Genomic DNA, 72,089 nt, shown 5'->3' with positions numbered 1-72,089 from the left:
GGATCACGTGACTGATCATGCACTGATCACGTGACTGATCATGCACTGATCACGTGACTATCATGCACTGATCACGTGACTTATCACTGACATGTGATCATGTGACTGATCATGCACTGATCATGTGGCTATCATACACTGATCACGTGGCTATCATGCACTGATCACGTGGCTGAATCATGCACTGATCACGCTGGCAATAATCAAGCAGCTGATCAGGCAGGAATTACTGCACAGCTGGCAATTGTCAAGCAGATGACAGGCAGTAATCGTGCAGCTCAGCTGCAATGATCACGTGGCTGATCATGCACTGATCACGTGGCTGATCATGCACTGATCACGTGACTGATCATGCACTGATCACGTGATGATCATGCACTGATCACGTGGCTATCATGCACTGATCACGTGGCTGATCATGCACTGATCACGTGCCTGATCATGCACTGATCACGTGGCTGATCATGCACTGATCACGTGACTGATCATGCACTGATCACGTGACTGATCATGCACTGATCACGTGGCTATCATGCACTGCTCACGTGGCTGTCATGCAATGATCACGTAGCTACCATGTACTGGTCACGTGACTGATCATGCACTGATCACGTAAATGATCATGCACTGATCACGTGGCTGATCATGCACTGATCACGTGACTGATCATGCACTGATCACGTGGCTATATCATGCACTGATCACATGACTGCCCATGCACTGATCACGTGGATGATCATGCACTGATCACGTGACAGATCATGCACTGATCACGTGGCTGATCATGCACTGATCACGTGGCTGATCATGCACTGATCACGTGACTATCATGCACTGATCACGTGACTGAATGCACTGATCACGTGACTGATCATGCACTGATCACGTGGCTATCATGCACTGATCATGTGGCTGATCAGGCAATATCACGTGCTGATCATGCACGATCACAGTGATCATGCACTGATCACGTGGCTACTCAGGTGTGAGGAATCATGCACTGCTCACTGGCTATCATCAATGCACGCTGAGCATGCAGGAATTACGCAGCACTGCTGGCAATTGATCAAGCAGATGACAGGCAGGATCATGCAGATCAGCTGGCAATGACTGATCAAGCACTGATCAGCAGATCAGTACTGATCACGCAGCTCATCAGGCACATGATCACGTGACTGATCATGCACTGATCACGTGGCTGATCATGCACTGATCACGTGGCTGATCATGCACTGATCACGTGGATATCATGCACTGATCACGTGGCTGATCATACACTGATCACGTGTCTGACCATGCACTGATCACGTGGCTGATCATACACTGCTCACGTAACTGATCATGCACTGATCACGTGGCTATCATGCACTGATCACGTGGCTGAACATGCACTGTTCACGTGGCTGATCACACACCTGTCACGTGACATATCATGCACTGATCACGTGGCACTCATGCACTGATCACGTGGCTGATCATACACTGCTCACGTAACTCATGCACACATCACGTGGCTATCATGCACTGCTCACGTGGCTCGTCATGGAATGATCACGTAGCAACCATATACTGGTCACGTGACTGATCATGCACTGATCACGTAAATGATCATGCACTGTTCACGTGACTGATCATGTACTGATCACGTGACTGATCATGCACTGATCACGTGGCTATCATGCTCTGCTCACGTGGCTGATCATGCAACGATCACGTAGCAACCATGTACTGGTCACGTGACTGATCATGCACTGATCACGTAATTGATCATGCACTGATCACGTGGCTCATCATGCACTGATCACGTGGCTGATCACACATGTATCACGTGACTGATCATGCACTGATCACGTGGCTCTCATGCACTGATCACGTGGCTGTCATGCACTGATCACGTGGATATCATGCACTGATCACGTGGCTGATCACACACGTATCACGTGACTGATCATGCACTGATCACGTGGCTGATCATGCACTGATCACGTGGCTGATCATGCACTGATCACGTGGCTGATCATGCACTGATCACGTGACTATCATGCACTGATCACGTGGCTGATCATGCACTGATCACGTGGCTGTCATGCACTGATCACGTGGCTATCATGCACTGATCACGTGGCTGATCACACACTATCACGTGACTGATCATGCACTGATCACGTGGCTATCATGCACTGATCACGTGGCTATCATGCACTGATCACGTGGCTGATCATGCAATGATCACGTAGCTACCATGTACTGGTCACGTGACTGATCATGCACTGATCACGTAATTGATCATGCACTGATCACGTGGCTGATCATGCACTGATCACGTGGCTGATCATGCACTGATCACATAACTGATCATGCACTGATCACGTGACTGATCATGCACTGATCACGTGACTGATCATGCACTGATCACGTGCCTGGTCATGCACTGATCACGTGGCTGATCATGCACTGATCACGTGACTGATCATGCACTGATCACGTGTCTGATCATGCACTGATCACGTGGCTATCATGCACTGCTCACGTGGCTGATCATGCCATGATCACGCAGCTACCATGTACTGGTCACATGACTGATCATGCACTGATCACGTGACTGATCATGCAGTGATCACGTGGCTATCATGAACTACTCACGTGGCTGATCATGCAATGATCATGTAGCTACCATGTACAGGTCACGTGAATGATCATACACCCATCAGGTGACTGATCATGCACTGATCACGTGGCTATCATGCACTGATCACGAGACTGATCATGCACTGTTCACGTCTATATCATGCACTGATCACATGACTGCCCGTGCACTGATCACGTGGATGATCATACACTAATCTTGTGACAGATCATGCACTGATCACGTGGCTGATCATGCACTGATACCGTGACTGAGCATGGACTGATCACATGACTATCATGTAGTGATCACGTGACTTAATGGCGCTGATCATGTGACTGATCATGCGCTGATCATGTTTGCTATCATACACTGATCATGTGCCTCTGGAGGCAATAAACAAAGAGCTGAGTAGGCACGAATCAAACAGTCAGCAGGCAATAATCATGGAACTCAGGTGTGAGGAATCATGCTGCTCAGCTGGCAATAATCAAGCAGCTGAGCAGGCAGGAATTACGCAGCACAGCTGGCAATTGTCAAGCAGATGACAGGCAGGAATCGTGCAGCTCAGCTGGCAATTGTCAAGCAGATGAGCAGACAGTAATCACGCAGCTCAGCAGGCCCAGATCACGTGACTGAGCATGCACTGTTCACGTGGCTGATCATACACTGATCACGTGATGATCATGCACTGATCACGTGGCTATCATGCACTGATCACGTGGCTGATCATGCACTGTTCACGTGGCTGATCACACACCTGTCACGTGACATATCATGCACTGATCACGTGGCATCATGCACTGATCACGTGGCTGAACATCACTACGTGGCTGCACACATCACGTGACTATCATGCACTGATCACGTGGCACATCACTGTGTGCTATCATGCACTGCTCACGTGGCTCGTCATGGAATGATCACGTAGCAACCATATACTGGTACGTGACTGATCATGCAAAGATCACGTAAATGATCATGCACTGTTCACGTGACTGATCATGTACTGATCACGTGACTGATCATGCACTGACACGTGGCTATCATGCTCTGCTCACGTGGCTGATCATGCAACGATCACGTAGCAACCATGTACTGGTCACGTGACTGATCATGCACTGATCACGTAATTGATCCTGCACTGATCACGTGGCTCATCATGCACTGATCACGTGGCTGATCACACATGTATCACGTGACTGATCATGCACTGATCACGTGGCTCTCATGCACTGATCACGTGGCTGTCATGCACTGATCACGTGGATATCATGCACTGATCACGTGGCTGATCACACACGTATCACATGACTGATCATGCACTGATCACGTGGCTATCATGCACTGATCACGTGGCTATCATGCACTGATCACGTGGCTGATCAGGCAATGATCACGTAGCTACCATGTACTGGTCACGTGACTGATCATGCACTGATCACGTAATTGATCATGCACTGATCACGTGGCTGATCATGCACTGATCACGTGGCTGATCATACACTGATCACATAACTGATCATGCACTGATCACGTGACTGATCATGCACTGATCACGTGGCTATCATGCACTGATCACTTGGCTGATCATACACTGATCACGTGCCTGATCATGCACTGATCACGTGACTGATCATGCACTGATCACGTGGCTGATCATGCACTGATCACGTGGCTGATCATGCACTGATCACGTGGCTGATCATGCACTGCTCACGTGGCTGATCATGCACTGATCACATGACTGATCATGCACTGATCACGTGACTGATCATGCAGTGATCACGTGGCTATCATGCACTACTCACGTGGCTGATCATGCAATGATCATGTAGCTACCATGTACAGGTCACGTGAATGATCATACACCCATCAGGTGACTGATCATGCACTGATCACGTGGCTATCATGCACTGATCACGAGACTGATCATGCACTGTTCACGTCTATATCATGCACTGATCACATGACTGCCCGTGCACTGATCACGTGGATGATCATACACTAATCTTGTGACAGATCATGCACTGATCACGTGGCTGATCATGCACTGATACCGTGACTGAGCATGGACTGATCACATGACTATCATGTAGTGATCACGTGACTTAATGGCGCTGATCATGTGACTGATCATGCGCTGATCATGTTTGCTATCATACACTGATCATGTGCCTCTGGAGGCAATAAACAAAGAGCTGAGTAGGCACGAATCAAACAGTCAGCAGGCAATAATCATGGAACTCAGGTGTGAGGAATCATGCTGCTCAGCTGGCAATAATCAAGCAGCTGAGCAGGCAGGAATTACGCAGCACAGCTGGCAATTGTCAAGCAGATGACAGGCAGGAATCGTGCAGCTCAGCTGGCAATTGTCAAGCAGATGAGCAGACAGTAATCACGCAGCTCAGCAGGCCCAGATCACGTGACTGAGCATGCACTGTTCACGTGGCTGATCATACACTGATCACGTGATGATCATGCACTGATCACTTGGATATCATGCACTGATCACGTGGCTGATCATACACTGTTCACGTGTCTGACCATGCACTGATCACGTGGCTGATCATACACTGCTCACGTAACTGATCATGCACTGATCACGTGGCTATCATGCACTGATCACGTGGCTGAACATGCACTGTTCACGTGGCTGATCACACACCTGTCACGTGACATATCATGCACTGATCACGTGGCACTCATGCACTGATCACGTGGCTGATCATACTCTGCTCACGTAACTCATGCACACATCACGTGGCTATCATGCACTGCTCACGTGGCTCGTCATGGAATGATCACGTAGCAACCATATACTGGTCACGTGACTGATCATGCAAAGATCACGTAAATGATCATGCACTGTTCACGTGACTGATCATGTACTGATCACGTGACTGATCATGCACTGACCACGTGGCTATCATGCTCTGCTCACGTGGCTGATCATGCAACGATCACGTAGCAACCATGTACTGGTCACGTGACTGATCATGCACTGATCACGTAATTGATCCTGCACTGATCACGTGGCTCATCATGCACTGATCACGTGGCTGATCACACATGTATCACGTGACTGATCATGCACTGATCACGTGGCTCTCATGCACTGATCACGTGGCTGTCATGCACTGATCACGTGGATATCATGCACTGATCACGTGGCTGATCACACACGTATCACATGACTGATCATGCACTGATCACGTGGCTATCATGCACTGATCACGTGGCTATCATGCACTGATCACGTGGCTGATCAGGCAATGATCACGTAGCACTGACACATACTGACTGATCACGTGACTGATCATGCACTGATCACGTAATGCACTGATCATGCACTGGACGTGATCATGCTGATCATGCACTGACTCACGTGGATCATGACTCATACACTGATCACGTATCATGCACTGATCATGGCACTGATCACGTGACTGATCATGCACTGATCACGTGGCTATCATGCACTGATCACTTGGCATGACATACACTGATCACGTGCCTGGTCATGCACTGATCACGTGGCTGATCATGCACTGATCACGTGACTGATCATGCACTGATCACGTGTCTGATCATGCACTGATCACGTGGCTATCATGCACTGCTCACGTGGCTGATCATGCCATGATCACGCAGCTACCATGTACTGGTCACATGACTGATCATGCACTGATCACGTGACTGATCATGCACTGATCACGTGGCTATCATGAACTACTCACGTGGCTGATCATGCAATGATCATGTAGCTACCATGTACAGGTCACGTGAATGATCATACACCCATCAGGTGACTGATCATGCACTGATCACGTGGCTATCATGCACTGATCACGAGACTGATCATGCACTGTTCATCTATATCATGCACTGATCACATGACTGCCCGTGCACTGATCACGTGGATGATCATACACTAATCTTGTGACAGATCATGCACTGATCACGTGGCTGATCATGCACTGATACGTGACTGAGCATGGACTGATCACATGACTATCATGTAGTGATCACGTGACTTAATGGCGCTGATCATGTGACTGATCATGCGCTGATCATGTTTGCTATCATACACTGATCATGTGCCTCTGGAGGCAATAAACAAAGAGCTGAGTAGGCACGAATCAAACAGTCAGCAGGCAATAATCATGGAACTCAGGTGTGAGGAATCATGCTGCTCAGCTGGCAATAATCAAGCAGCTGAGCAGGCAGGAATTATGCAGCACAGCTGGCAATTGTCAAGCAGATGACAGGCAGGAATCGTGCAGCTCAGCTGGCAATTGTCAAGCAGATGAGCAGACAGTAATCACGCAGCTCAGCAGGCCCAGATCACGTGACTGAGCATGCACTGTTCACGTGGCTGATCATACACTGATCACGTGATGATCATGCACTGATCACGTGGATATCATGCACTGATCACGTGGCTGATCATGCACTGATCACGTGTCTGACCATGCACTGATCACGTGGCTGATCATGCACTGATCACGTGGCTGATCATGCACTGATCACGTGACTGATCATGCACTGATCACGTGGCTCATGCACTGATCACGTGGCTGATCATGCACTGATCACGTGGCTCATGCACTGATCACGTGGCTATCATGCACTGATCACGTGGCTGATCATGCACTGATCACGTAAATGATCATGCACTGATCACGTGACTGATCATGCACTGATCACGTGACTGATCATGCACTGATCACGTGGCTATCATGCACTGCTCACGTGGCTGATCATGCAATGATCACGTAGCAACCATGTACTGGTCACGTGACTGATCATGCACTGATCACGTGACTGATCATGCACTGATCACGTGGCTATCATGCACTGATCACGTGGCTGATCATGCACTGATCACGTGACTGATCATGCACTGATCACGTGGCTCTCATGCACTGATCACGTGACTGATCATGCACTGATCACGTGGCTATCATGCACTGATCACGTGGCTGATCATGCACTATCACGTGACTGATCATGCACTGATCACGTGGCTATCATGCACTGATCACGTGGCTATCATGCACTGATCACGTGGCTGATCATGCACTGATCACGTAGCTATCATGCACTGATCACGTGACTGATCATGCACTGATCACGTGACTGATCATGCTGATCACGTGACTGATCATGCACTGATCACGTGACTGATCATGCACTGATCATGTGACTGATCATGCACTGATCATGTGACTGATCATGCACTGATCACGTGCTGATAGGCACTGATCACGTGGCTGATCATGCATGATCACGTGTGAGAATCATGCTGCTCAGTGGCTGATCATGCACTGATCAGTGGCAGATCATGCACTGATCACGTGGAATATCATGCACTGACACGTGGCTGATCATGCACTGTCAAGTGATGATCAGCAGTGATCACGCAGCTCAGCAGGCCCTGATCACGTGACTGAGCATGCACTGTTCACGTGGCTGATCATGCACTGATCACGTGATGATCATGCACTGATCACGTGGATATCATGCACTGATCACGTGGCTGATCATACACTGTTCACGTGTCTGACCATGCACTGATCACGTGGCTGATCATACACTGCTCACGTAACTGATCATGCACTGATCACGTGGCTATCATGCACTGATCACGTGGCTGAACATGCACTGTTCACGTGGCTGATCACACACCTGTCACGTGACATATCATGCACTGATCACGTGGCACTCATGCACTGATCACGTGGCTGATCATACTCTGCTCACGTAACTCATGCACACATCACGTGGCTATCATGCACTGCTCACGTGGCTCGTCATGGAATGATCACGTAGCAACCATACTGGTCACGTGACTGATCATGCACAGATCACGTAAATGATCATGCACTGTTCACGTGACTGATCATGTACTGATCACGTGACTGATCATGCACTGATCACGTGGCTATCATGCACTGCTCACGTGGCTGATCATGCAAGGATCACGTAGCAACCATGTACTGGTCACGTGGCTATCATGCACTGATCACGTGGCTGATCATGCAATGATCACGTGACTGATCATGCACTGATCACGTGGCTATCATGCACTGATCACGTGGCTGATCATGCACTGATCACGTGGCTGATCATGCACTGATCACGTGGCTATCATGCACTGATCACGTGGCTGATCACTGATCACGTGACTGATCATGCACTGATCACGTGGCTGTCATGCACTGATCACGTGGCTATCATGCACTGATCACGTGGCTGATCACCAATATCACGTGACTGATCATGCACTGATCACGTGGCTATCATGCACTGATCACGTGGCTATCATGCACTGATCACGTGGCTGATCATGCAATGATCACGTAGCTACCATGTACTGGTCACGTGACTGATCATGCACTGATCACGTAATTGATCATGCACTGATCATGTGGCTGATCATGCACTGATCACGTGGCTGATCATGCACTGATCACGTGACTGATCATGCACTGATCACGTGCTGATCATGCACTGATCACGTGACTGATCATGCACTGATCACGTGGCTGATCATGCACTGATCACGTGACTGATCATGCACTGATCTCGTGTCTGATCATGCACTGATCACGTGGCTATCATGCACAGCTCACGTGGCTGATCATGCCATGATCACGCAGCTACCATGTACTGGTCACATGACTGATCATGCACTGATCACGTGACTGATCATGCAGTGATCACGTGGCTATCATGAACTACTCACGTGGCTGATCATGCAATGATCATGTAGCTACCATGTACAGGTCACGTGAATGATCATACACCCATCAGGTGACTGATCATGCACTGATCACGTGGCTATCATGCACTGATCACGAGACTGATCATGCACTGTTCACGTCTATATCATGCACTGATCACATGACTGCCCGTGCACTGATCACGTGGATGATCATACACTAATCTTGTGACAGATCATGCACTGATCACGTGGCTGATCATGCACTGATACCGTGACTGAGCATGGACTGATCACATGACTATCATGTAGTGATCACGTGACTTAATGGCGCTGATCATGTGACTGATCATGCGCTGATCATGTTTGCTATCATACACTGATCATGTGCCTCTGGAGGCAATAAACAAAGAGCTGAGTAGGCACGAATCAAACAGTCAGCAGGCAATAATCATGGAACTCAGGTGTGAGGAATCATGCTGCTCAGCTGGCAATAATCAAGCAGCTGAGCAGGCAGGAATTATGCAGCACAGCTGGCAATTGTCAAGCAGATGACAGGCAGGAATCGTGCAGCTCAGCTGGCAATTGTCAAGCAGATGAGCAGACAGTAATCACGCAGCTCAGCAGGCCCAGATCACGTGACTGAGCATGCACTGTTCACGTGGCTGATCATACACTGATCACGTGATGATCATGCACTGATCACGTGGCTATCATGCACTGATCACGTGGCTGATCATGCACTGTTCACGTGGCTGATCACACACTGTCACGTGACATATCATGCACTGATCACGTGGCACTCATGCACTGATCACGTGGCTGATCATACTCTGCTCACGTAACTCATGCACTGATCACGTGGCTATCATGCACTGCTCACGTGGCTCGTCATGGAATGATCACGTAGCAACCATATACTGGTCACGTGACTGATCATGCAAAGATCACGTAAATGATCATGCACTGTTCACGTGACTGATCATGTACTGATCACGTGACTGATCATGCACTGATCACGTGGCTATCATGCACTGATCACGTGGCTGATCATGCACGATCACGTAGCAACCATGTACTGGTCACGTGACTGATCATGCACTGATCACGTAATTGATCCTGCACTGATCACGTGGCTCATCATGCACTGATCACGTGGCTGATCACACATGTATCACGTGACTGATCATGCACTGATCACGTGGCTCTCATGCACTGATCACGTGGCTGTCATGCACTGATCACGTGGATATCATGCACTGATCATGTGGCTGATCACACGTATCACATGACTGATCATGCACTGATCACGTGGCTATCATGCACTGATCACGTGGCTATCATGCACTGATCACGTGGCTGATCAGGCAATGATCACGTGGCTACCATGTACTGGTCACGTGACTGATCATGCACTGATCACGTAATTGATCATGCACTGATCATGTGGCTGATCATGCACTGATCACGTGGCTGATCGCACTGATCACATAACTGATCATGCACTGATCACGTGACTGATCATGCACTGATCACGTGGCTATCATGCACTGATCACTTGGCTGGACATACACTGATCACGTGCCTGGTCATGCACTGATCACGTGGCTGATCATGCACTGATCACGTGACTGATCATGCACTGATCTCATGTCTGATCATGCACTGATCACGTGGCTATCATGCACTGCTCACGTGGCTGATCATGCCATGATCACGCAGCTACCATGTACTGGTCACATGACTGATCATGCACTGATCACGTGACTGATCATGCAGTGATCACGTGGCTATCATGAACTACTCACGTGGCTGATCATGCAATGATCATGTAGCTACCATGCAGTCACGTGAATGATCATACACCCATCAGGTGACTGATCATGCACTGATCACGTGGCTATCATGCACTGATCACGAGACTGATCATGCACTGTTCACGTCTATATCATGCACTGATCACATGACTGCCCGTGCACTGATCACGTGGATGATCATACACTAATCTTGTGACAGATCATGCACTGATCACGTGGCTGATCATGCACTGATACCGTGACTGAGCATGGACTGATCACATGACTATCATGTAGTGATCACGTGACTTAATGGCGCTGATCATGTGACTGATCATGCGCTGATCATGTTTGCTATCATACACTGATCATGTGCCTCTGGAGGCAATAAACAAAGAGCTGAGTAGGCACGAATCAAACAGTCAGCAGGCAATAATCATGGAACTCAGGTGTGAGGAATCATGCTGCTCAGCTGGCAATAATCAAGCAGCTGAGCAGGCAGGAATTACGCAGCACAGCTGGCAATTGTCAAGCAGATGACAGGCAGGAATCGTGCAGCCCAGCTGGCAATTGTCAAGCAGATGAGCAGACAGTAATCACGCAGCTCAGCAGGCCCATATCACGTGACTGAGCATGCACTGTTCACGTGGCTGATCATACACTGATCACGTGATGATCATGCACTGATCACTTGGATCTCATGCACTGATCACGTGGCTGATCATACACTGTTCACGTGTCTGACCATGCACTGATCACGTGGCTGATCATGCACTGCTCACGTAACTGATCATGCACTGATCACGTGGCTATCATGCACTGATCACGTGGCTGAACATGCACTGTTCACGTGGCTGATCACACACCTCACGTGACATATCATGCACTGATCATGGCACTCATGCACTGATCACGTGGCTGATCATACTCTGCTCACGTAACTCATGCACACATCACGTGGCTATCATGCACTGCTCACGTGGCTCGTCATGGAATGATCACGTAGCAACCATAGGTAACGTGACTGATCATGCAAAGATCACGTAAATGATCATGCACTGTTCACGTGACTGATCATGTACTGATCACGTGACTGATCATGCACTGATCACGTGGCTATCATGCTCTGCTCACGTGGCTGATCATGCAATGATCACGTAGCAACCATGTACTGGTCACGTGACTGATCATGCACTGATCACGTAATTGATCCTGCACTGATCACGTGGCTCATCATGCACTGATCACGTGGCTGATCACACATGTATCACGTGACTGATCATGCACTGATCACGTGGCTATCATGCACTGATCACGTGGCTGTCATGCACTGATCACGTGGATATCATGCACTGATCATGTGGCTGATCACACACGTATCACATGACTGATCATGCACTGATCACGTGGTATCATGCACTGATCACGTGGCTATCATGCACTGATCACGTGGCTGATCAGGCAATGATCATAGCTACCATGTACTGGTCACGTGACTGATCATGCACTGATCACGTAATTGATCATGCACTGATCATGTGGCTGATCATGCACTGATCACGTGGCTGATCATACACTGATCACATAACTGATCATGCACTGATCACGTGACTGATCATGCACTGATCACGTGGCTATCATGCACTGATCACTTGGCTGACCATACACTGATCACGTGCCTGGTCATGCACTGATCACGTGGCTGATCATGCACTGATCACGTGACTGATCATGCACTGATCGTGTCTGATCATGCACTGATCACGTGGCTATCATGCACTGCTCACGTGGCTGATCATGCCATGATCACGCAGCTACCATGTACTGGTCACATGACTGATCATGCACTGATCACGTGACTGATCATGCAGTGATCACGTGGCTATCATGAACTACTCACGTGGCTGATCATGCAATGATCATGTAGCTACCATGTACAGGTCACGTGAATGATCATACACCCATCAGGTGACTGATCATGCACTGATCACGTGGCTATCATGCACTGATCACGAGACTGATCATGCACTGTTCACGTCTATATCATGCACTGATCACATGACTGCCCTTGCACTGATCACGTGGATGATCATACACTAATCTTGTGACAGATCATGCACTGATCACGTGGCTGATCATGCACTGATACCGTGACTGAGCATGGACTGATCACATGACTATCATGTAGTGATCACGTGACTTAATGGCGCTGATCATGTGACTGATCATGCGCTGATCATGTTTGCTATCATACACTGATCATGTGCCTCTGGAGGCAATAAACAAAGAGCTGAGTAGGCACGAATCAAACAGTCAGCAGGCAATAATCATGGAACTCAGGTGTGAGGAATCATGCTGCTCAGCTGGCAATAATCAAGCAGCTGAGCAGGCAGGAATTAGCAGCACAGCTGGCAATTGTCAAGCAGATGACAGGCAGGAATCGTGCAGCTCAGCTGGCAATTGTCAAGCAGATGAGCAGACAGTAATCACGCAGCTCAGCAGGCCCAGATCACGTGACTGAGCATGCACTGTTCACGTGGCTGATCATCACATGATCATGCACTGATCACGTGGATATCATGCACTGATCACGTGGCTGATCATGCACTGATCACGTGTCTGATCATGCACTGATCACGTGGCTGATCATGCACTGATCACGTGGCTGATCATGCACTGTCACGTGACTATCATGCACTGATCACGTGGCACTCATGCACTGATCACGTGGCTGATCATGCACTGATCACGTGACTCATGCACACATCACGTGGCTATCATGCACTGATCACGTGGCTGTCATGCACTGATCACGTGGCTATCATACACTGTCACGTGACTGATCATGCACTGATCACGTGGCTGATCATGCACTGATCACGTGACTGATCATGCACTGATCACGTGGCTATCATGCACTGCTCACGTGGCTGATCATGCAATGATCACGTAGCTACCATGTACTGGTCACGTGACTGATCATGCACTGATCACGTGACTGATCATGCACTGATCACGTGGCTATCATGCACTGATCACGTGGCTGATCATGCAATGATCACGTAGCTACCATGTACTGGTCACGTGAATGATCATGCACCCATCAGGTGACTGATCATGCACTGATCACGTGGCTATCATGCACTGATCACGAGACTGATCATGCACTGTTCACGTCTATATCATGCACTGATCACATGACTGCCATGCACTGATCACGTGGATGATCATACACTAATCTTGTGACAGATCATGCACTGATCACGTGGCTGATCATGCACTGATACCGTGACTGAGCATGGACTGATCACATGACTATCATGTAGTGATCACGTGACTTAATGGCGCTGATCATGTGACTGATCATGCGCTGATCATGTTTGCTATCATACACTGATCATGTGCCTCTGGAGGCAATAAACAAAGAGCTGAGTAGGCACGAATCAAACAGTCAGCAGGCAATAATCATGGAACTCAGGTGTGAGGAATCATGCTGCTCAGCTGGCAATAATCAAGCAGCTGAGCAGGCAGGAATTACGCAGCACAGCTGGCAATTGTCAAGCAGATGACAGGCAGGAATCGTGCAGCTCAGCTGGCAATTGTCAAGCAGATGAGCAGACAGTAATCACGCAGCTCAGCAGGCCCAGATCACGTGACTGAGCATGCACTGTTCACGTGGCTGATCATACACTGATCACGTGATGATCATGCACTGATCACTTGGATATCATGCACTGATCACGTGGCTGATCATACACTGTTCACGTGTCTGACCATGCACTGATCACGTGGCTGATCATACACTGCTCACGTAACTGATCATGCACTGATCACGTGGCTATCATGCACTGATCACGTGGCTGAACATGCACTGTTCACGTGGCTGATCACACACCTGTCACGTGACATATCATGCACTGATCACGTGGCACTCATGCACTGATCACGTGGCTGATCATACTCTGCTCACGTAACTCATGCACATCACGTGGCTATCATGCACTGCTCACGTGGCTCGTCATGGAATGATCGTAGCAACCATATACTGGTCACGTGACTGATCATGCAAGATCACGTAAATGATCATGCACTGTTCACGTGACTGATCATGTACTGATCACGTGACTGATCATGCACTGACCACGTGGCTATCATGCTCTGCTCACGTGGCTGATCATGCACGATCACGTAGCAACCATGTACTGTCACGTGACTGATCATGCACTGATCACGAATTGATCCTGCACTGATCACGTGGCTCATCATGCACTGATCACGTGGCTGATCACACATGTATCACGTGACTGATCATGCACTGATCACGTGGCTGTCATGCACTGATCACGTGGATATCATACTGATCATGTGGCTGATCACACTGTATCACATGACTGATCATGCACTGATCACGTGGCTATCATGCACTGATCACGTGGCTATCATGCACTGATCACGTGGCTGATCATGCCTGATCACGTGGCTACCATGTACTGATCACGTGACTGATCATGCACTGATCACGTAATTGATCATGCACTGATCATGTGGCTGATCATGCACTGATCACGTGGCTGATCATGCACTGATCACGTAACTGATCATGCACTGATCACGTGACTGATCATGCACTGATCACGTGGCTATCATGCACTGATCACTTGGCTGACATACACTGATCACGTGCCTGATCATGCACTGATCACGTGGCTGATCATGCACTGATCACGTGACTGATCATGCACTGATCACGTGGCTGATCATGCACTGATCACGTGGCTGATCATGCACTGATCACGTGACTGATCATGCACTGATCACGTGGCTATCATGCACTGCTCACGTGGCTGATCATGCCATGATCACGCAGCTACCATGTACTGGTCACATGACTGATCATGCACTGATCACGTGACTGATCATGCAGTGATCACGTGGCTATCATGAACTACTCACGTGGCTGATCATGCAATGATCATGTAGCTACCATGTACAGGTCACGTGAATGATCATACACCCATCAGGTGACTGATCATGCACTGATCACGTGGCTATCATGCACTGATCACGAGACTGATCATGCACTGTTCACGTCTATATCATGCACTGATCACATGACTGCCCGTGCACTGATCACGTGGATGATCATACACTAATCTTGTGACAGATCATGCACTGATCACGTGGCTGATCATGCACTGATACCGTGACTGAGCATGGACTGATCACATGACTATCATGTAGTGATCACGTGACTTAATGGCGCTGATCATGTGACTGATCATGCGCTGATCATGTTTGCTATCATACACTGATCATGTGCCTCTGGAGGCAATAAACAAAGAGCTGAGTAGGCACGAATCAAACAGTCAGCAGGCAATAATCATGGAACTCAGGTGTGAGGAATCATGCTGCTCAGCTGGCAATAATCAAGCAGCTGAGCAGGCAGGAATTACGCAGCACAGCTGGCAATTGTCAAGCAGATGACAGGCAGGAATCGTGCAGCTCAGCTGGCAATTGTCAAGCAGATGAGCAGACAGTAATCACGCAGCTCAGCAGGCCCTGATCACGTGACTGAGCATGCACTGTTCACGTGGCTGATCATACACTGATCACGTGATGATCATGCACTGATCACTTGGATATCATGCACTGATCACGTGGCTGATCATACACTGTTCACGTGTCTGACCATGCACTGATCACGTGGCTGATCATACACTGCTCACGTAACTGATCATGCACTGATCACGTGGCTATCATGCACTGATCACGTGGCTGAACATGCACTGTTCACGTGGCTGATCACACACTGTCACGTGACATATCATGCACTGATCACGTGGCACTCATGCACTGATCACGTGGCTGATCATACTCTGCTCACGTAACTCATGCACATCACGTGGCTATCATGCACTGCTCACGTGGCTCGTCATGGAATGATCACGTAGCAACCATATACTGGTAACGTGACTGATCATGCAAAGATCACGTAAATGATCATGCACTGTTCACGTGACTGATCATGCTGATCACGTGACTGATCATGCACTGACCACGTGGCTATCATGCTCTGCTCACGTGGCTGATCATGCGATCACGTAGCAACCATGTACTGGTCACGTGACTGATCATGCACTGATCACGTAATTGATCCTGCACTGATCACGTGGCTCATCATGCACTGATCACGTGGCTGATCACATGTATCACGTGACTGATCATGCACTGATCCGTGGCTCATGCACTGATCACGTGGCTGTCATGCACTGATCACGTGGATATCATGCACTGATCATGTGGCTGATCACACGTATCACATGACTGATCATGCACTGATCACGTGGCTATCATGCACTGATCACGTGGCTATCATGCACTGATCACGTGGCTGATCAGGCAATGATCACGTGGCTACCATGTACTGTCACGTGACTGATCATGCACTGATCACGTAATTGATCATGCATGTGGGCTGATCATGCACTGATCACGTGGCTGATCATGCACTGATCACATAACTGATCATGCACTGATCACGTGACTGATCATGCACTGATCACGTGGCTATCATGCACTGATCACGTGGCTGGACATACACTGATCACGTGCCTGATCATGCACTGATCACGTGGCTGATCATGCACTGATCACGTGACTGATCATGCACTGATCTCGTGTCTGATCATGCACTGATCACGTGGCTATCATGCACTGCTCACGTGGCTGATCATGCCATGATCACGCCTCCATGTACTGGTCACATGACTGATCATGCACTGATCACGTGACTGATCATGCAGTGATCACGTGGCTATCATGAACTTCACGTGGCTGATCATGCAATGATCATGTAGCTACCATGTACAGGTCACGTGAATGATCATACACCCATCAGGTGACTGATCATGCACTGATCACGTGGCTATCATGCACTGATCACGAGACTGATCATGCACTGTTCACGTCTATATCATGCACTGATCACATGACTGCCCGTGCACTGATCACGTGGATGATCATACACTAATCTTGTGACAGATCATGCACTGATCACGTGGCTGATCATGCACTGATACCGTGACTGAGCATGGACTGATCACATGACTATCATGTAGTGATCACGTGACTTAATGGCGCTGATCATGTGACTGATCATGCGCTGATCATGTTTGCTATCATACACTGATCATGTGCCTCTGGAGGCAATAAACAAAGAGCTGAGTAGGCACGAATCAAACAGTCAGCAGGCAATAATCATGGAACTCAGGTGTGAGGAATCATGCTGCTCAGCTGGCAATAATCAAGCAGCTGAGCAGGCAGGAATTACGCAGCAGCTGGCAATTGTCAAGCAGATGACAGGCAGGAATCGTGCAGCTCAGCTGGCAATTGTCAAGCAGATGAGCAGACAGTAATCACGCAGCTCAGCAGGCCCAGATCACGTGACTGAGCATGCACTGTTCACGTGGCTGATCATACACTGATCACGTGATGATCATGCACTGATCACTTGGATATCATGCACTGATCACGTGGCTGATCATAAACTGTTCACGTGTCTGACCATGCACTGATCACGTGGCTGATCATACACTGCTCACGTAACTGATCATGCACTGATCACGTGGCTATCATGCACTGATCACGTGGCTGAACATGCACTGTTCACGTGGCTGATCACACACACACATATCGTGACATATCATGCACTGATCACGTGGCTGATCATACTCTGCTCACGTAACTCATGCACACATCACGTGGCTATCATGCACTGCTCACGTGGCTCGTCATGGAATGATCACGTAGCAACCATATACTGGTAACGTGACTGATCATGCAAAGATCACGTAAATGATCATGCACTGTTCACGTGACTGATCATGTACTGATCACGTGACTGATCATGCACTGACCACGTGGCTATCATGCTCTGCTCACGTGGCTGATCATGCAACGATCACGTAGCAACCATGTACTGGTCACGTGACTGATCATGCACTGATCACGTAATTGATCCTGCACTGATCACGTGGCTCATCATGCACTGATCACGTGGCTGATCACACATGTATCACGTGACTGATCATGCACTGATCACGTGGCTCTCATGCACTGATCACGTGGCTGTCATGCACTGATCACGTGGATATCATGCACTGATCATGTGGCTGATCACACACGTATCACATGACTGATCATGCACTGATCACGTGGCTATCATGCACTGATCACGTGGCTATCATGCACTGATCACGTGGCTGATCAGGCAATGATCACGTAGCTACCATGTACTGGTCACGTGACTGATCATGCACTGATCACGTAATTGATCATGCACTGATCATGTGGCTGATCATGCACTGATCACGTGGCTGATCATACACTGATCACATAACTGATCATGCACTGATCACGTGACTGATCATGCACTGATCACGTGGCTATCATGCACTGCTCACTTGGCTGGACATACACTGATCACCTGCCTGGTCATGCACTGATCACGTGGCTGATCATGCACTGATCACGTGACTGATCATGCACTGATCTCGTGTCTGATCATGCACTGATCACGTGGCTATCATGCACTGCTCACGTGGCTGATCATGCCATGATCACGCAGCTACCATGTACTGGTCACATGACTGATCATGCACTGATCACGTGACTGATCATGCAGTGATCACGTGGCTATCATGAACTACTCACGTGGCTGATCATGCAATGATCATGTAGCTACCATGTACAGGTCACGTGAATGATCATACACCCATCAGGTGACTGATCATGCACTGATCACGTGGCTATCATGCACTGATCACGAGACTGATCATGCACTGTTCACGTCTATATCATGCACTGATCACATGACTGCCCGTGCACTGATCACGTGGATGATCATACACTAATCTTGTGACAGATCATGCACTGATCACGTGGCTGATCATGCACTGATACCGTGACTGAGCATGGACTGATCACATGACTATCATGTAGTGATCACGTGACTTAATGGCGCTGATCATGTGACTGATCATGCGCTGATCATGTTTGCTATCATACACTGATCATGTGCCTCTGGAGGCAATAAACAAAGAGCTGAGTAGGCACGAATCAAACAGTCAGCAGGCAATAATCATGGAACTCAGGTGTGAGGAATCATGCTGCTCAGCTGGCAATAATCAAGCAGCTGAGCAGGCAGGAATTACGCAGCACAGCTGGCAATTGTCAAGCAGATGACAGGCAGGAATCGTGCAGCTCAGCTGGCAATTGTCAAGCAGATGAGCAGACAGTAATCACGCAGCTCAGCAGGCCCAGATCACGTGACTGAGCATGCACTGTTCACGTGGCTGATCATACACTGATCACGTGATGATCATGCACTGATCACTTGGATATCATGCACTGATCACGTGGCTGATCATACACTGTTCACGTGTCTGACCATGCACTGATCACGTGGCTGATCATACACTGCTCACGTAACTGATCATGCACTGATCACGTGGCTATCATGCACTGATCACGTGGCTGAACATGCACTGTTCACGTGGCTGATCACACACCTGTCACGTGACATATCATGCACTGATCACGTGGCACTCATGCACTGATCACGTGGCTGATCATACTCTGCTCACGTAACTCATGCATCACGTGGCTATCATGCACTGCTCACGTGGCTCGTCATGGAATGATCACGTAGCAACCATATACTGGTAACGTGACTGATCATGCAAGATCACGTAAATGATCATGCACTGTTCACGTGACTGATCATGTACTGATCACGTGACTGATCATGCACTGATCACGTGGCTATCATGCTGCTCACGTGGCTGATCATGCAACGATCACGTAGCAACCATGTACTGGTCACGTGACTGATCATGCACTGATCACGTAATTGATGCACTGATCACGTGGCTCATCATGCACTGATCACGTGGCTGATCACACATGTATCACGTGACTGATCATGCACTGATCCGTGGCTCTCATGCACTGATCACGTGGCTGTCATGCACTGATCACGTGGATATCATGCACTGATCATGTGGCTGATCACACACGTATCACATGACTGATCATGCACTGATCACGTGGCTATCATGCACTGATCACGTGGCTATCATGCACTGATCACGTGGCTGATCATGCAATGATCACGTAGCTACATGTACTGGTCACGTGACTGATCATGCACTGATCACGTAATTGATCATGCACTGATCATGTGGCTGATCATGCACTGATCACGTGGCTGATCATACACTGATCACATGACTGATCATGCACTGATCACGTGACTGATCATGCACTGATCACGTGGCTATCATGCACTGATCACGTGGCTGATCATACACTGATCACGTGACTGATCATGCACTGTCACGTTGATCATGCTGATCACGTGACTGATCATGCACTGATCACGTGGCTGATCATGCACTGATCGTGACTGATCATGCACTGATCACGTGGCTGATCATGCTGATCACGTGGCTGATCATGCACTGATCACGTGACTGATCATGCACTGATCACGTGACTGATCATGCACTGATCACGTGGCTGATCATGCACTGATCACGTGGCTGATCATGCACTGATCACGTGACTGATCATGCACTGATCACGTGACTGATCATGCACTGATCACGTGGCTGATCATGCACTGATCACGTGGCTGATCATGCACTGATCACGTGACTGATCACACTGATCGTGACTGATCATGCACTGATCACGTGGCTATCATGCACTGATCACGTGGCTGATCATGCACTGATCATGGCTATCATGCACTGATCACGTGACTGATCATGCACTGATCACGTGACTGATCATGCACTGATCACGTGGCTATCATGCACTGATCACGTGGCTGATCATGCACTGATCACGTGGCTATCATGCACTGATCACGTGGCTGATCATGCACTGATCAGGTGACTGATCATGCACTGATCACGTATCATGCACTGATCACGTGGCTGATCATGCACTGATCACGTGCTGCCATGCACTGATCACGTGACTGATCATGCACTGATCACGTGACTGATCATGCACTGATCACGTGGCTATCATGCACTGATCACGTGACTGATCATGCACTGATCACGTCTATATCATGCACTGATCACGTGACTGATCATGCACTGATCACGTGGATGATCATGCACTGATCACGTGACTGATCATGCACTGATCACGTGGCTATCATGCACTGATCACGTGGCTGATCATGCATGATCACGTAGCTACCATGTACTGATCATGACTGATCATGCACTGATCACGTGGCTGATCATGCACTGATCACGTGGCTGATCACACACTGATCACGTGACTGATCATGCACTGATCACGTGGCTGATCATGCACTGATCACGTGGCTGATCATGCACTGATCACGTGGATATCATGCACTGATCACGTGGCTGATCACACACTATCACGTGACTGATGCATGCACTGATCACGTGGCTGATCATGCACTCACGTGACTGATCATGCACTGATCACGTGGCTATCATGCACTGATCACTGGCTGACATGCACTGATCACGTGCCTGATCATGCACTGATCACGTGGCTGATCATGCACTGATCACGTGACTGATCATGCACTGATCACGTGGCTGATCATGCACTGATCACGTGACTGATCATGCACTGATCACGTGGCTGATCATGCACTGATCACGTGGCTATCATGCACTGATCACGTGGCTGATCATGCACTGATCACATGGCTATCATGCACTGATCACGTGACTGATCATGCACTGATCACGTGGCTGATCACACTGATCACGTAACTGATCATGCACTGATCACGTGGCTATCATGCACTGATCACGTGGCTGAACATGCACTGTTCACGTGGCTGATCACACACTGTCACGTGACATATCATGCACTGATCACGTGGCACTCATGCACTGATCACGTGGCTGATCATACTCTGCTCACGTAACTCATGCACACATCACGTGGCTATCATGCACTGCTCGTGGCTGTCATGGAATGATCACGTAGCAACCATATACTGGTAACGTGACTGATCATGCACTGATCACGTAAATGATCATGCACTGTTCACGTGACTGATCATGTACTGATCACGTGACTGATCATGCACTGATCACGTGGCTATCATGCTCTGCTCACGTGGCTGATCATGCACGATCACGTAGCAACCATGTACTGGTCACGTGACTGATCATGCACTGATCACGTAATTGATCCTGCACTGATCACGTGGCTCATCATGCACTGATCACGTGGCTGATCACACATGTATCACGTGACTGATCATGCACTGATCACGTGGCTCTCATGCACTGATCACGTGGCTGTCATGCACTGATCACGTGGATATCATGCACTGATCACGTGGCTGATCACACCGTATCACGGACTGATCATGCACTGATCACGTGGCTATCATGCACTGATCACGTGGCTATCATGCACTGATCACGTGGCTGATCATGCAATGATCACGTGGCTACCATGTACTGGTCACGTGACTGATCATGCACTGATCACGTAATTGATCATGCACTGATCATGTGGCTGATCATGCACTGATCACGTGGCTGATCATACACTGATCACATAACTGATCATGCACTGATCACGTGACTGATCATGCACTGATCACGTGGCTATCATGCACTGATCACTTGGCTGGACATACACTGATCACGTGCCTGGTCATGCACTGATCACGTGGCTGATCATGCACTGATCACGTGACTGATCATGCACTGATCTCGTGTCTGATCATGCACTGATCACGTGGCTATCATGCACTGCTCACGTGGCTGATCATGCCATGATCACGCAGCTACCATGTACTGGTCACATGACTGATCATGCACTGATCACGTGACTGATCATGCAGTGATCACGTGGCTATCATGAACTACTCACGTGGCTGATCATGCAATGATCATGTAGCTACCATGTACAGGTCACGTGAATGATCATACACCCATCAGGTGACTGATCATGCACTGATCACGTGGCTATCATGCACTGATCACGAGACTGATCATGCACTGTTCACGTCTATATCATGCACTGATCACATGACTGCCCGTGCACTGATCACGTGGATGATCATACACTAATCTTGTGACAGATCATGCACTGATCACGTGGCTGATCATGCACTGATACCGTGACTGAGCATGGACTGATCACATGACTATCATGTAGTGATCACGTGACTTAATGGCGCTGATCATGTGACTGATCATGCGCTGATCATGTTTGCTATCATACACTGATCATGTGCCTCTGGAGGCAATAAACAAAGAGCTGAGTAGGCACGAATCAAACAGTCAGCAGGCAATAATCATGGAACTCAGGTGTGAGGAATCATGCTGCTCAGCTGGCAATAATCAAGCAGCTGAGCAGGCAGGAATTACGCAGCACAGCTGGCAATTGTCAAGCAGATGACAGGCAGGAATCGTGCAGCTCAGCTGGCAATTGTCAAGCAGATGAGCAGACAGTAATCACGCAGCTCAGCAGGCCCAGATCACGTAATTGATCCTGCACTGATCACGTGGCTCATCATGCACTGATCACGTGCCTGATCACACACGTATAACATGACTGATCATGCACTGATCACGTGCCTATCATGCACTGATCACGTGGCTATCATGCACTGATCACGTGGCTGATCAGGCAATGATCACGTAGCTACCATGTACTGGTCACGTGACTGATCATGCACTGATCACGTTGATCATGCACTGATCACGTGGCTGATCATACACTGATCACATAACTGATCATGCACTGATCACGTGATCATGCACTGATCATGTGGCTGATCATACACTGATCACATATCTGATCATGCACTGATCACGTGACTATCATGCACTGATTACGTGGCTGATCATGCACTGCTCTCGTGGCTACCATGCACTGATCACGTGCCTGGTCATGCACTGATCATGTGGCTCATCATGCACTGATCACATGACTGATCATGCACTGATCCCCTGTCTGATCATGCACTGATCACGTGGCTATCATGCACTGCTCACGTGGCTGATCATGCAATGATCACGTAGCTACCATGTACTGGTCACGTGAATGATCATACACCGATCAGGTAACTGATCATGCACTGATCACGTGGCTATCATGCACTGATCACGTGACTGATCACACTGATACCGTGGCTGATCATGCTCTGCTCACGTGGCTATCATGCAACAATCACGTAGCTACCATGTACTGGTCACGTGGACTGATCATGAACTGATCACGTGATTGATCCTGCACTGATCACGTGATCATGCACTGATCACGTGGCTGATCATGCACATGATCACGTGACTGATCATGCACTGATCACGTGGCTCTCATGCACTGATCACGTGGCTGCTCATGCACTGATCACGTGGATATTATGCACTGATCACGTGGCTGATCACACACGTATCATATGACTGATCATGCACTGATCACGTGGCTATCATGCACTGATCACGTGGCTAACATGCACTGATCATGTGGCTGATCAGGCAATGATCACGTAACTACCATGTACTGGTCACGTGACTGATCATGCACTGATCACGTAATTGATCATGCACTGATCATGTGGCTGATCATGCACTGATCACGTGGCTGATCATACACTTATCACATAACTGATCATGCACTGATCACGTGACTGATCATGCACTGATCACATGGCTATCATGCACGGATCACTTGGCTGGACATACACTGATCACGTGCCTGGTCATGCACTGATCACGTGGCTGATCATGCACTGATCACGTGACTGATCATGCACTGATCTCGTGCCTGATCATGCACTGATCACGTGGCTATCATGCACTGCTCACGTGGCTCGTCATGGAATGATCACCTAGCAACCATATACTGGTAAGGTGACTGATCCTGCAAAGATCACGTAAATGATCATGCACTGTTCACGTATCTGATCATGTACTGATCACGTGACTGATCATGCACTGATCACGTGGGTATCATGCTCTGCTCACGTGGCTGATCATACAACGATCACGTAGCAACCATGTACTGGTCACGTGACTGATCATGCACTGATCACGTAATTGATCCTGCACTGATCACGTGGCTCATCATGCACTGATCACGTGGCTGATCACACATGTATCACGTGACTGATCATGCACTGATCACGTGGCTCTCATGCACTGATCACGTGGCTGTCATGCACTGATCACGTGGATATCATGCACTGATCACGTGGCTGATCACACACGTATCACATGACTGATCATGCACTGATCACGTGGCTATCATGCACTGATCACGTGGCTATCATGCACTGATCACGTGGCTGATCAGGCAATGATCACGTAGCTACCATGTACTGGTCACGTGACTGATCATGCACTGATCACGTAATTGATCATGCACTGATCATGTGGCTGATCATGCACTGATCACGTGGCTGATCATACACTGATCACATAACTGATCATGCACTGATCACGTGAATGATCAAGCACTGATCACGTGGCTATCATGCACTGATCACTTGGCTGGACATACACTGATCATGTGCCTGGTCGTGCACTGATCACGTGGCTGATCATGCACTGATCACGTGACTGATCATGCACTGATCTCATGTCTGATCATGCACTGATTACGTGGCTATCATGCACTGCTCACGTGGCTGATATGCCATGATCACGCAGCCGCCATGTACTGGTCACATGATTGATCATACACTGATCACGTGACTGATCATGCAGTGATCACGTGGCTATCATGCACTACTCACGTGGCTGATCATGCAATGATCATGTAGCTACCATGTACAGGTCACGTGAATGATCATACACCCATCAGGTGACTGATCATGCACTGATCACGTGGCTATCATGCACTGATCACGAGACTGATCATGCACTGTTCACGTCTATATCATGCACTGATCACATGACTGCCCGTGCACTGATCACGTGGATGATCATACACTAATCTTGTGACAGATCATGCACTGATCACGTGGCTGATCATGCACTGATACCGTGACTGAGCATGGACTGATCACATGACTATCATGTAGTGATCACGTGACTTAATGGCGCTGATCATGTGACTGATCATGCGCTGATCATGTTTACTATCATACACTGATCATGTGTCTCTGGAGGCAATAAACAAAGAGCTGAGTAGGCACGAATCAAACAGTCAGCAGGCAATAATCATGGAACTCAGGTGTGAGGAATCATGCTGCTCAGCTGGCAATAATCAAGCAGCTGAGCAGGCAGGAATTGCAGCACAGCTGGCAATTGTCAAGCAGATGAGCCGACAGTAATCAGGCAGCTCAGCAGGCCTAGATCACGTGACTGAGCATGCACTGTTCACGTGGATGATCATACACTGATCACGTGATGATCATGCACTGATCACTTGGATATCATGCACTGATCACGTGGCTGATCATAAACTGTTCACGTGTCTGACCATGCACTGATCACGTGGCTGATCATACACTGCTCACGTAACTGATCATGCACTGATCACGTGGCTATCATTCACTGATCTCTTGGCTGGACATACACTGATCACGTGCCTGGTCATGCACTGATCACGTGGCTGATCATGCACTGATCACATGACTGATCATGCACTGATCTCGTGTCTGATCATGCACTGATCACGTGGATATCATGCACTGCTCACGTGGCTGATCATACGATGATCATGTAGCTACCATGTACAGGTCACGTGAATGATCATACACCCATCAGGTGACTGATCATGCACGGATCACGTGGCTATCATGCACTGATCACGTGGCTGAACATGCACTGTTCACGTGGCTGATCACACACCTGTCACGTGACATATCATGCACTGATCACGTGGCTGATCATGCAACGTTCACGTAGCAACCATGTACTGGTCACGTGACTGGTCTTGCACTGATCACGTAATTGATCCTGCACTGATCACGTGGCTCATCATGCACTGATCACGTGACTGATCACACACGTATCACATGACTGATCATGCACTGATCACGTGGCTATCATGCACTGATCACGTGGAAATCATGCACTGATCACGTGGCTGATCAGGCAATGATCACGTAGCTACCATGTACTGGTCACGTGACTGATCATGCACTGATCACGTAATTGATCATGCACTGATCATGTGGCTGATCATACACTGATCACATAACTGATCATGCACTGATCACGTGACTGATCATGCACTGATCACGTGGCTATCATGCACTGCTCTCTTGGCTGGACATACACTGATCACGTGCCTGGTCATGCACTGATCACGTGGCTTATCATGCACTGATCACGTGACTGATCATGCACTGATCTCGTGTCTGATCATGCACTGATCACGTGGCTATCATGCACTGATCACGTGGCTGAACATGCACTGTTCACGTGGCTGATCACACACCTGTCACGTGACATATCATGCACTGATCACGTGGCACTCATGCACTGATCACGTGGCTGATCATGCAACGATCACGTAGCAACCATGTACTGGTCACGTGACTGGTCTTGCACTGATCACGTAATTGATCCTGCACTGATCACGTGGCTCATCATGCACTGATCACATGACTGATCACACACGTATCACATGACTGATCATGCACTGATCACGTGGCTATCATGCACTGATCACGTGGCTATCATGCACTGATCACGTGGCTGATCAGGCAATGATCACGTAGCTACCATGTACTGGTCACGTGACTGATCATGCACTGATCACGTAATTGATCATGCACTGGTCATGTGGCTGATCATGCACTGATCACGTGGCTGATCATACACTGATCACATAACTGATCATGCACTGATCACGTGACTGATCATGCACTGATCACGTGGCTATCATGCACTGATCACTTGGCTGGTCATACACTGATCACGTGCCTGGTCATGCACAGATTACATGACTGATCATGCACTGATCACGTGACTGATCATGCACTGATCACGTGACTATCATGCACTACTTACGTGGCTGACCATGCAATGATCATGTAGCTACCATGTACCGGTCAGGTGACTGATCATACACCCATTAGGTGACGGATCATGCACTGATCACGTCGATGATCATACACTGACCACCTGCCTGGTCATGCACAGATCACGTGACAAATCATGAACTGATCACATAGCTATCATGAAATGATCACCTGGCTGATCATGCACTGATCACGTGGCTGATCATGCACTGATCACGAGACTGATCATGCACTGTTCACGTCTATATCATACACTGATCACATGACTGACCGTGCACTGATCACGTGGATGATCATACACTAATCTTGTGACAGATCATGCACTGATCACGTGGCTGATCATGCACTGATACCGTGACTGAGCATGGACTGATCACATGACTATCATGTAGTGATCACGTGACTTAATGGCGCTGATCATGTGACTGATCATGCGCTGATCATGTTTGCTATCATACACTGATCATGTGCCTCTGGAGGCAATAAACAAAGAGCTGAGTAGGCACGAATCAAACAGTCAGCAGGCAATAATCATGGAACTCAGGTGTGAGGAATCATGCTGCTCAGCTGGCAACAATCAAGCAGCTGAGCAGGCAGGAATTACGCAGCACAGCTGGCAATTGTCAAGCAGATGACAGGCAGGAATCGTGCAGCTCAGCTGGCAATTGTCAAGCAGATGAGCAGACAGGAATCACGCAGCTCAGCAGGCCCTGATCACGTGACTCAGCATGCACTGTTCACGTGGCTGATCATACACTGATCACCTGATGATCATGCACTGATCACTTGGATATCATGCACTGATCACGTGGCTGATCATACACTGTTCACTTGTCTGACCATGCACTGATCACGTGGCTGACCATACACTGCTCACGTAACTGATAATGCACTGATCACGTGGCTATCATGCACTGATCACGTGGCTGAACATGCACTGTTCACGTGGCTGATCACACACCTGTCACGTGACATATCATGCACTGATCACGTGGCACTCATGCACTGATCACGTGGCTGATCATACTCTGCTCACGTAACTCATGCACACGTCACGTGGCTATCATGCACTGGTCACGTGGCTCGTCATGCAATGATCACGTAGCAACCATGTACTGGTAACGTGACTGATCATGCACTGATCACGTAACTGATCATGCACTGTTCACGTGACTGATCATGCACTGATCACGTGACTGATCATGCACTGACCACGTGGCTATCATGCACTGCTCACGTGGCTGATCATGCAACGATCACGTAGCAACCATGTACTGGTCACGTGACTGGTCTTGCACTGATCACGTAATTGATCCTGCACTGATCACGTGGCTCATCATGCACTGATCACGTGGCTGATCACACATGTATCACGTGACTGATCATGCACTGATCACGTGGCTCTCATGCACTGATCACGTGGCTGTCATGCACTGATCACGTGACTAACATGCACTGATCACGTGGCTGATCACGCACGTATCACGTGACTGATCATGCACTGATCACGTGGCTATCATGCACTGATCACGTGGCTGATCATGCACTGATCACGTGGCTGATCATGCACTGGTCACGTGGCTGATCATGCACTGATCACGTAACTCATCATGCACTGATCACGTGACTGATCATGCACTGATCACGTGGCTATCATGCACTGATCACTTGGCTGGACATACACTGATCACGTGCCTGGTCATGCACTGATCACGTGGCTGATCATGCACTGATCACGTGACTGATCATGCACTGATTTCGTGTCTGATCATGCACTGATCACGTGGCTATCATGCACTGCTCACGTGGCTGATCATGCCATGATCACGCAGCTACCATGTACTGGTCACATGACTGATCATGCACTGATCACGTGACTGATCATGCACTGATCACGTGACTATCATGCACTGCTCACGTGGCTGATCATGCACTGATCATGTAGCTACCATGTACAGGTCTCGTGACTGATCATACACCCATCAGGTGACTGATCATGCACTGATCACGTGTCTATCATGCACTGATCACGTGACTGATCATGCACTGTTCACGTCTATATCATGCACTGATCACATGACTGCCCGTGCACTGATCACGTGGATGATCATACACTAATCTTGTGACAGATCATGCACTGATCACGTGGCTGATCATGCACTGATACCGTGACTGAGCATGGACTGATCACATGACTATCATGTAGTGATCACGTGACTTAATGGCACTGATCATGTGACTGATCATGCGCTGATCATGTTTGCTATCATACACTGATCATGTGCCTCTGGAGGCAATAAACAAAGAGCTGAGTAGGCACGAATCAAACAGTCAGCAGGCAATAATCATGGAACTCAGGTGTGAGGAATCATGCTGCTCAGCTGGCAATAATCAAGCAGCTGAGCAGGCAGGAATTACGCAGCACAGCTGGCAATTGTCAAGCAGATGACAGTCAAGAATCGTATGCAGCCCAGCTGGCAATTTTCAAGCAGATGAGCAGACAGTAATCACGCAGCTCAGCAGGCCCTTATCACGTGACTGAGCATGCACTATTCACGTGGCTGATCATACACTGATCACGTGATGATCATGTACTGATCACGTGGAACTCATGCACTGATCACGTGGCTGATCATACTCTGCTCACGTGTCTGACCATGCACACATCACGTGGCTGATCATGCACTGCTCACGTAACTGGTCATGGAATGATCACGTAGCTACCATATACTGGTCACGTGGCTGAACATGCACAGTTCACGTGGCTGATCACACACCTGTTCACGTGACATATCATGCACTGATCACGTGGCACTCATGCTCTGCTCACGTGGCTGATCATGCAACGTTCACGTAGCAACCATGTACTGGTAACGTGACTGATCTTGCACTGATCACGTAATTGATCCTGCACTGATCACGTGGCTCATCATGCACTGATCACGTGGCTGATCACACAAGTATCACGTGACTGATCATGCACTGATCACGTGGCTCTCATGACCGATCATGTGGTTATCATGCACTGATCACGTGGCTATCATGCACTGATCACGTGGCTGATCAGGCAATGATCACGTAGCTACCATGTACTGGTCATGTGACTGATCATGCACTGATCACGTAATTGATCCTGCACTGATCACATGGCTCATCACGCACTGATCCGTGGCTGATCACACACGTATCACGTGACTGATCATGTACAGATCACGTAACTCTCATGAAGTGATCACGTGGCTATCCTGCACTGATCACGTGGATAACATGCACTGATCACGTGGCTGATCACACACGTATCACGTGACTGATCATGCACTGATCACGTGGTATCATGCACTGATCACGTGGCTATCATGCTCTGATCATGTGGCTGATCAGGCAATGATCACGTAGCTACCATATACTGGTCACGTGACTCATCATGCACTGATCACGTAATTGATCATGCACTGATCACGTGGCTGATCATGCACTGATCACGTGGCTGATCATACACTTATCACATAACTGATCATGCAATGATCACGTGACTGATCATGCACTGATCACGTGGCTAACATGCACTGATCACTTGGCTGGTCATACACTGATCACGTGCCTGGTCATGCACAGATTACATGACTGATCATGCACTGATCACGTGACTGATCATGCACTGATCACGTGTCTATCATGCACTGATTATGTGGCTGACCATGCACTGATCATGTAGCTACCATGTACCGGTCAGGTGACTGATCATACACCCATTAGGTGACGGATCATGCACTGATCACGTCGATGATCATACACTGACCACCTGCCTGGTCATGCACAGATCACGTGACAAATCATGCACTGATCACATAGCTACCATGAAATGATCACCTGGCTGATCATGCACTGATCACGTGGCTAACCATGCACTAATCACGTGACTGATCATGCACTGTTCACGTCTATATCATGCACTGATCACATGACTGACATTGCACTAATCACGTGGATGATCATACACTAATCTTGTGACTGATCATGCACTGATCACGTGGCTGATCATGCACTGATCACGTGGCTATCATGCACTCATCACTTGGCTAGACATACACTGATCACGTGCCTGGTCATGTACTGGTCACGTGACTGATCATGCACTGATCACGTAATTGATCCTGCACTGATCACGTGGCTCATCATGCACTGATCACGTGGCTGATCACACATGTATCACGTGACTGATCATGCACTGATCACGTGTCTCTCATGCACTGATCACGTGGCTGTCATGCACTGATCACGTGGCTGATCACGCACGTATCACATGACTGATCATGCACTGATCACGTGGCTGATCAATAACTGATCACGTGGCTATAATGCACTGATCAAGTGGCTGATCAGGCAATGATCACGTGGCTACCATGTACTGATCACGTGACTGATCATGCACTGATCACGTAACTGATCATGCACTGATCACGTGACTGATCATGCACTGATCACGTGGCTATCATGCAATGATCACTTGGCTGGACATACACTGATCACGTGCCTGGTCATGCACTGATCACGTGGCTGATCATGCACTGATCACGTGACTGATCATGCACTGATTTCATGTCTGATCATGCACTGATCACGTGGCTATCATGCACTGCTCACGTGGCTGATCATGCCATGATCACGCAGCTACCATGTACTGGTCACATGACTGATCATGCACTGATCACGTGACTGATCATGCAGTGATCACGTGGCTATCATGAACTATTCACGTGGCTGATCATGCAATGATCATGTAGCTACCATGTACAGGTCACGTGAATGATCATACACCCATCAGGTGACTGATCATGCACTGACACGTGGCTATCATGCACTGATCACGAGACTGATCATGCACTGTTCACGTCTATATCATGCACTGATCACATGACTGCCCGTGCACTGATCACGTGGATGATCATACACTAATCTTGTGACAGATCATGCACTGATCACGTGGCTGATCATGCACTGATACCGTGACTGAGCATGGACTGATCACATGACTATCATGTAGTGATCACGTGACTTAATGGCGCTGATCATGTGACTGATCATGCGCTGATCATGTTTGCTATCATACACTGATCATGTGCCTCTGGAGGCAATAAACAAAGAGCTGAGTAGGCACGAATCAAACAGTCAGCAGGCAATAATCATGGAACTCAGGTGTGAGGAATCATGCTGCTCAGCTGGCAATAATCACGCAGCTGAGCAGGCAGGAATTACGCAGCACAGCTGGCAATTGTCAAGCAGATGACAGGCAGGAATCGTGCAGCTCAGCTGGCAATTGTCAAGCAGATGAGCAGACAGTAATCACGCAGCTCAGCAGGCCCAGATCACGTGACTCAGCATGCACTGTTCACGTGGCTGATCATACACTGATCACCTGATGATCATGCACTGATCACTTGGATATCATGCACTGATCACGTGGCTGATCATACACTGATCACATAACTGATCATGCACTGATCACGTACTAGATCATGCACTGATCATGTGGCTGATCATACACTGATCACGTAACTGATCATGCACTGATCACGTGACTGATCATGCACTGATCACGTGGCTATCATGCACTGATCTCTTGGCTGGACATACACTGATCACGTGCCTGGTCATGCACTGATCACGTGGCTGATCATGCACTGATCACATGACTGATCATGCACTGATCTCGTGTCTGATCATGCACTGATCACGTGGCTATCATGCACTGCTCACGTGGCTGATCATACGATGATCATGTAGCTACCATGTACAGGTCACGTGAATGATCATACACCCATCAGGTGACTGATCATGCACGGATCACGTGGCTATCATGCACTGATCACGTGGCTGAACATGCACTGTTCACGTGGCTGATCACACACCTGTCACGTGACATATCATGCACTGATCACGTGGCACTCATGCACTGATCACGTGGCTGATCATGCAACGTTCACGTAGCAACCATGTACTGGTCACGTGACTGGTCTTGCACTGATCACGTAATTGATCCTGCACTGATCACGTGGCTCATCATGCACTGATCACGTGACTGATCACACACGTATCACATGACTGATCATGCACTGATCACGTGGCTATCATGCACTGATCACGTGGCTATCATGCACTGATCACGTGGCTGATCAGGCAATGATCACGTAGCTACCATGTACTGGTCACGTGACTGATCATGCACTGATCACGTAATTGATAATGCACTGATCATGTGGCTGATCATACACTGATCACATAACTGATCATGCACTGATCACGTGACTGATCATGAACTGATCACGTGGCTATCATGCACTGCTCTCTTGGCTGGACATACAGTGATCACGTGCCTGGTCATGCACTGATCTCGTGTCTGATCATGCACTGATCACGTGGATATCATGCACTGCTCACATGGCTGATCATGCGATGATCATGTAGCTACCATGTACAGGTCACGTGAATGATCATACACCCATCAGGTGACTGATCATGCACTGATCACGTGGCTATCATGCACTGATCACGTGGCTGATCATGCACTGATACCGTGACTGAGCATGGACTGATCACATGACTATCATGTAGTGATCACGTGACTTAATGGCGCTGATCATGTGACTGATCATGCGCTGATCATGTTTGCTATCATACACTGATCATGTGCCTCTGGAGGCAATAAACAAAGAGCTGAGTAGGCACGAATCAAACAGTCAGCAGGCAATAATCATGGAACTCAGCTGTGAGGAATCATGCTGCTCAGCTGGCAATAATCAAGCAGCTGAGCAGGCAGGAATTACGCAGCACAGCTGGCAATTGTCAAGCAGATGACAGGCAGGAATCGTGCAGCTCAGCTGGCAATTGTCAAGCAGATGAGCAGACAGGAATCACGCAGCTCAGCAGGCCCTGATCACGTGACTCAGCATGCACTGTTCACGTGGCTGATCATACACTGATCACCTGATGATCATGCACTGATCACTTGGATATCATGCACTGATCACGTGGCTGATCATACACTGTTCACTTGTCTGACCATGCACTGATCACGTGGCTGACCATACACTGCTCACATAACTGATCATGCACTGATCACGTGGCTATCATGCACTGATCACGTGGCTGAACATGCACTGTTCACGTGGCTGATCACACACCTGTCACGTGACATATCATGCACTGATCACGTGGCACTCATGCACTGATCACGTGGCTGATCATGCAACGATCACGTAGCAACCATGTACTGGTCACGTGACTGGTCTTGCACTGATCACGTAATTGATCATGCACTGATCACGTGGCTCATCATGCACTGATCACGTGACTGATCACACACGTATCACATGACTGATCATGCACTGATCACGTGGCTATCATGCACTGATCACGTGGCTATCATGCACTGATCACGTGGCTGATCAGGCAATGATCACGTAGCTACCATGTACTGGTCACGTGACTGATCATGCACTGATCACGTGGCTATCATGCACTGATCACGTGGCTATCATGCACTGATCATGTGGCTGATCAGGCAATGATCACGTAACTATCATGCACTGGTCACGTGACTGATCATGCACTGATCACGTAACTGATCATGCACTGATCACGTGGCTGATCATACACTTATCACATAACTGATCATGCACTGATCACGTGACTGATCATGCACTGATCACATGGCTATCATGCACGGATCACTTGGCTGGACATACACTGATCACGTGCCTGGTCATGCACTGATCACGTGGCTGATCATGCACTGATCACGTGACTGATCATGCACTGATCTCGTGTCTGATCATGCACTGATCACGTGGCTATCATGCACTGCTCACGTGGCTGGTCATGCAATGATCACGTAGCTACCATGAACTGGTCACGTGACTGATCCTGCACCGATCACGTAACTGATCATGCACTGATCACGTGGCTGATCATGCACTGATCACGTGACTGATCATGCACTAACCACGTGGCTATCATGCTCTGCTCACGTGGCTGATCATGCAACGATCACGTAGCAACCATGTACTGGTCACGTGACTGATCATGCACTGATCACGTAATTGATCCTGCACTGATCACGTGGCTCATCATGCACTGATCACGTGGCTGATCACACATGTATCACGTGACTGATCATGCACTGATCACGTGTCTCTCATGCACTGATCACGTGGCTGTCATGCACTGATCACGTGGATATCATGCACTGATCACGTGGCTGATCACACACGTATCACATGACTGATCATGCACTGATCACGTGGCTATCATGCACTGATCACGTGGCTATCATGCACTGATCACGTGGCTGATCAGGCAATGATCACGTAGCTACCATGTACTGGTCACGTGACTGATCATGCACTGATCACGTAACTGATCATGCACTGATCATGTGGCTGATCATGCACTGATCACGTGCCTGATCATACACTGATCACATAACTGATCATGCACTGATCACGAGAATGATCAAGCACTGATCACGTGGCTATCATGCACCGATCACTTGGCTGGACATACACTGATCATGTGCCTGGTCGTGCACTGATCACGTGGCTGATCATGCACTGATCACGTGACTGATCATGCACTGATCTCATGTCTGATCATGCACTGATTACGTGGCTATCATGCACTGCTCACGTGGCTGATCATGCCATGATCACGCAGCCGCCATGTACTGGTCACATGATTGATCATGCACTGATCACGTGACTGATCATGCACTGATCACGTGGCTATCATGCACTACTCACGTGGCTGATCATGCAATGATCACGTAGCTACCATGTACAGGTCACGTGAATGATCATACACCCATCAGGTGACTGATCATGCACTGATCACGTGGCTATCATGCACTGATCACGAGACTGATCATGCACTGTTCACGTCTATATCATGCACTGATCACATGACTGCCCGTGCACTGATCACGTGGATGATCATACACTAATCTTGTGACAGATCATGCACTGATCACGTGGCTGATCATGCACTGATACCGTGACTGAGCATGGACTGATCACATGACTATCATGTAGTGATCACGTGACTTAATGGCGCTGATCATGTGACTGATCATGCGCTGATCATGTTTGCTATCATACAGTGATCATGTGCCTCTGGAGGCAATAAACAAAGAGCTGAGTAGGCACGAATCAAACAGTCAGCAGGCAATAATCATGGAACTCAGGTGTGAGGAATCATGCTGCTCAGCTGGCAATAATCAAGCAGCTGAGCAGGCAGGAATTACGCAGCACAGCTGGCAATTGTCAAGCAGATGAGCAGACAGTAATCAGGCAGCTCAGCAGGCCTAGATCACGTGACTGAGCATGCACTGTTCACGTGGCTGATCATACACTGATCACGTGATGATCATGCACTGATCACTTGGATATCATGCACTGATCACGTGGCTGATCATAAACTGTTCACGTGTCTGACCATGCACTGATCACGTGGCTGATCATACACTGCTCACGTAACTGATCATGCACTGATCACGTGGCTATCATTCACTGATCTCTTGGCTGGACATACACTGATCACGTGCCTGATCATGCAGTGATCACGTGGCTATCATGCACTGATCACGTGGCTGATCATGCAACGATCACGTAGCAACCATGTACTGGTCACGTGGCTGATCATGCACTGATCACATGACTGATCATGCACTGATCTCGTGTCTGATCATGCACTGATCACGTGGCTATCATGCACTGCTCACGTGGCTGATCATACGATGATCATGTAGCTACCATGTACAGGTCACCTGAATGATCATACACCCATCAGGTGACTGATCATGCACGGATCACGTGGCTATCATGCACTGATCACGTGGCTGAACATGCACTGTTCACGTGGCTGATCACACACCTGTCACGTGACATATCATGCACTGATCACGTGGCACTCATGCACTGATCACGTGGCTGATCATGCAACGTTCACGTAGCAACCATGTACTGGTCACATGACTGGTCTTGCACTGATCACGTAATTGATCCTGCACTGATCACGTGGCTCATCATGCACTGATCACGTGACTGATCACACACGTATCACATGACTGATCATGCACTGATCACGTGCCTATCATGCACTGATCACGTGGCTATCCTGCACTGATCACGTGGCTGATCAGGCAATGATCACGTAGCTACCATGTACTGGTCACGTGACTGATCATGCACTGATCACGTAATTGATCATGCACTGATCATGTGGCTGATCATACACTGATCACATAACTGATCATGCACTGATCACGTGACTGATCATGCACTGATCACGTGGCTATCATGCACTGCTCTCTTGGCTGGACATACACTGATCACCTGCCTGGTCATGCACTGATCACGTGGCTGATCATGCACTGATCACGTGACTGATCATGCACTGATCTCGTGTCTGATCATGCACTGATCACGTGGATATCATGCACTGCTCACGTGGCTGATCATGCGATGATCATGTAGCTACCATGTACAGGTCACGTGAATGATCATACACCCATCAGGTGACTGATCATGCACTGATCACGTGGCTATCATGCACTGATCACGTGGCTGATCATGCACTGATACCGTGACTGAGCATGGACTGATCACATGACTATCATGTAGTGATCACGTGACTTAATGGCGCTGATCATGTGACTGATCATGCGCTGATCATGTTTGCTATCATACACTGATCATGTGCCTCTGGAGGCAATAAACAAAGAGCTGAGTAGGCACGAATCAAACAGTCAGCAGGCAATAATCATGGAACTCAGCTGTGAGTAATCATGCTGCTCAGCTGGCAATAATCAAGCAGCTGAGCAGGCAGGAATTACGCAGCACAGCTGGCAATTGTCAAGCAGATGACAGGCAGGAATCGTGCAGCTCAGCTGGCAATTGTCAAGCAGATGAGCAGACAGGAATCACGCAGCTCAGCAGGCCCTGATCACGTGACTCAGCATGCACTGTTCAGGTGGCTGATCATACACTGATCACCTGATGATCATGCACTGATCACTTGGATATCATGCACTGATCACGTGGCTGATCATACACTGTTCACTTGTCTGACCATGCACTGATCACGTGGCTGACCATACACTGCTCACATAACTGATCATGCACTGATCACGTGGCTATCATGCACTGATCACGTGGCTGAACATGCACTGTTCACGTGGCTGATCACACACCTGTCACGTGACATATCATGCACTGATCACGTGGCACTCATGCACTGATCACGTGGCTGATCATGCAACGATCACGTAGCAACCATGTACTGGTCACGTGACTGGTCTTGCACTGATCACGTAATTGATCCTGCACTGATCACGTGGCTCATCATGCACTGATCACGTGACTGATCACACACATATCACATGACTGATCATGCACTGATCACGTGGCTATCATGCACTGATCACGTGGCTATCATGCACTGATCACGTGGCTGATCAGGCAATGATCACGTAGCTACCATGTACTGGTCACGTGACTGATCATGCACTGATCACGTAATTGATCATGCACTGATCATGTGGCTTATCATGCACTGATCACATGGCTGATCATACACTGATCACATAACTGATCATGCACTGATCACGTGACTGATCATGCACTGATCACGTGGCTATCATGCAATGATCACTTGGCTGGACATACACTGATCACGTGCCTGGTCATGCACTGATCACGTGGCTGATCATGCACTGATCACGTGACTGATCATGCACTGATTTCATGTCTGATCATGCACTGATCACGTGGCTATCATGCACTGCTCACGTGGCTGATCATGCCATGATCACGCAGCTACCATGTACTGGTCACATGACTGATCATGCACTGATCACGTGACTGATCATGCAGTGATCACGTGGCTATCATGAACTACTCACGTGGCTGATCATGCAATGATCATGTAGCTACCATGTACAGGTCACGTGAATGATCATACACCCATCAGGTGACTGATCATGCACTGATCACGTGGCTATCATGCACTGATCACGAGACTGATCATGCACTGTTCACGTCTATATCATGCACTGATCACATGACTGCCCGTGCACTGGTCACGTGGATGATCATACACTAATCTTGTGACAGATCATGCACTGATCACGTGGCTGATCATGCACTGATACCGTGACTGAGCATGGACTGATCACATGACTATCATGTAGTGATCACGTGACTTAATGGCGCTGATCATGTGACTGATCATGCGCTGATCATGTTTGCTATCATACACTGATCATGTGCCTCTGGAGGCAATAAACAAAGAGCTGAGTAGGCACGAATCAAACAGTCAGCAGGCAATAATCATGGAACTCAGGTGTGAGGAATCATGCTGCTCAGCTGGCAATAATCAAGCAGCTGAGCAGGCAGGAATTACGCAGCACAGCTGGAAATTGTCAAGCAGATGACAGGCAGGAATCGTGCAGCTCAGCTGGCAATTGTCAAGCAGATGAGCAGACAGGAATCACGCAGCTCAGCAGGCCCTGATCACGTGACTCAGCATGCACTGTTCACGTGGCTGATCATACACTGATCACCTGATGATCATGCACTGATCACTTGGATATCATGCACTGATCACGTGGCTGATCATACACTGTTCACGTGTCTGACCATGCACTGATGACGTGGCTGACCATACACTGCTCACATAACTGATCATGCACTGATCACGTGGCTATCATGCACTGATCACGTGGCTGAACATGCACTTTTCACGTGGCTGATCACACACCTGTCACGTGACATATCATGCACTGATCACGTGGCACTCATGCACTGATCACGTGGCTGATCATGCAACGATCACGTAGCAACCATGTACTGGTCACGTGACTGGTCTTGCACTGATCACGTAATTGATCCTGCACTGATCACGTGGCTCATCATGCACTGATCTCGTGACTGATCACACACGTATCACATGACTGATCATGCACTGATCACGTGGCTATCATGCACTGATCACGTGGCTATCATGCACTGATCACGTGACTGATCATGCACTGATCACGTAATTGATCATGCACTGATCATGTGGCTGATCATACACTGATCACATAACTGATCATGCACTGATCACGTAATTGATCATGCACTGATCATGTGGCTGATCATACACTGATCACATAACTGATCATGCACTGATCACGTGACTGATCATGCACTGATCACGTGGCTATCATGCACTGATCTCTTGGCTGGACATACACTGATCACGTGCCTGGTCATGCACTGATCACGTGGCTGATCATGCACTGATCACATGACTGATCATGCACTGATCTCGTGTCTGATCATGCACTGATCACGTGGCTATCATGCACTGCTCACGTGGCTGATCATACGATGATCATGTAGCTAACATGTACAGGTCACGTGAATGATCATACACCCATCAGGTGACTGATCATGCACGGATCACGTGGCTATCATGCACTGATCACGTGGCTGAACATGCACTGTTCACGTGGCTGATCACACACCTGTCACGTGACATATCATGCACTGATCACGTGGCACTCATGCACTGATCACGTGGCTGATCATGCAACGTTCACGTAGCAACCATGTACTGGTCACGTGACTGGTCTTGCACTGATCACGTAATTGATCCTGCACTGATCACGTGGCTCATCATGCACTGATCACGTGACTGATCACACACGTATCACATGACTGATCATGCACTGATCACGTGGCTATCATGCACTGATCACGTGGCTATCATGCACTGATCACGTGGCTGATCAGGCAATGATCACGTAGCTACCATGTACTGGTCACGTGACTGATCATGCACTGATCACGTAATTGATCATGCACTGATCATGTGGCTGATCATACACTGATCACATAACTGATCATGCACTGATCACGTGACTGATCATGCACTGATCACGTGGCTATCATGCAGTGCTCTCTTGGCTGGACATACACTGATCACGTGCCTGGTCATGCACTGATCTCGTGTCTGATCATGCACTGATCACGTGGATATCATGCACTGCTCACGTGGCTGATCATGCGATGATCATGTAGCTACCATGTACAGGTCACGTGAATGATCATACACCCATCAGGTGACTGATCATGCACTGATCACGTGGCTATCATGCACTGATCACGTGGCTGATCATGCACTGATACCGTGACTGAGCATGGACTGATCACATGACTATCATGTAGTGATCACGTGACTTAATGGCGCTGATCATGTGACTGATCATGCGCTGATCATGTTTGCTATCATACACTGATCATGTGCCTCTGGAGGCAATAAACAAAGAGCTGAGTAGGCACGAATCAAACAGTCAGCAGGCAATAATCATGGAACTCAGCTGTGAGGAATCATGCTGCTCAGCTGGCAATAATCAAGCAGCTGAGCAGGCAGGAATTACACAGCACAGCTGGCAATTGTCAAGCAGATGACAGGCAGGAATCGTGCAGCTCAGCTGGCAATTGTCAAGCAGATGAGCAGACAGGAATCACGCAGCTCAGCAGGCCCTGATCACGTGACTCAGCATGCACTGTTCACGTGGCTGATCATACACTGATCACCTGATGATCATGCACTGATCACTTGGATATCATGCACTGATCACGTGGCTGATCATACACTGTTCACTTGTCTGACCATGCACTGATCACGTGGCTGACCATACACTGCTCACATAACTGATCATGCACTGATCACGTGGCTCTCATGCACTGATCACGTGGCTGAACATGCACTGTTCACGTGGCTGATCACACACCTGTCACGTGACATATCATGCACTGATCACGTGGCACTCATGCACTGATCACGTGGCTGATCATGCAACAATCAGGTAGCAACCATGTACTGGTCACGTGACTGGTCTTGCACTGATCACGTAATTGATCCTGCACTGATCACGTGGCTCATCATGCACTGATCACGTGCCTGATCACACACGTATAACATGACTGATCATGCACTGATCACGTGCCTATCATGCACTGATCACGTGGCTATCATGCACTGATCACGTGGCTGATCAGGCAATGATCACGTAGCTACCATGTACTGGTCACGTGACTGATCATGCACTGATCACGTAATTGATCATGCACTGATCATGTGGCTGATCATACACTGATCACATAACTGATCATGCACTGATCACGTAATTGATCATGCACTGATCATGTGGCTGATCATACACTGATCACATAACTTATCATGCACTGATCACGTGACTGATCATGCACTGATTACGTGGCTATCATGCACTGCTCTCTTGGCTGGACATACACTGATCACGTGCCTGGTCATGCACTGATCATGTGGCTCATCATGCACTGATCACATGACTGATCATGCACTGATCTCCTGTCTGATCATGCACTGATCACGTGGCTATCATGCACTGCTCACGTGGCTGATCATGCGATGATCATGTAGCTACCATGTACAGGTCACGTGAATGATCATACACCCATCAGGTGACTGATCATGCACTGATCACGTGGCTATCATGCACTGATCACGTGGCTGATCATGCACTGATACCGTGGCTATCATGCTCTGCTCACGTGGCTGATCATGCAACAATCACGTAGCAACCATGTACTGGTCACGTGACTGATCATGAACTGATCACGTAATTGATCCTGCACTGATCACGTGGCTCATCATGCACTGATCACGTGGCTGATCACACATGTATCACGTGACTGATCATGCACTGATCACGTGGCTCTCATGCACTGATCACGTGGCTCTCATGCACTGATCACGTGGATATTATGCACTGATCACGTGGCTGATCAACACGTATCACATGACTGATCATGCACTGATCACGTGGCTATCATGCACTGATCACGTGGCTGATCATGCACTGATCATGTGGCTGAGCAGGCACTGATCACGTAACTACCATGTACTGGTCACGTGACTGATCATGCACTGATCACTTAATTGATCATGCACTGATCATGTGGCTGATCATGCACTGATCACGTGGCTGATCATACACTTATCACATAACTGATCATGCACTGATCACGTGACTGATCATGCACTGATCACATGGCTATCATGCACGGATCACTTGGCTGGACATACACTGATCACGTGGCTGGTCATGCACTGATCACGTGGCTGATCATGCACTGATCACGTGACTGATCATGCACTGATCTCGTGTCTGATCATGCACTGATCACGTGGCTATCATGCACTGCTCACGTGGCTCGTCATGGAATGATCACCTAGCAACCATATACTGGTAACGTGACTAATCCTGCAAAGATCACGTAAATGATCATGCACTGTTCACGTATCTGATCATGTACTGATCACGTGACTGATCATGCACTATCCACGTGGGTATCATGCTCTGCTCACGTGGCTGATCATACAACGATCACGTAGCAACCATGTACTGGTCACGTGACTGATCATGCACTGATCACGTAATTGATCCTGCACTGATCACGTGGCTCATCATGCACTGATCACGTGGCTGATCACATGTATCACGTGACTGATCATGCACTGATCACGTGGCTCTCATGCACTGATCACGTGGCTGTCATGCACTGATCACGTGGATATCATGCACTGATCACGTGGCTGATCACACACGTATCACATGACTGATCATGCACTGATCACGTGGCTATCATGCACTGATCACGTGGCTATCATGCACTGATCACGTGGCTGATCAGGCAATGATCACGTAGCTACCATGTACTGGTCACGTGACTGATCATGCACTGATCACGTAATTGATCATGCACTGATCATGTGGCTGATCATGCACTGATCACGTGGCTGATCATACACTGATCACATAACTGATCATGCACTGATCACGTGAATGATCAAGCACTGATCACGTGGCTATCATGCACTGATCACTTGGCTGGACATACACTGATCTTGTGCCTGGTCGTGCACTGATCACGTGGCTGATCATGCACTGATCACGTGACTGATCATGCACTGATCTCATGTCTGATCATGCACTGATTACGTGGCTATCATGCACTGCTCACGTGGCTGATATGCCATGATCACGCAGCCGCCATGTACTGGTCACATGATTGATCATACACTGATCACGTGACTGATCATGCAGTGATCACGTGGCTATCATGCACTACTCACGTGGCTGATCATGCAATGATCATGTAGCTACCATGTACAGGTCACGTGAATGATCATACACCCATCAGGTGACTGATCATGCACTGATCACGTGGCTATCATGCACTGATCACGAGACTGATCATGCACTGTTCACGTCTATATCATGCACTGATCACATGACTGCCCGTGCACTGATCACGTGGATGATCATACACTAATCTTGTGACAGATCATGCACTGATCACGTGGCTGATCATGCACTGATACCGTGACTGAGCATGGACTGATCACATGACTATCATGTAGTGATCACGTGACTTAATGGCGCTGATCATGTGACTGATCATGCGCTGATCATGTTTACTATCATACAGTGATCATGTGTCTCTGGAGGCAATAAACAAAGAGCTGAGTAGGCACGAATCAAACAGTCAGCAGGCAATAATCATGGAACTCAGGTGTGAGGAATCATGCTGCTCAGCTGGCAATAATCAAGCAGCTGAGCAGGCAGGAATTACGCAGCACAGCTGGCAATTGTCAAGCAGATGAGCCGACAGTAATCAGGCAGCTCAGCAGGCCTAGATCACGTGACTGAGCATGCACTGTTCACGTGGATGATCATACACTGATCACGTGATGATCATGCACTGATCACTTGGATATCATGCACTGATCACGTGGCTGATCATAAACTGTTCACGTGTCTGACCATGCACTGATCACGTGGCTGATCATACACTGCTCACGTAACTGATCATGCACTGATCACGTGGCTATCATTCACTGATCTCTTGGCTGGACATACACTGATCACGTGCCTGGTCATGCACTGATCACGTGGCTGATCATGCACTGATCACATGACTGATCATGCACTGATCTCGTGTCTGATCATGCACTGATCACGTGGATATCATGCACTGCTCACGTGGCTGATCATACGATGATCATGTATACCATGTACAGGTCACGTGAATGATCATACACCCATCAGGTGACTGATCATGCACGGATCACGTGGCTATCATGCACTGATCACGTGGCTGAACATGCACTGTTCACGTGGCTGATCACACACCTGTCACGTGACATATCATGCACTGATCACGTGGCACTCATGCACTGATCACGTGGCTGATCATGCAACGTTCACGTAGCAACCATGTACTGGTCACGTGACTGGTCTTGCACTGATCACGTAATTGATCCTGCACTGATCACGTGGCTCATCATGCACTGATCACGTGACTGATCACACACGTATCACATGACTGATCATGCACTGATTACGTGGCTATCATGCACTGATCACGTGGAAATCATGCACTGATCACGTGGCTGATCAGGCAATGATCACGTAGCTACCATGTACTGGTCACGTGACTGATCATGCACTGATCACGAATTGATCATGCACTGATCATGTGGCTGATCATACACTGATCACATAACTGATCATGCACTGATCACGTGACTGATCATGCACTGATCACGTGGCTATCATGCACTGCTCTCTTGGCTGGACATACACTGATCACGTGCCTGGTCATGCACTGATCACGTGGCTTATCATGCACTGATCACGTGACTGATCATGCACTGATCTCGTGTCTGATCATGCACTGATCACGTGGCTATCATGCACTGATCACGTGGCTGAACATGCACTGTCACGTGGCTGATCACACACCTGTCACGTGACATATCATGCACTGATCACGTGGCACTCATGCACTGATCACGTGGCTGATCATGCAACGATCACGTAGCAACCATGTACTGGTCACGTGACTGGTCTTGCACTGATCACGTAATTGATCTGCACTGATCACGTGGCTCATCATGCACTGATCACATGACTGATCACACACGTATCACATGACTGATCATGCACTGATCACGTGGCTATCATGCACTGATCACGTGGCTATCATGCACTGATCACGTGCTGATCAGGCAATGATCACGTAGCTACCATGTACTGGTCACGTGACTGATCATGCACTGATCACGTAATTGATCATGCACTGGTCATGTGGCTGATCATGCACTGATCACGTGGCTGATCATACACTGATCACATAACTGATCATGCACTGATCACGTGACTGATCATGCACTGATCACGTGGCTATCATGCACTGATCACTTGGCTGGTCATACACTGATCACGTGCCTGGTCATGCACAGATTACATGACTGATCATGCACTGATCACGTGACTGATCATGCACTGATCACGTGACTATCATGCACTACTTACGTGGCTGACCATGCAATGATCATGTAGCTACCATGTACCGGTCAGGTGACTGATCATACACCCATTAGGTGACGGATCATGCACTGATCACGTCGATGATCATACACTGACCACCTGCCTGGTCATGCACAGATCACGTGACAAATCATGAACTGATCACATAGCTATCATGAAATGATCACCTGGCTGATCATGCACTGATCACGTGGCTGATCATGCACTGATCACGAGACTGATCATGCACTGTTCACGTCTATATCATACACTGATCACATGACTGACCGTGCACTGATCACGTGGATGATCATACACTAATCTTGTGACAGATCATGCACTGATCACGTGGCTGATCATGCACTGATACCGTGACTGAGCATGGACTGATCACATGACTATCATGTAGTGATCACGTGACTTAATGGTGCTGATCATGTGACTGATCATGCGCTGATCATGTTTGCTATCATACACTGATCATGTGCCTCTGGAGGCAATAAACAAAGAGCTGAGTAGGCACGAATCAAACAGTCAGCAGGCAATAATCATGGAACTCAGGTGTGAGGAATCATGCTGCTCAGCTGGCAACAATCAAGCAGCTGAGCAGGCAGAATTACGCAGCACAGCTGGCAATTGTCAAGCAGATGACAGGCAGGAATCGTGCAGCTCAGCTGGCATTGTCAAGCAGATGAGCAGACAGTAATCACGCAGCTCAGCAGGCCCTGATCACGTGACTGAGCATGCACTGTTCACGTGGCTGATCATACACTGATCACGTGATGATCATGCACTGATCACTTGGATATCATGCACTGATCACGTGGCTGATCATACAATGTTCATGTGTCTGACCATGCACTGATCACGTGGCTGATCATACACTGCTCACGTAACTGATCATGCACTGATCACGTGACTGATCATGCACTGATCACGTGCTGAACATGCACTGTTCACGTGGCTGATCACACACCTGTCAAGTGACATATCATGCACTGATCACGTGGCACTCAGGCACTGATCACGTGGCTGATCATACTCTGCTCACGTAACTCATGCACACGTCACGTGGCTATCATGCACTGCTCATGTGGCGCGTCATGGAATGATCACGTAGCAACCATATACTGGTAACGTGACTGATCATGCAAAGATCACGTAAATGATCATGCACTGTTCACGTGACTGATCATGTACTGATCACGTGACTGATCATGCACTGACCACGTGGCTATCATGCTCTGCTCACGTGGCTGATCATGCAAGGATCACGTAGCAACCATGTACTGGTCACGTGACTGATCATGCACTAATCACGTAATTGATCCTGCACTGATTACGTTGCTCATCATGCACTGATCACGTGGCTGATCACACATGAATCACGTGACTGATCATGCACTGATCACGTGGCTCTCATGCACTGATCACCTGGCTGTCATGCACTGATCACGTGAATAACATGCACTGATCACGTGGCTGATCACACGTATCACATGACTGATCATACACTGATCACGTGGCTATCATGCACTGATCACGTGGCTATCATGCACTGATCATGTGGCTGATCATGCACTGATCACGTGGCTGATCATACACTGATCACATAACTCATCATGCACTGATCACGTGACTGATCATGCACTGATCACGTGGCTATCATGCACTGATCACTTGGCTGGACATACACTGATCACGTGCCTGGTCATGCACTGATCACGTGGCTGATCATGCACTGATCACTTGACTGATCATGCACTGATCTCGTGTCTGATCATGCACTGATCACGTGGCTATCATGCACTGCTCACGTGGCTGATCATGCCATGATCACGCAGCTACCATGTACTGGTCACATGACTGATCATGCACTGATCACGTGACTGATCATGCAGTGATCACGTGGCTATCATGAACTACTCACGTTGCTGATCATGCAATGATCATGTAGCTACCATGTACAGGTCTCGTGAATGATCATACACCCATCAGGTGACTGATCATGCACTGATCACGTGTCTATCATGCACTGATCACGAGACTGATCATGCACTGTTCACGTCTATATCATGCACTGATCACATGACTGCCCGTGCACTGATCACGTGGATGATCATACACTAATCTTGTGACAGATCATGCACTGATCACGTGGCTGATCATGCACTGATACCGTGACTCAGCATGGACTGATCACATGACTATCATGTACTGATCACGTGACTTAATGGCGCTGATCATGTGACTGATCATGCGTTGATCATGTTTGCTATCATACACTGATCATGTGCCTCTGGAGGCAATAAACAAAGAGCTGAGTAGGCACGAATCAAACAGTCAGCAGGCAATAATCATGGAACACAGGTGTGAAGAATCATGTTGCTCAGCTGGCAATAATCAAGCAGCTGAGCAGGCAGGAATTACGCAGCACAGCTGGCAATTGTCAAGCAGATGACAGGCAGGAATCGTGCAGCTCAGCTGGCATTGTCAAGCAGATGAGCAGACATTAATCAAGCAGCTCAGCAGGCCCTGATCACGTGACTCAGCATGCACTGTTCACGTGGCTGATCATACACTGATCACGTGATGATCATGCACTGATCACTTGGATATCATGCACTGATCACGTGGCTGATCATACACTGTTCACGTGTCTGACCATGCACTGATCACGTGGCTGATCATACATTGCTCACGTAACTGATCATGCACTGATCACGTGGCTATCATGCACTGATCACGTGGCTGAACATGCAGTGTTCACGTGGCTGATCACACACCTGTCACGTGACATATCATGCACTGATCCTGTGGCACTCATGCACCTATCACGTGGCTGATCATACTCTGCTCACGTAACTCATGCACACATCACGTGGCTATCATGCGCTGCTCACGTGGCTCGTCATGGAATGATCACATAGCAACCAAATACTGGTAACGTGACTGATCATGCAAAGATCACGTGAATGATCATGCACTGTTCACATGACTGATCAGGTACTGATCACGTGATTGATCATGCACTGACCACGTGGCTATCATGCTCTGCTCACGTGGCTGATCATGCAACAATCACGTAGCAACCATGTACTGGTCACGTGACTGATCATGAACTGATCACGTAATTGATCCTGCACTGATCAGGTGGCTCATCATGCACTGATCACGTGGCTGATCACACATGTATCACGTGACTGATCATGCACTGATCACGTGTCTCTCATGCACTGATCACATGGCTGTCATGCACTGATCACGTGGATATTATGCACTGATCACGTGGCTGATCAACACGTATCACATGACTGATCATGCACTGATCACGTGGCTATCATGCACTGATCACGTGGCTATCATGCACTGATCATGTGGCTGATCAGGCAATGATCACGTAACTACCATGTACTGGTCACGTGACTGATCATGCACTGATCACGTAATTGATCATGCACTGATCATGTGGCTGATCATGCACTGATCACGTGGCTGATCATACACTGATCACATAACTGATCATGCACTGATCACGTGACTGATCAAGCACTGATCACGTGGCTATCATGCACGGATCACTTGGCTGGACATACACTGATCACGTGCCTGGTCATGCACTGATCACGTGGCTGATCATGCACTGATCACGTGATGATCATGCACTGATCTCGTGTCTGATCATGCATTGATCACGTGGCTATCATGCACTGCTCACGTGGCTCGTCATGCAATGATCACGTAGCAACCATATACTGGTAACGTGACTGATCATGCAAAGATCACGTAAATGATCATGCACTGTTCACGTATCTGATCATGTACTGATCACGTGACTGATCATGCACTGACCACGTGGCTGAACATGCACTTTTCACGTGGCTGATCACACACTGTCACGTGACATATCATGCACTGATCACGTGGCATCATGCACTGATCACGTGGCTGATCATGCAACGATCACGTAGCAAACATGTACTGGTCACGTGACTGGTCTTGCACTGATCATGTAATTGATCCTGCACTGATCACGTGGCTCATCATGCACTGATCTCGAGACTGATCACACACGTATCACGTGACTGATCATGCACTGATCACGTGGCTATCATGCACTGATCACGTGGCTATCATGCACTGATCACGTGGCTGATCAGGCAATGATCACCTAGCTACCATGTACTGGTCACGTGACTGATCATGCACTGATCACGTAATTGATCATGCACTGATCATGTGGCTGATCATACACTGATCACATAACTGATCATGCACTGATCACGTAATTGATAATGCACTGATCATGTGGCTGATCATACACTGATCACATAACTGATCATGCACTGATCACGTGACTGATCATGCACTGATCACGTGGCTATCATGCACTGAACTCTTGGCTGGACATACACTGATCACGTGCCTGGTCATGCACTGATCACGTGGCTGATCATGCACTGATCACATGACTGATCATGCACTGATCTCGTGTCTGATCATGCACTGATCACGTGGCTATCATGCACTGCTCACCTGGCTGATCATACGATGATCATGTAGCTACCATGTACAGGTCACGTGAATGATCATACACCCATCAGGTGACTGATCATGCACGGATCACGTGGCTATCATGCACTGATCACGTGGCTGAACATGCACTGTACACGTGGCTGATCACACACTGTCACGTGACATATCATGCACTGATCACGTGGCACTCATGCACTGATCACGTGGCTGATCATGCAACGTTCACGTAGCAACCATGTACTGGTCACGTGACTGGTCTTGCACTGATCACGTAATTGATCCTGCACTGATCACGTGGCTCATCATGCACTGATCACGTGCCTGATCACACACGTATCACATGACTGATCATGCACTGATCACGTGGCTATCATGCACTGATCACGTGGCTATCATGCACTGATCACGTGGCTGATCAGGCAATGATCACGTAGCTACCATGTACTGGTCACGTGACTGATCATGCACTGATCACGTAATTGATCATGCACTGATCATGTGGCTGATTATACACTGATCACATAACTGATCATGCACTGATCACGTGACTGATCATGCACTGATCACGTGGCTATCATGCACTGCTCTCTTGGCTGGACATACACTGATCACGTGCCTGGTCATGCACTGATCTCGTGTCTGATCATGCACTGATCACGTGGATATCATGCACTGCTCACGTGGCTGATCATGCGATGATCATGTAGCTACCATGTACAGGTCACGTGAATGATCATACACCCATCAGGTGACTGATCATGCACTGATCACGTGGCTATCATGCACTGATCACGTGGCTGATCATGCACTAATACCGTGACTGAGCATGGACTGATCACATGACTATCATGTAGTGATCACGTGACTTAATGGCGCTGATCATGTGACTGATCATGCGCTGATCATGTTTGCTATCATACACTGATCATGTGCCTCTGGAGGCAATAAACAAAGAGCTGAGTAGGCACGAATCAAACAGTCAGCAGGCAATAATCATGGAAGTCAGCTGTGAGGAATCATGCTGCTCAGCTGGCAATAATCAAGCAGCTGAGCAGGCAGGAATTACGCAGCACAGCTGGCAATTGTCAAGCAGATGACAGGCAGGAATCGTGCAGCTCAGCTGGCAATTGTCAAGCAGATGAGCAGACATTAATCAAGCAGCTCAGCAGGCCCAGATCACGTGACTGAGCATGCACTGTTCACGTGGCTGATCATACACTGATCACCTGATGATCATGCACTGATCACTTGGATATCATGCACTGATCACGTGGCTGATCATACACTGTTCACTTGTCTGACCATGCACTGATCACGTGGCTGACCATACACTGCTCACATAACTGATCATGCACTGATCACGTGGCTATCATGCACTGATCACGTGGCTGAACATGCACTGTTCACGTGGCTGATCACACACCTGTCACGTGACATATCATGCACTGATCACGTGGCACTCATGCACTGATCACGTGGCTGATCATGCAACAATCAGGTAGCAACCATGTACTGGTCACGTGACTGGTCTTGCACTGATCACGTAATTGATCCTGCACTGATCACGTGGCTCATCATGCACTGATCACGTGCCTGATCACACACGTATCACATGACTGATCATGCACTGATAACGTGCCTATCATGCACTGATCACGTGGCTATCATGCACTGATCACGTGGCTGATCAGGCAATGATCACGTAGCTACCATGTACTGGTCACGTGACTGATCATGCACTGATCACGTAATTGATCATGCACTGATCATGTGGCTGATCATACACTGATCACATAACTGATCATGCACTGATCACGTAATTGATCATGCACTGATCATGTGGCTGATCATACACTGATCACATAACTGATCATGCACTGATCACGTAATTGATCATGCACTGATCATGTGGCTGATCATACACTGATCTCTTGGCTGGACATACACTGATCACGTGCCTGGTCATGCACTGATCACGTGGCTGATCATGCACTGATCACATGACTGATCATGCACTTATCTCGTGTCTGATCATGCACTGATCAGGTGGCTATCATGCACTGCTCACGTGGCTGATGATACGATGATCATGTAGCTACCATGTACAGGTCACGTGAATGATCATACACCCATCAGGTGACTGATCATGCACGGATCACGTGGCTATCATGCACTGATCACGTGGCTGAACATGCACTGTTCACGTGGCTGATCACACACCTGTCACGTGACATATCGTGCACTGATCACGTGGCACTCCTGCACTGATCACGTGGCTGATCATGCAACGATCACGTAGCAACCATGTACTGGTCACGTGACTGGTCTTGCACTGATCACATAATTGATCCTGCACTGATCACGTGGCTCATCATGCACTGATCACGTGACTGATCACACACGTATCACATGACTGATCATGCACTGATCACGTGGTTATCATGCACTGATCACGTGGCTGATCATGCACTGATCACGTGGCTGATCAGGCAATGATCACGTGGCTACCATGTACTGATCACGTGACTGATCATGCCCTGATCACGTAATTGATCATGCACTGATCATGTGGCTGATCATACACTGATCACATAACTGATCATGCACTGATCACGTGACTGATCATGCACTGATCACGTGGCTGATCATGCACTGATACCGTGACTGAGCATGGACTGATCACATGACTATCATGTAGTGATCACGTGACTTAATGGTGCTGATCATGTGACTGATCATGCGCTGATCATGTTTGCTATCATACACTGATCATGTGCCTCTGGAGGCAATAAACAAAGAGCTGAGTAGGCACGAATCAAACAGTCAGCAGGCAATAATCATGGAACTCAGGTGTGAGGAATCATGTTGCTCAGCTGGCAATAATCAAGCAGCTGAGCAGGCATGAATTACGCAGCACAGCTGGCAATTGTCAAGCAGATGACAGGCAGGAATCGTGCAGCTCAGCTGGCAATTGTCAAGCAGATGAGCAGACAGTAATCATGCAGCTCAGCAGGCCCTGATCACGTGACTGAGCATGCACTGTTCACGTGGCTGATCATACACTGATCACGTGATGATCATGCACTGATCACTTGGATATCATGCACTGATCACGTGGCTGATCATACAATGTTCACGTGTCTGACCATCCACTGATCACGTGGCTGATCATACATTGCTCACGTAACTGATCATGCACTGATCACGTGGCTATCATGCACTGATCACGTGGCTGAACATGCAATGTTCACGTGGCTGATCACACTCCTGTCACGTGACATATCATGCACTGATCCTGTGGCACTCATGCACTGATCACGTGGCTGATCATACTCTGCTCACGTAACTCATGCACACATCACGTGGCTATCATGCACTGCTCACGTGGCTCGTCATGGAATGATCACGTAGCAACCATATACTGGTAACGTGACTGATCATGCAAAGATCACGTAAATGATCATGCACTGTTCACGTGACTGATCATGTACTGATCACGTGATTGATCATGCACTGACCACGTGGCTATCATGCTCTGCTCACGTGGCTGATCATGCAACAATCACGTAGCAACCATGTACTGGTCACGTGACTGATCATGAACTGATCACGTAATTGATCCTGCACTGATCACGTGGCTCATCATGCACTGATCACGTGGCTGATCACACATGTATCACGTGACTGATCATGCACTGATCACGTGTCTCTCATGCACTGATCACATGGCTGTCATGCACTGATCACGTGGATATTATGCACTGATCACGTGGCTGATCAACACGTATCACATGACTGATCATGCACTGATCACGTGGCTATCATGCACTGATCACGTGGCTATCATGCACTGATCACGTGGCTGATCATGCCATGATCACGTAACTACCATGTACTGATCACGTGACTGATCATGCACTGATCACGTGATTGATCATGCACTGATCACGTGGCTGATCATGCACTGATCACGTGGCTGATCATGCACTGATCACGTAACTGATCATGCACTGATCACGTGACTGATCATGCACTGATCACGTGGCTATCATGCACTGATCACGTGGCTGATCATGCACTGATCACGTGCCTGATCATGCACTGATCACGTGGCTGATCATGCACTGATCACGTGACTGATCATGCACTGATCACGTGTCTGATCATGCACTGATCACGTGGCTATCATGCACTGCTCACGTGGCTGTCATGGAATGATCACGTAGCAACCATATACTGGTCACGTGACTGATCATGCACTGATCACGTAAATGATCATGCACTGATCACGTGGCTGATCATGCACTGATCACGTGACTGATCATGCACTGATCACGTGGCTATCATGCACTGCTCACGTGGCTGATCATGCACGATCACGTAGCAACCATGTACTGGTCACGTGACTGATCATGCACTGATCACGTAATTGATCATGCACTGATCACGTGGCTCATCATGCACTGATCACGTGGCTGATCACACATGATCACGTGACTGATCATGCACTGATCACGTGGCTCTCATGCACTGATCACGTGGCTGTCATGCACTGATCACGTGGATATCATGCACTGATCACGTGGCTGATCACACACGTATCACATGACTGATCATGCACTGATCACGTGGCTATCATGCACTGATCACGTGGCTATCATGCACTGATCACGTGGCTGATCATGCAATGATCACGTAGCTACCATGTACTGGTCACGTGACTGATCATGCACTGATCACGTAATTGATCATGCACTGATCACGTGGCTGATCATGCACTGATCACGTGGCTGATCATGCACTGATCACATAACTGATCATGCACTGATCACGTGACTGATCATGCACTGATCACGTGGCTATCATGCACTGATCACGTGGCTGACATACACTGATCACGTGCCTGGTCATGCACTGATCACGTGGCTGATCATGCACTGATCACGTGACTGATCATGCACTGATCACGTGTCTGATCATGCACTGATCACGTGGCTATCATGCACTGCTCACGTGGCTGATCATGCCATGATCACGCAGCTACCATGTACTGGTCACATGACTGATCATGCACTGATCACGTGACTGATCATGCAGTGATCACGTGGCTATCATGCACTACTCACGTGGCTGATCATGCAATGATCATGTAGCTACCATGTACAGGTCACGTGAATGATCATACACCCATCAGGTGACTGATCATGCACTGATCACGTGGCTATCATGCACTGATCACGAGACTGATCATGCACTGATCACGTCTATATCATGCACTGATCACATGACTGCCCATGCACTGATCACGTGGATGATCATACACTAATCTTGTGACAGATCATGCACTGATCACGTGGCTGATCATGCACTGATACCGTGACTGAGCATGGACTGATCACATGACTATCATGTAGTGATCACGTGACTTAATGGCGCTGATCATGTGACTGATCATGCGCTGATCATGTTTGCTATCATACACTGATCATGTGCCTCTGGAGGCAATAAACAAAGAGCTGAGTAGGCACGAATCAAACAGTCAGCAGGCAATAATCATGGAACTCAGCTGTGAGGAATCATGCTGCTCAGCTGGCAATAATCAAGCAGCTGAGCAGGCAGGAATCACGCAGCACAGCTGGCAATTGTCAAGCAGATGACAGGCAGGAATCGTGCAGCTCAGCTGGCAATTGTCAAGCAGATGAGCAGACAGTAATCACGCAGCTCAGCAGGCCCAGATCACGTGACTGAGCATGCACTGTTCACGTGGCTGATCATACACTGATCACGTGATGATCATGCACTGATCACTTGGATATCATGCACTGATCACGTGGCTGATCATACACTGTTCACGTGTCTGACCATGCACTGATCACGTGGCTGATCATACACTGCTCACGTAACTGATCATGCACTGATCACGTGGCTATCATGCACTGATCACGTGGCTGAACATGCACTTTTCACGTGGCTGATCACACACCTGTCACGTGACATATCATGCACTGATCACGTGGCACTCATGCACTGATCACGTGGCTGATCATGCACGATCACGTAGCAACCATGCACTGGTCACGTGACTGATCATGCACTGATCACGTAATTGATCATGCACTGATCACGTGGCTGATCATGCACTGATCACGTGGCTATCATGCACTGATCACGTGGCTGATCATGCACTGATCACGTAGCTACCATGTACTGGTCACGTGACTGATCATGCACTGATCACGTACTGATCATGCACTGATCACGTGGCTGATCATGCACTGATCACGTGACTGATCATGCACTGATCACGTGGCTATCATGCACTGATCACGTGGCTGATCATGCACTGATCACGTGCCTGATCATGCACTGATCACGTGGCTGATCATGCACTGATCACGTGACTGATCATGCACTGATCACGTGGCTGATCATGCACTGATCACGTGGCTATCATGCACTGATCACGTGGCTGATCATGCATGATCACGTAGCTACCATGTACTGGTCACGTGACTGATCATGCACTGATCACGTGACTGATCATGCACTGATCACGTGGCTATCATGCACTGATCACGTGGCTGATCATGCACTGATCACGTGGCTGATCATGCACTGATCACGTGACTGATCATGCACTGATCACGTGGCATCATGCACTGATCACGTGGCTGATCATGCACTGATCACGTAGCTACCATGTACTGATCACGTGACTGATCATGCACTGATCACGTGACTGATCATGCACTGATCACGTGGCTGATCATGCACTGATCACGTGGCTGATCATGCACTATCACGTGACTGATCATGCACTGATCACGTGGCTATCATGCACTGATCACGTGGCTATCATGCACTGATCACGTGGCTGATCATGCACTGATCACGTAGCTACCATGCACTGATCACGTGACTGATCATGCACTGATCACGTGATTGATCATGCACTGATCACGGCTGATCATGCACTGATCACGTGACTGATCATGCACTGATCACGTGACTGATCATGCACTGATCACGTGGCTGATCATGCACTGATACCGTGACTGAGCATGGACTGATCACATGACTATCATGTAGTGATCACGTGACTTAATGGCGCTGATCATGTGACTGATCATGCGCTGATCATGTTTGCTATCATACACTGATCATGTGCCTCTGGAGGCAATAAACAAAGAGCTGAGTAGGCACGAATCAAACAGTCAGCAGGCAATAATCATGGAACTCAGGTGTGAGGAATCATGCTGCTCAGCTGGCAATAATCAAGCAGCTGAGCAGGCAGGAATTACGCAGCACAGCTGGCAATTGTCAAGCAGATGACAGGCAGGAATCGTGCAGCTCAGCTGGCAATTGTCAAGCAGATGAGCAGACAGTAATCACGCAGCTCAGCAGGCCCTGATCACGTGACTGAGCATGCACTGTTCACGTGGCTGATCATACACTGATCACGTGATGATCATGCACTGATCACTTGGATATCATGCACTGATCACGTGGCTGATCATACACTGTTCACGTGTCTGACCATGCACTGATCACGTGGCTGATCATACACTGCTCACGTAACTGATCATGCACTGATCACGTGGCTATCATGCACTGATCACGTGGCTGAACATGCACTGTTCACGTGGCTGATCACTCTCCTGTCACGTGACATATCATGCACTGATCACGTGGCACTCATGCACTGATCACGTGGCTGATCATACTCTGCTCACGTAACTCATGCACACATCACGTGGCTATCATGCACTGCTCACGTGGCTCGTCATGGAATGATCACGTAGCAACCATATACTGGTCACGTGACTGATCATGCAAAGATCACGTAAATGATCATGCACTGTTCACGTGACTGATCATGTACTGATCACGTGACTGATCATGCACTGATCACGTGGCTATCATGCTCTGCTCACGTGGCTGATCATGCAACGATCACGTAGCAACCATGTACTGGTCACGTGACTGATCATGCACTGATCACGTAATTGATCATGCACTGATCACGTGGCTCATCATGCACTGATCACGTGGCTGATCACACATGTATCACGTGACTGATCATGCACTGATCACGTGGCTCTCATGCACTGATCACGTGGCTGTCATGCACTGATCACGTGGATATCATGCACTGATCACGTGGCTGATCAACACGTATCACATGACTGATCATGCACTGATCACGTGGCTATCATGCACTGATCACGTGGCTATCATGCACTGATCACGTGGCTGATCATGCACTGATCACGTAACTACCATGCACTGATCACGTGACTGATCATGCACTGATCACGTAATTGATCATGCACTGATCACGTGGCTGATCATGCACTGATCACGTGGCTGATCATGCACTGATCACGTAACTGATCATGCACTGATCACGTGACTGATCATGCACTGATCACGTGGCTATCATGCACTGATCACGTGGCTGATCATACACTGATCACGTGCCTGATCATGCACTGATCACGTGGCTGATCATGCACTGATCACGTGACTGATCATGCACTGATCACGTGACTGATCATGCACTGATCACGTGGCTATCATGCACTGCTCACGTGGCTGTCATGGAATGATCACGTAGCAACCATATACTGGTCACGTGACTGATCATGCACTGATCACGTAAATGATCATGCACTGTTCACGTACTGATCATGCACTGATCACGTGACTGATCATGCACTGATCACGTGGCTATCATGCACTGCTCACGTGGCTGATCATGCAACGATCACGTAGCAACCATGTACTGGTCACGTGACTGATCATGCACTGATCACGTAATTGATCATGCACTGATCACGTGGCTCATCATGCACTGATCACGTGGCTGATCACACATGATCACGTGACTGATCATGCACTGATCACGTGGCTATCATGCACTGATCACGTGGCTGTCATGCACTGATCACGTGGATATCATGCACTGATCACGTGGCTGATCACACACGTATCACATGACTGATCATGCACTGATCACGTGGCTATCAAGAACTGATCACGTGGCTATCATGCACTGATCACGTGGCTGATCATGCAATGATCACGTAGCTACCATGTACTGGTCACGTGACTGATCATGCACTGATCACGTAATTGATCATGCACTGATCACGTGGCTGATCATGCACTGATCACGTGGCTGATCATACACTGATCACGTAACTGATCATGCACTGATCACGTGACTGATCATGCACTGATCACGTGGCTATCATGCACTGATCACTTGGCTGACATACACTGATCACGTGCCTGATCATGCACTGATCACGTGGCTGATCATGCACTGATCACGTGACTGATCATGCACTGATCACGTGTCTGATCATGCACTGATCACGTGGCTATCATGCACTGCTCACGTGGCTGATCATGCCATGATCACGCAGCTACCATGTACTGGTCACATGACTGATCATGCACTGATCACGTGACTGATCATGCAGTGATCACGTGGCTATCATGCACTACTCACGTGGCTGATCATGCAATGATCATGTAGCTACCATGTACAGGTCACGTGAATGATCATACACCCATCAGGTGACTGATCATGCACTGATCACGTGGCTATCATGCACTGATCACGAGACTGATCATGCACTGATCACGTCTATATCATGCACTGATCACATGACTGCCCATGCACTGATCACGTGGATGATCATACACTAATCTTGTGACAGATCATGCACTGATCACGTGGCTGATCATGCACTGATACCGTGACTGAGCATGGACTGATCACATGACTATCATGTAGTGATCACGTGACTTAATGGCGCTGATCATGTGACTGATCATGCGCTGATCATGTTTGCTATCATACACTGATCATGTGCCTCTGGAGGCAATAAACAAAGAGCTGAGTAGGCACGAATCAAACAGTCAGCAGGCAATAATCATGGAACTCAGCTGTGAGGAATCATGCTGCTCAGCTGGCAATAATCAAGCAGCTGAGCAGGCAGGAATCACGCAGCACAGCTGGCAATTGTCAAGCAGATGACAGGCAGGAATCGTGCAGCTCAGCTGGCAATTGTCAAGCAGATGAGCAGACAGTAATCACGCAGCTCAGCAGGCCCAGATCACGTGACTGAGCATGCACTGTTCACGTGGCTGATCATACACTGATCACGTGATGATCATGCACTGATCACTTGGATATCATGCACTGATCACGTGGCTGATCATACACTGTTCACGTGTCTGACCATGCACTGATCACGTGGCTGATCATACACTGCTCACGTAACTGATCATGCACTGATCACGTGGCTATCATGCACTGATCACGTGGCTGAACATGCACTTTTCACGTGGCTGATCACACACCTGTCACGTGACATATCATGCACTGATCACGTGGCACTCATGCACTGATCACGTGGCTGATCATGCACTGATCACGTAGCTAACCATGCACTGGTCACGTGACTGATCATGCACTGATCACGTAACTGATCATGCACTGATCACGTGGCTGATCATGCACTGATCACGTGGCTGATCATGCACTGATCACGTGGCTGATCATGCACTGATCACGTAGCTACCATGCACTGATCACGTGACTGATCATGCACTGATCACGTAATTGATCATGCACTGATCACGTGGCTGATCATGCACTGATCACGTAACTGATCATGCACTGATCACGTGGCTATCATGCACTGATCACGTGGCTGATCATGCACTGATCACGTGGCTGATCATGCACTGATCACGTGGCTGATCATGCACTGATCACGTGACTGATCATGCACTGATCACGTGACTGATCATGCACTGATCACGTGGCTATCATGCACTGATCACGTGGCTGATCATGCATGATCACGTAGCTATCATGCACTGGTCACGTGACTGATCATGCACTGATCACGTGACTGATCATGCACTGATCACGTGGCTATCATGCACTGATCACGTGGCTGATCATGCACTGATCACGTGGCTGATCATGCACTGATCACGTGACTGATCATGCACTGATCACGTGGCATCATGCACTGATCACGTGGCTGATCATGCACTGATCACGTAGCTATCATGCACTGATCACGTGACTGATCATGCACTGATCACGTGATTGATCATGCACTGATCACGTGGCTGATCATGCACTGATCACGTGGCTGATCACACACTGATCACGTGACTGATCATGCACTGATCACGTGGCTGATCATGCACTGATCACGTGGCTATCATGCACTGATCACGTGGCTGATCATGCACTGATCACGTAGCTACCATGCACTGATCACGTGACTGATCATGCACTGATCACGTAACTGATCATGCACTGATCACGTGGCTGATCATGCACTGATCACGTGACTGATCATGCACTGATCACGTGACTGATCATGCACTGATCACGTGGCTATCATGCACTGATCACGTGGCTGACATGCACTGATCACGTGACTGATCATGCACTGATCACGTGACTGATCATGCACTGATCACGTGGCTATCATGCACTGATCACGTGGCTGATCATGCACTGATCACGTAGCTATCATGCACTGATCACGTGACTGATCATGCACTGATCACGTGACTGATCATGCACTGATCACGTGGCTATCATGCACTGATCACGTGGCTGATCATGCACTGATACCGTGACTGAGCATGGACTGATCACATGACTATCATGTAGTGATCACGTGACTTAATGGCGCTGATCATGTGACTGATCATGCGCTGATCATGTTTGCTATCATACACTGATCATGTGCCTCTGGAGGCAATAAACAAAGAGCTGAGTAGGCACGAATCAAACAGTCAGCAGGCAATAATCATGGAACTCAGCTGTGAGGAATCATGCTGCTCAGCTGGCAATAATCAAGCAGCTGAGCAGGCAGGAATTACGCAGCACAGCTGGCAATTGTCAAGCAGATGACAGGCAGGAATCGTGCAGCTCAGCTGGCAATTGTCAAGCAGATGAGCAGACAGTAATCACGCAGCTCAGCAGGCCCTGATCACGTGACTGAGCATGCACTGTTCACGTGGCTGATCATACACTGATCACGTGATGATCATGCACTGATCACTTGGATATCATGCACTGATCACGTGGCTGATCATACACTGTTCACGTGTCTGACCATGCACTGATCACGTGGCTGATCATACACTGCTCACGTAACTGATCATGCACTGATCACGTGGCTATCATGCACTGATCACGTGGCTGAACATGCACTCTTCACGTGGCTGATCACACACTGTCACGTGACATATCATGCACTGATCACGTGGCACTCATGCACTGATCACGTGGCTGATCATGCACTGATCACGTAGCAACCATGTACTGGTCACGTGACTGATCATGCACTGATCACGTGGCTGATCATGCACTGATCACGTGGCTGATCATGCACTGATCACGTGGCTGATCATGCACTATCACGTGACTGATCATGCACTGATCACGTGACGATCATGCACTGATCACGTGGCTATCATGCACTGATCACGTGGCTGATCATGCACTGATCACGTAGCTACCATGTACTGGTCACGTGACTGATCATGCACTGATCACGTAATTGATCATGCACTGATCACGTGGCTGATCATGCACTGATCACGTAACTGATCATGCACTGATCACGTAACTGATCATGCACTGATCACGTGGCTGATCATGCACTGATCACGTGGCTGATCATGCACTGATCACGTGACTGATCATGCACTGATCACGTGGCTATCATGCACTGATCACGTGGCTGATCATGCACTGATCACGTGCCTGATCATGCACTGATCACGTGGCTGATCATGCACTGATCACGTGGCTGATCATGCACTGATCACGTGACTGATCATGCACTGATCACGTGGCTATCATGCACTGATCACGTGGCTGATCATGCATGATCACGTAGCTACCATGTACAGGTCACGTGACTGATCATGCACTGATCAGTGACTGATCATGCACTGATCACGTGGCTATCATGCACTGATCACGTGGCTGATCATGCACTGATCACGTGGCTGATCATGCACTGATCACGTGACTGATCATGCACTGATCACGTGGCATCATGCACTGATCACGTGGCTGATCATGCACTGATCACGTAGCTACCATGCACTGATCACGTGACTGATCATGCACTGATCACGTGACTGATCATGCACTGATCACGTGGCTGATCATGCACTGATCACGTGACTGATCATACACTATCACGTGACTGATCATGCACTGATCACGTGGCTATCATGCACTGATCACGTGGCTATCATGCACTGATCACGTGGCTGATCATGCACTGATCACGTAGCTACCATGCACTGATCACGTGACTGATCATGCACTGATCACGTGATTGATCATGCACTGATCACGTGGCTGATCATGCACTGATCACGTGGCTGATCATGCACTGATCACGTGACTGATCATGCACTGATCACGTGGCTGATCATGCACTGATCACGTGACTGATCATGCACTGATCACGTGGCTATCATGCACTGATCACGTGGCTGATCATGCACTGATCACGTGGCTGATCATGCACTGATCACGTGACTATCATGCACTGATCACGTGGCATCATGCACTGATCACGTGGCTGATCATGCACTGATCACGTAGCTATCATGCACTGATCACGTGACTGATCATGCACTGATCACGTGACTGATCATGCACTGATCACGTGGCTGATCATGCACTGATCACGTGGCTGATCATGCACTGATCACGTGACTGATCATGCACTGATCACGTGGCTATCATGCACTGATCACGTGGCTATCATGCACTGATCACGTGGCTGATCATGCACTGATCACGTAGCTACCATGCACTGATCACGTGACTGATCATGCACTGATCACGTAATTGATCATGCACTGATCACGTGGCTGATCATGCACTGATCACGTAACTGATCATGCACTGATCACGTAACTGATCATGCACTGATCACGTGGCTGATCATGCACTGATCACGTAACTGATCATGCACTGATCACGTGACTGATCATGCACTGATCACGTGGCTATCATGCACTGATCACGTGGCTGATCATGCACTGATCACGTGGCTGATCATGCACTGATCACGTGGCTGATCATGCACTGATCACGTGACTGATCATGCACTGATCACGTGGCTGATCATGCACTGATCACGTGGCTATCATGCACTGATCACGTGGCTGATCATGCATGATCACGTAGCTACCATGCACTGATCACGTGACTGATCATGCACTGATCACGTGACTGATCATGCACTGATCACGTGGCTATCATGCACTGATCACGTGGCTGATCATGCACTGATCACGTGGCTGATCATGCACTGATCGTGACTATCATGCACTGATCACGTGGCATCATGCACTGATCACGTGGCTGATCATGCACTGATCACGTAGCTATCATGCACTGATCACGTGACTGATCATGCACTGATCACGTAATTGATCATGCACTGATCACGTGGCTGATCATGCACTGATCACGTGGCTGATCACACACTATCACATGACTGATCATGCACTGATCACGTGGCTGATCATGCACTGATCACGTGGCTATCATGCACTGATCACGTGGCTGATCATGCACTGATCACGTAGCTACCATGTACTGATCACGTGACTGATCATGCACTGATCACGTGGCTGATCATGCACTGATCACGTGGCTGATCATGCACTGATCACGTGGCTGATCATGCACTGATCACGTGGCTATCATGCACTGATCACGTGACTGATCATGCACTGATCACGTGACTGATCATGCACTGATCACGTGGCTATCATGCACTGATCACGTGGCTGATCATGCACTGATCACGTAGCTATCATGCACTGATCACGTGACTGATCATGCACTGATCACGTGACTGATCATGCACTGATCACGTGGCTGATCATGCACTGATCACGTGGCTGATCATGCACTGATACCGTGACTGAGCATGGACTGATCACATGACTATCATGTAGTGATCACGTGACTTAATGGCGCTGATCATGTGACTGATCATGCGCTGATCATGTTTGCTATCATACACTGATCATGTGCCTCTGGAGGCAATAAACAAAGAGCTGAGTAGGCACGAATCAAACAGTCAGCAGGCAATAATCATGGAACTCAGCTGTGAGGAATCATGCTGCTCAGCTGGCAATAATCAAGCAGCTGAGCAGGCAGGAATTACGCAGCACAGCTGGCAATTGTCAAGCAGATGACAGGCAGGAATCGTGCAGCTCAGCTGGCAATTGTCAAGCAGATGAGCAGACAGTAATCACGCAGCTCAGCAGGCCCTGATCACGTGACTGAGCATGCACTGTTCACGTGGCTGATCATACACTGATCACGTGATGATCATGCACTGATCACTTGGATATCATGCACTGATCACGTGGCTGATCATACACTGTTCACTTGTCTGACCATGCACTGATCACGTGGCTGATCATACACTGCTCACGTAACTGATCATGCACTGATCACGTGGCTATCATGCACTGATCACGTGGCTGAACATGCACTGTTCACGTGGCTGATCACACACTTGTCACGTGACATATCATGCACTGATCACGTGGCACTCATGCACTGATCACGTGGCTGATCATGCACTGATCACGTAGCTACCATGCACTGGTCACGTGACTGATCATGCACTGATCACGTAACTGATCATGCACTGATCACGTGGCTATCATGCACTGATCACGTGGCTGATCATGCACTGATCACGTGGCTGATCATGCACTGATCACGTGACTGATCATGCACTGATCACGTGGCACTCATGCACTGATCACGTGGCTGATCATGCACTGATCACGTGACTCATGCACTGATCACGTGGCTATCATGCACTGATCACGTGGCTGATCATGCACTGATCACGTAGCTACCATGCACTGGTCACGTGACTGATCATGCACTGATCACGTGGCTGATCATGCACTGATCACGTGACTGATCATGCACTGATCACGTGACTGATCATGCACTGATCACGTGGCTATCATGCACTGATCACGTGGCTGATCATGCAACTGATCACGTAGCTACCATGTACTGATCACGTGACTGATCATGCACTGATCACGTAATTGATCATGCACTGATCACGTGGCTGATCATGCACTGATCACGTGGCTGATCACACATGATCACGTGACTGATCATGCACTGATCACGTGGCTATCATGCACTGATCACGTGGCTGATCATGCACTGATCACGTGGCTATCATGCACTGATCACGTGGCTGATCATGCACTATCACGTGACTGATCATGCACTGATCACGTGGCTATCATGCACTGATCACGTGGCTGATCATGCACTGATCACGTGGCTATCATGCACTGATCACGTGGCTGATCAACACGTATCACGTGACTGATCATGCACTGATCACGTGGCTATCATGCACTGATCACGTGGCTATCATGCACTGATCACGTGGCTGATCATGCACTGATCACGTGACTATCATGCACTGATCACGTGACTGATCATGCACTGATCACGTGATGATCATGCACTGATCATGTGACAGATCATGCACTGATCACGTGGCTGATCATGCACTGATACCGTGACTGAGCATGGACTGATCACATGACTATCATGTAGTGATCACGTGACTTAATGGCGCTGATCATGTGACTGATCATGCGCTGATCATGTTTGCTATCATACACTGATCATGTGCCTCTGGAGGCAATAAACAAAGAGCTGAGTAGGCACGAATCAAACAGTCAGCAGGCAATAATCATGGAACTCAGGTGTGAGGAATCATGCTGCTCAGCTGGCAATAATCAAGCAGCTGAGCAGGCAGGAATTACGCAGCACAGCTGGCAATTGTCAAGCAGATGACAGGCAGGAATCGTGCAGCTCAGCTGGCAATTGTCAAGCAGATGAGCAGACAGTAATCACGCAGCTCAGCAGGCCCTGATCACGTGACTGAGCATGCACTGTTCACGTGGCTGATCATACACTGATCACGTGATGATCATGCACTGATCACGTGGATATCATGCACTGATCACGTGGCTGATCATACACTGATCACGTGACTGATCATGCACTGATCACGTGGCATCATGCACTGATCACGTGGCTGATCATACACTGATCACGTGACTGATCATGCACTGATCACGTGACTATCATGCACTGATCACGTGGCACTCATGCACTGATCACGTGGCTGATCATGCACTGATCACGTGACTGATCATGCACTGATCACGTGACTATCATGCACTGATCACGTGGCACTCATGCACTGATCACGTGGCTGATCATACACTGATCACGTAACTCATGCACTCATCACGTGGCTATCATGCACTGATCACGTGGCTGATCATGCAATGATCACGTAGCAACCATATACTGGTCACGTGACTGATCATGCACTGATCACGTGGCTGATCATGCACTGATCACGTGGCTGATCATGCACTGATCACGTGACTGATCATGCACTGATCACGTGGCTATCATGCACTGATCACGTGGCTGATCATGCACTGATCACGTGGCTATCATGCACTGCTCACGTGGCTGATCATGCATGATCACGCAGCTACCATGTACTGGTCACATGACTGATCATGCACTGATCACGTGACTGATCATGCAGTGATCACGTGGCTATCATGCACTACTCACGTGGCTTATCATGCAATGATCATGTAGCTACAATGTCCAGGTCACGTGAATGATCATACACCCATCAGGTGACTGATCATGCACTGATCACGTGGCTATCATGCACTGATCACGAGACTGATCATGCACTGATCACGTCTATATCATGCACTGATCACATGACTGCCCATGCACTGATCACGTGGATGATCATACACTAATCATGTGACAGATCATGCACTGATCACGTGGCTGATCATGCACTGATACCGTGACTGAGCATGGACTGATCACATGACTATCATGCAGTGATCACGTGACTTAATGGCGCTGATCATGTGACTGACCATGCGCTGATCATGTTTGCTATCATACACTGATCATGTGCCTCTGGAGGCAATAAACAAAGAGCTGAGTAGGCACGAATCAAACAGTCAGCAGGCAATAATCATGGAACACAGCTGTGAGGAATCATGCTGCTCAGCTGGCAATAATCAAGCAGCTGAGCAGGCAGGAATTACGCAGCACAGCTGGCAATTGTCAAGCAGATGACAGGCAGGAATCGTGCAGCTCAGCTGGCAATTGTCAAGCAGATGAGCAGACAGTAATCACGCAGCTCAGCAGGCCCTGATCACGTGACTGAGCATGCACTGTTCACGTGGCTGATCATACACTGATCACGTGATGATCATGCACTGATCACTTGGATATCATGCACTGATCACGTGGCTGATCATACACTGTTCACGTGTCTGACCATGCACTGATCACGAGGCTGATCATACACTGCTCACGTAACTGATCATGCACTGATCACGTGGCTATCATGCACTGATCACGTGGCTGAACATGCACTGTTCACGTGGCTGATCACACACCTGTCACATGACATATCATGCACTGATCACGTGGCACTCATGCACTGATCACGTGGCTGATCATGCACTGATCACGTAGCTACCATGTACTGATCACGTGACTGATCATGCACTGATCACGTAATTGATCATGCACTGATCACGTGGCTGATCATGCACTGATCACGTGACTGATCATGCACTGATCACGTGACTGATCATGCACTGATCACGTGACTGATCATGCACTGATCACGTGGCTATCATGCACTGATCACGTGGCTGATCATGCACTGATCACGTAGCTA

The sequence above is a fragment of the Bos javanicus genome, chromosome 8 (genome assembly GCF_032452875.1).
Source record: "Bos javanicus breed banteng chromosome 8, ARS-OSU_banteng_1.0, whole genome shotgun sequence".
Classification (NCBI taxonomy): Eukaryota; Metazoa; Chordata; class Mammalia; order Artiodactyla; family Bovidae; genus Bos; species Bos javanicus.
Note: the sequence above shows the minus strand (reverse complement) of the source record.